Genomic DNA, 68,687 nt, shown 5'->3' with positions numbered 1-68,687 from the left:
TTTTTTGGGGCTGGAAATTTGGAGTCCAGCTATAGAGCTGGTGATCGCAATCTATTTCAAAGAATTATAGATGGAGTGGGTGGATCGCGTCAACCAAATCTGACACGGGAACAAGTTGAAACAGTAAGGCAATTGGCGTTAAGTGAGGCGAGACGCGAAAATGAGGCCCTGAGGCAGCAACAAGAGCAGCAGATGGAGATGATGCAGAAGACGCAATCTGATATGGAGCAACAGCATGCGCGGCAGATAGAGGGCATTCTGAAGAAGCAATCTGAGATGGAGGAGCAGATGAGACGATTTATGTAAGGTGGTGGAAATTATCGTAATGTTCCTGATCCATAGCCGGAGGATGACGGAGTGGATGATGATTTTAATCCTGATAATTATTTTCCGAATGATGATGATGCCTCATAAAAACATTTTGTATTTCATTTGTTTTTAAATTTATATTTATGCAATTTATTTTACATTTTAATTCATTAATATATTAGTTTTAAATTTTTAGTTTTATTTAATTGAATTTTTTATATAAAATTTATTATATGAATTTATTTTATAAAATTTTATTATATAAATTATATTTTATAAATTTTCTTATATAAATTAATTAATTTATTATATATAAATACAATTATACTTGCGTTATTTAATTTTTGAAAAAAAAAAACATTAAAGGTAGCGACGTGAGGGACATGTTCCCCATATAAATTTATTGCGATGTGGGAATCACGTCGCAACCTTCTGACGTGTTTTCCACGTCGCTATAGCTTTTCCACACGTGCTCCTGCGACATAGGAGCCCACGTCGCTATTTTTTGATTGTGACGTGATGTTAAGTGTTGCGGTGTGGCTTCCACGTCGCTGTAGAGCATTTTTTTTTGTAGTGGGTTTCAAATATCGCCTATATGGCAGGGGACGAAAAAGCTATTAACTCTATATCTAATTGCATAACTGTAACTGACATGATCTTGAATCATCATTTCTATATATTTTATTTTTAGCCAAAAATAAGCGATTTTTCACCTCTGTTATGTTTTCTAACCCAAGTGAAATTGTTTACTCTGTTATATATATCTTAGCTTGTAGCTTTCAGTTTCACTTGCTTAAAACTAAAACAACATGCACAAAACCCTAACGAAGAGCCTTAAACAATGAGATCCCTAAACATGTATCATCCTCCAACTCCTACAAAATACGCAGACGATATGTGTTTAGGGCTCTCATCGATACTTGCCACAATGAAATACCGAAATCATTTCTTTCACTTCTTCTTCACATATCTGGTATGTCAAACATCACTACTCATATTACATTAATGTTGTCGTTGTTGTTGTCGTTGTTGTTATTGTTGTTATTGTTTTTGTTTTTGTTATTTAGACTCAAAACTATAGAGGTTGAATCTTGTTGTTGTATAAAATGAGATTGATGTTATATTTTGTTGTTATTTTAAGATAGGTATGTTATAGGTTTATTGAGATTGACGTTATAGGTTTATTGAGATTTGTGTTATAGGTTGATGTTGATGTAGTTTGTTGTGAGATTGTTTGTTTTTGTGTTGCTGTTTAATGTTATTTGTTATTTAGATTAAGATTCAATGTTAATATTATTGTCATTATTTATTAGAGTGAAGACCCATTTTGGTCCCTCACAAAAACTACAGAACCCAAATTAGTCCTCCACAAAAAATATGACCCGATTTAATCCCTTACAAAATATAACCGGGTCATATTAGTCCTTCTGGGGATATTTTTTTCAAACCGGTTTTTTCTTCTACTTTTAAACCGTGACTGGACCGCCAAGTCGTATTTTATTTTTCATTTTTATTTTTTAAATACTAAATAGATTTTTATTTTTAATTTTGATTTTATTTTTAAACAATTCAGATTTTAAAATATAAAAAAAAGATAAGATTTGTTTTGAGAAGGAATAGAACTCAAGACATTTAGGTCACATCCTATGCCTTTAGCACTATGTCAACATACATTGATGACAAATAATTGACATGATTTATAGAAATATTAAACAATTCTGAATTTAAAACAAAAAATATAAATTTTGATACCTACGGGGTCTCAAACCCAAGTCCCTTCAAATTAAATGGTAGTCACTTTATTGTAAATATGAAAAGTAATATAAGAGGGGTTGCATGAATTAGATTAATTGATATTAGTGAATTTTTCTCGATAATGAATGTTAACAATGTTTTGATTTTTTTGAAACTATTATAACAATTTCGAAAAAATTAGAACAATATTGCTAACATTCATAATCGAGAAAAATTCACTAATACCGATTAATCTAACTGATTCATCCGCTCTTAAATCACTTTTCATATTTATAGTACAGTGAAGTGACTATCATTAAATTTGAAGGGACTTGAGTTTGAGACCTCATGGGTACAAATTTTATATTTTATATTTTAAATTTAGAATTATTTAATATTACTATAAATCATGCGAATTATTTGTCACAAGTGTACGTTGGCATAGTGGTAAAGGCATAGGATGTGACCTAAATATTTTAAGTTCGATTTCTTTTCAGAACAAATCTTATCTTTTTTTGTATTTTAAAATCTGAATTGTTTAAAAATAAAATCAAAATTAAAAATAAAAATCAATTTAGTATTTAAAATATGAAAAATGAAAAATAAAATACGACTTGACGGTCCAGTCACGGTTTAAAAGTAGAAGAAAAAATCGGTTTGAAAAAAATATTCCCAGAAGGACTAATATGACCCGGTTATATTTTGTAAGGGATTAAATCGGGTCCTATTTTTTGTGGAGGACTAATTTGGGTTCTGTAGTTTTTGTGAGGGATCAAAATGGGTCTTCACTCTATTTATTATTATTTTTAAGTTGTTGATGTTTTTTTTTTTTGGAAAGCCAAATTAAATATATCATTAAGACACCACCAGCATAAGTAATGTTGAGTGGAAGAAATAATATCATAGTTACACCAGTACAGAAGTTAAAACAACAAACCACCACTCAAAAATCAGCCCAGACTTATAGCAGAACTATCATCACACTAAACCACACTAAACCAGCTCCAAAAATCCCAGCACCAACACACAGAAAGAAAACAGCAAATATGTCATAAACAAAATACAATTAACTGCAGAACAGAAAGACAACCTGAGGCTCTCCTATCAAACGCTCGGCCAACTGCAGCAGGACACCAATAAAAGCAGAGATGATTATGCTGAGCTTCAGAAAAATACAGACAGGTTCCCTATTCACCGACTAGCTCTTCCCTTTATGCAGTCCTTTGGGTATGCCATCCAATGATCGAGATCGAAGTTGAACCCGGCTGCCTTACACTTGATCCACTTCCAAGAGAACATCTTGATATCTTCCAGGATTAATGAATGTTCTCGTATGACATTCTTGAAAATATTATCGTTGCGAATCCTCCACAATGTCCATACACACGCGAACCAGATAACGGACAATGTCTCCATAGCGATCTTGCCTCCGCCAATAAGACCACGAAACTGGAACAGATTCTGCAAAACATCATTATGCAAAACAGAGGATAAATTTAGCCATCTTAGGATCTCGCTCCATGTCGACAAGGCTAACGGACATTCGAAGAAGATGTGAGCTACATTTTCTTCCTTTTCGCAGCCGAAAGAACATGAATTTTGAGATGCAACTAAGACTCCTCTTCTTACTAGATTATCCCTGGTTGGAATTTTGTTCTGTAAAAGTCTCCAAGCGAAAGTTGAAACCTTAAGAGGGACAATTTATTCCAAGCAATTGCATAAATCTTGTCAGCATTGTTATCTGAAGAAAGATTATTCAAGATTAATGAGTAAGCTTTTTTGACCGAATAATCGTTATTCTCCCATCTCCACTTATCCTTAACGTTATCCTTCAATTTAATTCCCCTCACCTAATCTCTAATGCTCTCTACTGTCAATAAATTGCCCTCCTCTAAAGGTCTGGTCCAACAAACATTCCATTCTGAATCAACATCTGAACCGCTCCTAATCGATTCACTAACCGAAGCATCCTTATCTACTGCTAATGAGAATAAATTAGGATATAAGTCTTTCAATCTTCTTCCTACTAACCAAGGGTCGGACCAAAACGACGAATCCACACTGTTCCCTATCTCTTTGGACAGCTCTCCGTCAAACCAAAGTGCCTTAAATCCCCCGGTCTCACTATCAATCGATTGGATGTCTCTCCACCAAAGTGAGCTGAACCTGTCACTCCGATATGAACCGGAACCTTTATTTCCCAAATACTTACATTCTAAGATTTTAACCCAGAGCTTGTCCTTTTCGTTGATGTTATTGTTGTTGTTGTTGATTAGTTGTTCTACTAAGAAAATTTTAGAAAGTTATAATATGTTTAGTTGGTTGTTGTTATTGAGTTTGAGATGGATATTGAGATTATATTTGTGTGGTTCTTTATGCATTTCTCATCTTGTTTCGTCGAACATGTCAAAAAGACATCAGAATGATAGAAAATACATTTGAATTTATTATATCTAGTGTTGATTATTTGTATCACTAACCCCTTTTTGAACATATAACCTATTAAATTGATTTTGAAAATAGTAATATAAAAAATTATAATGTATTTGAAAAACATCTTACATTAATCAAGGTTTTTCGAGATTTTTTTAACTCGTCATTCATCTCTCATTCTTTAATGGTTAAAATTGTCTCTCAATGCTTCTAGTTGTTTTTCAATGAAGAACTTGATATATTGAACGAAATTCAAACCATTAAAGAATGAGAGGATAAGTTACAAGATGTTCGAAAAACTTTGATTAGTGTAAGATGTTTTTCAAATACAACATAATTTTTCATATAACTATTTCTTAAATAAACAATCCACATTCGATATAACAAACTCAATTGTGTTTTACCTGTCGGTTAAATGAAAAAACCGAGGAAAAAAGTCTTTTCCGCTATTTAAAAATTCCAAAAAGATTTTGCTGGGGATCAAACCCATGACCATTACACCTTACTCGTCGGTGGAATTCCAACCGAGGGGTAATATGACACACTTTTTATGACTATCTTCGTTACCTTGCATATGAAACAAATGTAACACCTCATATCCAACTGAGATTAAATGTATTATTTATAGTAGTGATTGGCCGTTAATGGTTAAGGATACCAAAGAACATGTGAAGAGATTTGATTAATTCCAACGACATGGAGACATTCACAACTTCCTCTCCCTAATTAGAGTTATGTGTATTAACGTTACCTTGGTTTTTTTTCGTAGTGGGGTATGGACAATCTTAGTCCTTTTCCTTGGAACCAGTGCAACTTAAATTTCTGATCGTGGTAGTGAATTAATTAACTAAGTGGATTTAAGCACAAGCCTTGAAAAAGATCACCACTGCCAACATTTTGAAATTTTTCAAGAGGAACATCTTGGCCAGTGTTGAAAGTATTTGTGGGTAAATATTTTCGGTAATATATCGTATCCACAGGGATTGGTTAATATCACTGCCGTTCTATAGTTGTTTATTTTGAGTTAGAAAAATTGAGTTGGATTGTTTTATACTTCTAATAATATCAAAAACAAATAATAAAATAAAAGCAAGTAAAGGACTTTGTGTTAACAAATAAAGAAAGATGTTGAGCCTTTAGGGTTCATCAACCTAATCCTATACAATTATCAATTAATTCCCAATAGAACAATCCTTTGAATCATTATCTTCACTTATCCTCAAATAAGATTCCATGTCTGCAAATCAAATTAGATAAACTTTTACCGGTATGAGATTCGATCTCTCCAAATATCAATATCGATAATAGTAATTAAGAACGATAATTATGAAAACCCAATCACAATTCCATCTCTGCAAATTATAATTGAATCAATATAGTAACCTAGGGCAAAAGTAAAAATCCTCTCTTTCGATCGAAGATTCAACAATGATGTAAATTAAAAGCAAGGTTTCTTATTGATAATGAATTCAAACAATTGTTCACAGGAATTAATTAATGGTAATGTATATTCATAGGTTAACTACTACCTTAGACTCAACAAGAGGGATTTAGCTCTCCATAGACATGAAGAACACACAAAGATTAATGGAAGAATTCATCTTCATCAAAGGAATGTCTTCGCTTGACAGAGAATTGGTCTTCAATTGATGATTGTGGCTGCACCTTCAGATTGCTCTCCTAATTTCGCTCTTCACAAAGTTCTCTAACCACACTTTTTCTCTTGGAAGCTAGGGCTTTTAAACAGAATTTTTGGGCTTTTAACGCCGAGGCCGCGGCGCGGCAACGGGCTGGCGCGGCGCGCCCCTCAAACAGAGACATTTTCGCGGCGCGCTCTAGGACTCTCGCGGCGCGCTCTTTGCAATTTCCATCCTTTTCTTCTGCCTTTGAGACTTCCAACTCTCTTTCCTCCTCATGTTCTTCTCAAGCTTCAATTCAGCTCTAAACCTGCAACAATAACACCCACAAGTGATTCGATTTGCTTTATACATGAACTAAACTTATTCAATTCAATTCTTCATAAAAACCTATGGATTCATCACATTTTGCATTGGTTTGGAGACTAAATCACTTCTATTAACACATGAATTTACCATTAATTTACTCCTAACAGCCAGGTATGGAATCCCACGTGTCCTCTAAGTGTTCCAAATTACACCCCATTCAACGAACGTTGAAACACCCTTTCGACGGACCTACAGAACTGAAGTCGTCATCCTAGTTGAAGTAGAAGAATAGAGTTGGAGAACGGCTCACCCTTGTTAAAAAAGAACAATGTCGAAGCAATAAGGAGGAGTTAGACTTCCTAGAAGAAAGAAGAACATCCATCACCCTCATGAGCGTCGTCATCCGTCTGCAACATCCAAATACAACAAGCAAGTATGACCCCAATAATTTAAATCCATGGATCTTGTGTTAAGTTGCGCCGATGTCTGAGGAAAGAACGCTGGAGACGGGAAACTCGCACCCAATTGTGAAGGTTCGTATATGATCAAGACCAACAAATGCATGAAGTGGATCCTATAGTCTAGAGACTTTGACCGGAGAATCCCTCCTAAGGACGTGGAACACTGCAAAACTCAAACGATGTTTTAGCTGAGTATTCCGAAGTTTACCTAAAGATTTAATGGTTGATTATCTTCCTATGTAATATTTTGATATGAATAATATTATGCTCTTTGTTGATATTGTGTCACTCTATTAAAGAAAGTAGGGTACGAGGTGAGTATGGCACACTAAGCCGCAGTTGACACACTCCCTCTTGGTAGCTAGTCACTCCAATGCATAGGCGGTAAAGTCCATGATATGTCGTTCTCGAACCGAGCTCAAACGACCTTTTGCTGAGCATTGTCCTAGTGACGTCAAAGTTTACTTCTGTTCCCAACAATGGGACAGGTAGTGATGAAACAAACTCTTAAAGACTAAAACGATGAAGAAGATCGTATGTGAATAAACGACGAAACAAAGTCGTGGATAAATTAATAAACAATGAAACAAAATCATAGGCGGTCAAAATGATAAGTGATGAAAGCAATATAAAACATCAAACAAGTAAAGTAAAGAAATTATCAAGAAAAGAAAATTGTGTCCAAGACAACACCATTACAAAGCCTCCACGGCATTAAAGGCACAAAGACTCGATCAAGAAAATACAAAACTCATTCTTCATTCTCCTAATTATCACCAACAAGCCAAAGTTTTTAATCATACATAAGGCTAGAATATATATTAAAAAAAAAAAAAAAGAAGTAAACGTTTAATTGTGTAATGTAATCAAAGATCTTATAACACTGTATGTTGAGTAAGAAAAGGGATCTTCCATGTGTTAAGCAAGTTATGAATTTTCCCCATGGACCATAAAATAAGGCATCGATTGACAGCTATTCTGATTCAGATTCGAATTATTCAAATTATAAATGCACTAACCATCAACCTTCATAAACGAACATTCATCCAAGCACAAATTTCTTAGCAACAAAAATCCCAACCAGTTTTAGTCACTAGCTTTCTTTTCCTTTAAGCCATGGCTTCTAAATTTATCTTAAGGAATAGTTTTCTCTCTCCACATTTAATTGCTTATTATTTTTAACCATTAAATTGAAAATAATAAATGGTTAAGATGTGGAGTAACTTACTCTTGGAGTAAATATAACCCTCCTCATATATATATATATATATATATATATATATATATATATATATATATATATAAAATTAAAAGAAAGAAATAATTTTTTTTCATTCATTTTTGTTTCTTTTGTTTTTGTAGTTTTTTTCTTGATAAAAATTATCATTTGGTTAAGGTTTCCAATGGGTTAACCTTACGGAATCAAAGATTTTCCATATGTTAGGCAATTTTTTTGAATTTTGCTAGTAGAATTTGATGGTGAAGGCAGATTCCGGCACTGATAGTGGCAACTAGCATCAGTTGGCTGCTATTCAGATTCAAACTTAATTGCTTCAGAGTTGACATTCCATACTCACCGCGGTTCACGCCCTTCTTTTGCAAACACCATGTTATATATATAATTCTCTTATGTCTATTTTGTCAAACATCAAAAGGTACTAAGAAAAAGTACTATTATGATAAAAATTATTACCAGTAAGTAACAAACAAAAGAAAGCCATTACCTTTTTAAAAGATGAAAAAAATAATTAATTATAATACAGTAAAACAGGATTAAACAATTTTCACAAGAAAAGAAACAGAAAATAGGAGAACATATTTGAAATATGCTTTTTTATCGAAAGCATATTTGAAAAGTCCACATCTACAACTTTTTCTTTCTTCTGTGTCATAACTTCCACAGAAAAACCACTATAAATGCACTAACCATCAACCTTCATAAACTACATTCCTCCAAACACAAACTTAACGAAAGTTCCAACCTGTTCTAGTCACTAGCTTTAAGCCATGGCCTCTATATTTGTCTCAAGAAGTTTGGTTATAGTCTCCCTTCTGATATCTATAGCCTTACCAGCCACTCTTGGTAAGTCTCCAAAACTGCTATAAACTGTGTATGTATATATTTATTTGATAAACCAATGAATTAATATGATAGTGTTGATTAATGCAGGAAGAATAGAATGTGAGAATCTAAGCACAGAAACATGTGCATTTGCTGTTTCATCTAGCAGCAAAAGGTGTGTCCTCGAGAAACATGTGAAAAGGTCAGGAGAAGAAGCATACACATGCAGAACATCAGAGATAGAAGCTGATAAACTAAAAGATCACATCGAAACCGACCAATGTATAAAAGCTTGTGACTTAGACAGAAAATCACTTGGAATTTCATCAGACTCACTTCTGGAATCTCGTTTCACAGAGAAGCTATGTTCTCCACAGTGTTACAAGAGTTGTCCAAATATTGTTGATCTTTACTTCAATCTAGCAGCTGGTGAAGGTGTGTTTCTTCCTAAGTTGTGTGAGGTGAAAGGTGGATCAAATGCTCGTCGTGGAATGGCGGAATTGAAAAGCTCTGGTTATGTGGCACCAGGACCTGTGCATTCAGTGGAGTTTGTAGCTTCAGCTCCACAGCCAATAGGGTATGTGGAGTTGGCAGATGAACCTGTGGTTGCTCCAGCATACCCACCATACTAAAGATAGTAGTTTAATCAATTTTAAAGAATAAAGAAATTAAGAGTACTGCTATATATTTAGTTTGTGCTACTAATAATGAAGTTTGTACCTACATTGAAGTGTTTTGGAATATCACTCTATAGGTATGGACAAAAGCAATATATTTGAGCTGCAAGAGACATTTTTTGTGTGTGTGTTTTGGATACTAATAATGGATGAAGATGAATAATTTGTGTTGTTTAGAGTTCCTTCCATTTACTTCTTTTGTTGCATGTTTTCATTTTTATCTATTAAACAAAATTTTTTTATGTATCTTAATTTGAAAATCTTTTCCAAATACAAATATATTCTAATACACTTATATCTCTAGTCGAACATAAAAAGATACAAAACTTAAAAGAGCACTATAATTTTCAATAAGCCTTGTACGCCAAGCAAGTAGTCCGAGACATGATGTATGAGACATAATGCTTTTCACGTATATTTATACAATCACTTCTAAATATTCATTAAAAAAAAATCCAATAATGTCGTTATTTGATAAAACTATGAATTCTAACCTTTCAAGTAAAGGATTCATAAAAGAAACTCTTCCAAAACTTAAGCGCACTTTAAATCTTCTTTAATGGGGCTAGGTTTCGGAACTCTATTCCGATGGCCGGTTCGTCGCGGAAGCACGGTGGAGCGTGGGAAGTCTACAGAAGGAAACCATTTAAGGCGTTAGCCCCGCGGTGGGATGTATTCCCGTGGGGTGGAGGCATCTGCAGGAACAAGGACTCTGAAGTTCTTTCCATTTTCTTTTCCGAGTTCCCAGATTCGTACACTGCAAAATCCTTTTTTGAGGTTTTCGGGTGTTTGGGGAATGTGGTGGAGGTAGCAATTTCGCCGAGGAAGAACAATTTGGGAAAGAAATTTGGCTTTGTCAGATTCGAAGACGTTGAGGATGGTAGACTTATGGCGGTTAGGTGCGATAATGTAATGATTTTGGGGAAGAAGATCCACGCCAATCTTCCGAGATTTGAGTGTTCTAGTGCGAGAAAGAATTGTTCCATGGAACCCAAGGCATTTCAGAGGCAAGGTATAGCGGCGCAACATCATCGTATAGCGACGCAACATCAACGGGCGGAGGTGGGGGCGCTGGAAGGGGTCTTTGGTGGGTCTCAGAAGAGACGTTTTGTGGAGGTTCTGGATGAATGGGTAGGAAAGGGCCGTGATAAGGTGGTTAATCATTTTGAGTTCTATTTTAGTTCTCTGCCAGATAATAGGAAGAGGTTGGAGAAAGCATATGTGGGGGTGGTGACGATTCCGGGCTCGACATACAATATCCAGTCTCACTTTCTGATGGAGGGTTTCTTCGATATCAAGGTGACTCCTATGGGGGGTAATATGTGTTTACTAGAAGAGGAGGAAGAGGGAGGGATTGAGGACCTTGTCGGGGAAGGTGAAACGTGGTGGAAGCAATGGTTTGCGGAGGTCAGGAGGTGGAATGAGAAAGACATAGATGACGGTAGGGTTGTTTGGGTAAGTGTTTACGGTGTTCCGTTGCACGCCTGGTGTGTGGACTTCTTCGTTAAGCTGGCAAATTCGATGGGTGAATTTATATGCGTGGATGAATCAACAACGGCATGGACTAAATTCGACACGGCGAGGTTTATGGCGAGGGTGAAACTATCTCATGAGCTGAAAAAGTTTATGGTTGTGCAGATTGACGGGAAGGAAGTTACGCTTGTGCTAAGGGAGGATGCAATTGGCTCGATGCGTAATTCTCCAGGTAAGAAGAAATCTCAAACTTCTGTTTCTGATTCTTCGGAGTCCGAAGATGTGTAGTCTGAAAACTTGTTAGATGATGAGGGAATTTTAGAGAGGGCTGATAACTTGAACTGCAGTCTGTTAGATCTAGTGATTAGGCCTATTGTTGTTTCTAATAGTGCGTCCCCGTCTGTTAATGTTATTTCTGCTTGTGGTAATCCATTGAGTGAGCCTGTTTGTGTTCCAATGGAGGACACTTTCATCCCGGTTCTGTCGGTTAGCGATGCAGACATCTTTTTGTTACAAGAAACGAAAATTAAAGATTTCAAGGATTCCTTTAGCAAGAGTTTTTGGAGTGGACCGGCCGTTGGGTTTTTCTTTTCTAATTCTGATGGTTTGTTGGGGGGTATGCTCATTCTTTGGAGGGTTGGCAACGTGGAGGTGGTGAATAGTTTCAAAGGGGAAGGTTACTTGGGCATCAAAGTTAAGAAGGATAACTTGTGGTATTACATTGTAAACGTGTACTCTTCTTGTGTCCTCGAAAAGAAGAGAAATTTGTGGGAGGATTTGTTGTCGTTGAAGGAGAATTTTAAGGATGGGGAATGGATCATAGGAGGGGATTTCAATGCGATCAAAAACCGTAGAGAAAGGAAGGGGCGGGCGGCGGTGGTAAATCTTAATGAGGTGGATCTTTTTGCCGAATTTATTCACAAAAGCAATTTGGTGGACGTTCCATGTAAGGGCAAGAAATTCTCGTGGTATAGTGGAGATGGTAAGTCCATGAGTAGAATCGACCGATTCCTTTTATCGAATGTAGTGGTGAATAAATGGGGTGTGGTCGGGAAATTCATTGGCTCGAGAGACATTTCGGACCATTGTCCTATTTGGTTGGTAGTGGACAACGTTGATTGGGGTCCGAAACCATTTAAATTTAATAATGAATGGTTTTCTTTGGACTCTTTCTTCCCATTCGCCGAGAAGGAGTGGAAGAGCCTTGAGGTGGAGGGAAGGGGAGACTATGTTCTAAAAGAGAAGTTGAAACTCCTCAAACCCATTTTAAAGAAATGGAATATCGAGGTTTTTGGAAGGTTTGAATTGGAGGTGGAGGAAGGAGTGAAGGACATGAATCTTTGCGATGAAAAATTAGAAAAGGTGAATACTATTTCGTTTGATGATGTGGTGGAGAAGAGAAGGGAAGCAACTTTTAGTTTTTGGAGGAACTTGCGGATTAAAGAGAATATGTTAATTCAAAAATCGAGATTGAAATGGTTAAAGGAGGGAGATGCTAATAGTGGCTTCTTTCATAAGGTGATGAAAGATAGACGGAGAGTGAATCATATCAGTCCTATTTTGTGTCGGGTCGTTCGATTGAATCGGTGGAAGAGATAAAAGAGGAGGTGGCGAATCATTTTCATAATAAATTTAAGGAAATGGATGATCATAGACCCTTATTGGAAGGAATTCCTTTCAAATGTATTGGGGAAGCGGAGTTAGTGGCTCTTGAAAGTCCGTTTTTAGAAGATGAGATAAAGGAGGCTATTTGGAATTGTGGAGGTTCTAAGAGTCCGGGTCCGGATGGTTACTCTTTTCTTTTCATCAAGAAGTGTTGGTCTTTTCTTAAAGAAGATTTTGTTCGTTTTTTCGAGAGTTTCTATTATGGGGGTTCTCTTTCTAAGGCGGTCACATCCTCTTTCATCTCGTTGATCCCTAAATCTCATAATCCTCTATCTTTGAACGAGTATAGGCCTATTTGTTTGGTGGAGTGTATGTACAAAGTGGTAGCAGAATTATTGGCGGGAAGATTAAAGAAGATTATTGGTTCCATTGTCTCTTCGTGTCAAAGTGCCTTTGTACCGGGGAGACAAATGCTTGAAGGAGTGTTAGTTGCAAATGAAGTGGTGGATTACGCAAGAAAAACTAAAAGAGATTGTTTGTTATTTAAGGTGGATTTTGAAAAGGCATATGATAATGTGAGTTGGAACTTCTTAAGGTATCTTTTTAGGAGAATGGGATTTGGGGATAAATGGAGAGGTTGGATGGAAAAATTGGTTTTTAAGAGCAACATGTCGGTCCTTGTAAATGGTAGTCCTACCATCGATTTTGAGGTGGGCAAAGGATTAAGACAAGGCGATCCACTTCCGCCTTTTCTTTTTGTGTTGGTGGCGGAAGGTCTTGCGGGATTGGTAAGAAAATCTATGGAGAAGGGTGAATTTGAGAGCTTTCCTTTTCAAAGAAGTTGTGAAGTGAACATTCTCCAATTTGCGGATGACACTTTATTGGTTGGAAAAGGGACTTGGAAACAAGTTTGGGCAATTAAAGTGGTGCTTAAGGATTTTGAGCTAGTGTCGGGGTTGGGCATTAATTATAATAAAAGCAAGTTGATTGGCATCAATGTTGGTAGAGGTTTCTTGGAAGCCGCTTCTAACTCTCTTGCTTGCAAGGTCGAAGAGAGCAACTTTTACTTTCTTGGGATACTGGTGGGATTTAATCCACGTATATTTGAGACGTGGAGCCCGCTTATTTCCAAGATGAAAAATCGGTTGGTATGGTGGAAAAATAAGTTCCTCAATATAGGCAGTTGAATAACATTATTGAAGTCCATATTGAGTTCTCTTACCGTTTTTACTATGTCATTCTACATAATACCCAAAAAGGTGGTGAAGGAAATAACGAGAATTCAAAGTAATTTCCTTTGGGGAGGAGGGGATGAGAAGAGGTGTATTCATTGGATTAGGTGGAATGATGTAGCTCAACCATTTGAGAAGGGGGGACTAGGAGTGAAAAATATTAAGGATTTTAATGTGGCTCTTTTGAGCAAGTGGAGGTGGAAGATCATTCAAGGGGCGGATTCTCTTTGTTTTAAAATCTTAAAAGCTCGCTATGGTGATCTTTCGGTGAAGATGTTGGGAGGGGGGTTGATGCCAAAGAAGTTAGGAGGGCATCTTTTTGGTGGAAGGATATGTTGAAAATTGGGACCGATTTTTTTCTTGACCCGTTTGTTTCTTTGTGTAGGTTTTCAATCCATAATGGATTTCGTACCCCTTTTTGGGAGGCGGTTTGGTTGGACGGGAGGGTCTTGAAGGTTGAGTTCCCGACCCTCTTTGAGGCCTCGGCTTTGAAAGGGGTGGCGGTAGCCGCGATGGGTGGTTGGGTGGATGGTAAATGGTTGTGGGGGGATCTTGGTATAGCGGAACACTTGTTGTCTAACAATGCTATTTTTGCCGAATGGGGGGATCTTAGGAGTTTGTTGGTGGCTTTCGGGGATTTGGGGGCGGATAAGGACGGAGTGGAATGGAGCCTAAATAGTAGAGAAGGTTTTTCGGTGGCATCGTGTTATGCGGAGTATGCTAGCAAGCGTGAGTCGTTCGGTCCCCTTTGTAGATTTCATGAGGCGAAGGGGTTGATTTGGAAGGCGAACGTTCCTTTTAAGATTAAAGCTTTTGCTTGGAGGCTTCTCGCTAATAGGCTCCCAACAAAATACCTATTGGTGCTTCGAGGTATTCCTATCACTCTTGATAATTTAAAGTGTTCTTTTTGTAAGATGGATTTGGAAAATAGAGATCATTCTTTTTTTGCTTGTTCTTTTGTAAAGAAAATTTGGAGGAATATAGCGGGGTGGATTGGAAAGGGTGGGATAGAGGAAAAAGAGAGCTTGTCGAGTTTTATGGATTGGCACTCGTTTTGTATATCAAAGAAGGTAGATGTAAAGAAAGTAGATGTTGTTTGGTTGGCTACGACGTGGGCTATTTGGTTAGGAAGGAATGAGGTTTGTTTTAGGGAAGAGGTTTGGAATTTTGATGATTTAGCTTGGAACATCAAAATCTTGGCTTGGAGGTGGTCTTTTTGCGGAGAATTACTCACTCCAATTATTCCTATTACGATTTTGTTAAAGAGCCACTTAGGTTCTTATCGTAATTATATTTGAGTTGTAATTTATGTGTTTAGGCATTTTGCCGTTCCTTTTGTAAACAGGTTGGAGAACCCTTAGTTCTCCGGTTATATTAAATCTTGTTTACTAAAAAAAAAAGATTTGAAATCTCCTTATTAGGTGCAAATTCAATTTTTTTAAATAAAACAAATCCAATTGATATTGTTCATTGAATATTTGTTTTATTTTATCTTCAATCAATATCTTTGCATATTAATTTTCAGAAAATCTTGGATTAAATAAAACTAAACCAAATCTTTCTTCAAATCATATGCAATTAAATTTTTTCTTCAAAGCACATTACAAAAAAGAAGCTCATTAGTGACGTAATTTTCGGATCTCCCTATGTCAAGAAAAGAAATGTCTTTATCGCCATGTATTTCGGATCTTGGACCCTTATCACCATGTTGTTTCGATGACACTAATTTATACCTGCTTGATATTTGAAACACTTTCTGGGTGTTTCCGTTTCAAATCTACAAGTATGTTTTTCAGCGCCACTCTGATTAAAGACACATTCAAAACAATTTCCTTGTCCTCCTTTTTAAGACGGCATACAATGAGATGACTGACTAGCTTTATTCTCAATTCATGGTTATGTATTCCATAAAGCACATTAAATTTCCACACTAAATTTTGCCAAAAATTGGTATTTGGTGCATTCAGAGACGTATCTCCGAATTCCTCCAAAGACTTTTTCGAATTTTTAGAGGTGCGCCTCATATAACAAGGGTGAGATGAAAAATTGCCAAAATCACTCATCTCATGCCTATTCACTCAACCAAACAAGTTGTTGATATCTTCACAAAAGCATCATGGTCCTTTTTCTGCATTGTCTCTCAAACTTAGACTATACGGTCAAGGGCGGATCTAGACAATACATATTGGTGAGGCTAAATATAAAAAAATTATAAATTAAATATATTAAAAATAAGAATTAATATTATTTAAAGTAATATATTTATAATGAAAATTGTTTATCCAATATGAGACATTAGCAAAAATATTAAAGTGAAAGAGAAATTTGAAAGGCGATGACAGTGTTTCAAAAATCGAACTGGACTGACCAGTCAAATTAGGAATCGGAAAGGTCATTGGTGTGATTTGATTGTCGGGTCAGTGTTTACTGTGGAAATTGGTAAACAACCGCTGGTCCTCCCAAAGCCTTAAACTAAGGGTTACTCGCAAGATCGACCAGCTGATCTTAGGACAAAGTGCTAAAGTTTGGGATTGTACCTATTCTGTCGAGAATGTTCTCCTAAGAAACGATTTTCTAAGGCTAGGAACAAATAAAGTGGTTTTCCACACTAAATGCTAGATCTGACCGACAGGTGACTCGTGACCGACGGAAACAAACCTAGACCTAAAGGATTTGGTGAAATATGGATGCTCTGGCTTCGACCTACTGGGGTAACTCGTGACCACCAAACAGCGTCGATTAAGAGGTTGTTTTTAGACGTAACAACCAGTCTCAGACACTTTGGCAGAAATAAAAATGAAGATACAAAGTAAATGCTGATTAAAGAACACAACACAAATAAAAGCTTCGGAACATGCAATTAAAAAGTAAAGGATTTGCATTGAAAATAAAGATGGATATTCACGTACATCAAGACTCTTAGCAACTCTTTTTTCCTTAAGGCGGAAGTTGGACAGAGTATCACCAAGTAGTTTGATTGTAATAGTGAACACACCTTTTCTACATTATTGTGACTTATTAATTATAGGATTTACAAAAGATAACCGCCTAACATAATTTACGGCTAAGATTTGAACTAAAACAACTGCCTCGTGGGATCCCTTTCTGCATTTGGCGCCTTTGACACACGATTCTAGCTTGATAACCACCCACTAACATTTCAAATCTTGGAACATCCCGCTTGGCAACCTTTAATAACCGTTTCCAGCCTTGACGCGTCCTTTCTAATCGAAGGTCCTGTTTAACAATTTCCTAAGTATGAAACTCTCATGTGCGACCTTCGCCCCTTTGCTTCGACCTTATGTGACTTCGACATTTTTCCACTTCGACCTTTTACTCCAACTCTTGCTTGTAGAATTTTCTTCTTAAATGGAAGGGTCTTCAACTGAGGACACGTGTCCTTCCATATCTCTAGAGTTTTTTTAGGGTAACAGTCAGATAAACTCTTAAACTAGTGAGAGCTGGCCAGACCAACCAAAACTAGTAAAAAAAATCGACGAATGGCAATTCTGAAAGAATAAAATCAACAGATAAACTATAAAATTAAAATATACGTAGAGTTTGTTCATAATTTATTTGGAACAATTTTTTCTCCTTAAAATTAAATTTATTACACAGTGCATTTATTTTATTATTTAATTTATGTTCCAATTAGACTTAAAAATTATTTTGATTTGTATTTTGTATTATTTTGTTGGATTTAATGATTTAGTTTAGAATTTGAATTTAAAAAATAAATTTGTAAAATTATGATATTTTGAAATTTTAAAATTTGTTAGTTGTTGCGATCTTTCTAGAGATCGAGTTATCTGGTTTGATTGATTTAGTAACTATATAGTTTTGTTATAGAGACCAATTTATTTAACTGAATTATTCAAATTAAATCATGATGATCAACCACTAATCTAATAATTCGATCAATAAATCAGTGATTCGTCCTCGTAGATTTGATGATTGATTCAATTTTTAAAACATTAATAAAAGAGAATATATATATATATATATATATATATATATATATATATATATATATATATATATATATATATATATATATATATATATAAATAAAATTAAAAGAAAGAAATATAATTTTTTTTTCATTTTTGTTTCTTTTGTTTTTGTATTTTTTTTTTCTTGATAAAAACTATCAACCGGTTAAGGTTTCCAATGGGTTAGCCTTACGGAATCAAAGATTTTCCATATGTTAGGCAATTTTTTTGAATTTTGCTAATAGAATTTGATGGTGAAGGCAGATTCCGGCACTGATAGTGGCAACTAGCATCAGTTGGCTGCTATTCAGATTCAAACTTCATTGCTTCAGAGTTGAGATTCCATACTCACCGCGGTTCACGCCCTTCTTTTGCAAAGACAATGTAATATATATAATTCTCTTATGTCTATTTTGTCAAACATCAAAAGGTACTAAGAAAAAGTGCTATTATGCTAAAAATTATTACCAGTAACAAACAAAAGAAAGCCATTACCTTTAAAAGATGAAAAAAACAATTAATTATAACACAGTAAAACAGGATTAAACAATTTTCACAAGAAAAGAAACAGAAAATAGGAGAACATATTTGAAATATGTTTTTTTATCGAAAGCATATTTGAAAAGTCCACATCTACAACTTTTTCTTTCTTTTGTGTCATAATTTCCACAGAAAAACCACTATAAATGCACTAACCACATCAACCTTCATAAACAACATTCCTCCCAACACAAACTTAACGAAAGTTCCAACCTGTTCCGGTCACTAGCAGTAAGCCATGGCATCTAAATTTGTCTCAAGAAGTTTGGTTATAGTCTCCCTTCTAATATCTCTAGCCCTGCCACCCACTCTTGGTAAGTCTCCAAAACCTCTAAATTGTGATACTATGGAACATCGATACCTCTGAACAAAGACATTTTTAATGTCTGATATGCGATTATATTCAATTTATTATTTTTTTAATTATTATTAGTGTTGATATGTTAGTCTTGTGTTTGGTGTCCATATTTGATTGACTAATGAATTAATATGGTAATGGTGATTAATGCAGGAGGGATAGAATGTGAGAATATAAGCACAGAAACATGTTCATTTGCTGTTTCATCTAGCAGCAAAAGGTGTGTCCTCGAGAAACATGTGAAAAGGTCAGGAGAAGAAGCATACACATGCAGAACATCAGAGATAGAAGCAGATAAACTAAAAGATCACATCGAAAGCGACCAATGTATAAAAGCTTGTGATTTAGACAGAAAATCACTTGGAATTTCTTCAGACTCACTTCTGGAATCTCGTTTCACAGAGAAGCTATGTTCTCCACAGTGTTACAAGAGTTGTCCAAATATTGTTGATCTTTACTTCAATCTTGCAGCTGGTGAAGGAGTGTTTCTTCCTAAGTTGTGTGAGGTGAAAGGTTGATCAAATGCTCGTCGTGGAATGGCGGAATTGAGAAGCTCTGGTTATGTGGCACCAGGACCTGTGCATCCAGTGGAGTTTGTAGCTTCAGCTCCACAGCCAATAGGGTATGTGGAGTTGGCAGATGAACCTGTGGTTGCTCCAGCATACCCACCACCATACTAAAGATAGTAGTTTAGTGAATTTAAAAGAATAAAGAAATTAAGAGTACTACTATATATTTAGTTTGTGCTATTAATAATGAAGTTTGTACCTACATTGAAGTGTTTTGGAATATCGCTCTATAGGTATGGACAAAAGTAATATATTTGAGCTGCAAGAGACATTTTTTGTGTGTCTGTGTTTTGGATACTAATGGATGAAGATGAATAATTTGTGTTGTTTAGAGTTCCTTCCATTTACTTCTTTTGATGTATCTTAATTTGGAAATGTATTGATACATACATTCACTGTGTGACATGTATCCATATGTATTCTCAGAAGATCTTCTCATGCACATGCACTACAAGTCTACGACTACAACCACCTAATTGTTTTCTCAATTTCTAGATTCTTCTTCCCTCTCTAATACTTCTCTTATATTCTCTCACCTTGAAACCAAAACCAAAAGAACAAAGTTTTTGTGTTTTGTTTTTTCCATAGCCAGCAAACCATCTTTATGTTTTATCGCCTTCGTCCGACCACACAAGACCAAACAAACTACAAATTTGTTGACTATAAAAAGTAATAACTACTAATGATCTCTCTTGAATATCTCTAGGACTTAGAGAGCCTAGAATGTCAAAACTACAATCAAAAAAAAAAAAAAAACTAATGATAGTAAAATGTCACTCTTATTCTATTTAAACACAACTAAACACTTAAAATGGGTGTTATTGCTCGGGCCTTTGAACTTATGTCTCACGTACACTTAGACTATATTTAGGAGTTTGGAAAAAAAAAAGGGGAGGACTTTGAAGAAATAGAAGAATTAAGTGAAAATAATTAAATGATTTTGGTTGAGAGGACTTTAGAGGGTTTGCTTTTATTCATAACACCAAAAACTCCATAAATTAGGACAATTCAAAATTTATATTGAAGAAGGCCTTTGGAGGATTTTGAAGGGCTTACATAAATTTTTAAAATATCTTTTATGATATTATATTATTCAAAAAAATTAAAAATATAGTAATGATATACACTCTTTTATCATTCTATACAAAATCATTTTTTTTTAAATTATCAAATATTTTTCTATATTTTTAAAAAATTCATTTTCAAAAATCTCCCCCTTCTCTCCCCTCCTCTCCAAACTCCCAAACATAGTCCTAGGAAGTCTACAGACAAGATAAAAACAATAGAAATGCAGTAAAGAAAAATAAGAACTGAAAAACAAGTGATTATATGTATTAATTATAGGGAGAAACATACATCATTCTTGTCGGTGTACAAAGTCTAAATTGTTATGCTATCCTTTGGTGTGAGCGGATGTATAATCTATATTTTGAATGTGCAACACCCCGTACATATACATCTAGAATAATATGTAGTGATGTTAAAAAATAGTACAAGAAACATGCATAAGCGGAAAAATGACAAGAATTAAAATCATATACAAATCAACTCTGGTAATAAAATGTATACAATTAGCTTGTCTATAAGAATAGATAGCGGAAAGATAAGATCTGATGAGGTCATCCTGCCATCTGCTCGTCCACAATCTTCAATGTGAACCATCTAGCAAATCTTATAGTTCAACCTGTTCCTGAAAATATTAAGAGGATTGAAGTGAGAATACTAAATCTCAGTGAGTTCCTCTATCTTATGGGTTCACTCGGTTCTACAAGGTGCATGCAATCAAACAGATGGGTTTTCCTCACGGTCGAATACAAATACACAAAAAGGGGTAATATCACCATTGGAAGTTCCTTGACTAACCAATGAGATTAACAAGAACAAACCGACACACAACCAAACACGAACAAGTATGCAGACTCATACCCATGTACGAGGAATCCAAAAGTAAGTTCTACCCATCTACCTAGGCTACATCACCACACCCTCGGTGAGTTACCCATGTATATCGCATCAAGAGACTCACACAAGACCACCGCACCATGAGTCAAATGAATATCATGTGATTGACGTCTACATGGCTACACAATCTCATTCGTGACGAGTTATCGCAGTGATTTCCTATGTGGTGTCACTTGTAACACCCGTAATGCGGTTAAATATTTAATTTAGTTAATTTTGAGTATTTATAGTGTTTTGTCGCGTTTAGAGTGTCGAGTCGGGTATTTTAATGCAATAGACGATCGAGTTTTAATAGTAATATTTAGCCTTTTTTAGCATTAAAAATATTAATAATATAATTATTAGTGTTTAGGGGATATACTGCTAAATTAAATAAATTGATTAAGTTAGAGATAAAATAATAACAGTAGGTGTGTATTTTATTTATATGGGCTAGTACATGTGTGTGTTGTACGAGTGAATTTTTGGCCCTTCAAATTGTGAAGCAAATAGAAGTGGTGGTATAGCACTTAGGTTTTGGGGAGAAACAAAAAAAATAAAAATAGAGGCATATAGCAGAAGAGGAATTCGGAGAGATAGCAAAGAAAGGCACGTAGAACATTGGGCGATCTCAATCGGGAACAAATTTATAGCAACCTTCAATCCAAGGTAAGGGGTGAGGTTCTTGCTCTATAAAAAGGGATATGATAAACCGTATCTGGGGTTTGGGTTATAAATTTTATCCCTATGTTTGTATAATTTTGGTGTTTGCTGTTATGTGATTTTTTGGAAAAATTTGCATGATGAATCGTTGCCTTGTTAGATGTTGATTAACTGTATTGATTGTGATTTTGTGAATGAAATTATTTTTGAATTAATTGAACTGATGGTGGTATGAATAATGAGTTGTCTGAGTTGTTGAATTACGGAATATATGAAGCGATGGAATTGGCGGGGCGAAAGGATTATAGAAGAACAAAAGGGGAAGAGGAGAGATGTTTAGGTGGCGGGGTCCACACCTTAAGGGGCGGACGCCCCATATAGCAAGGAGGGGGGCCCACCAAAAGATGAATGAGGGGCGGGTGCCACAAGGGGCCAGGGCGGGCGCCCTGTATGTATGGGACGGGGGTCCCATGTGAAACCTTTAGTATTTCCTCTTAGGTGCCTGCAACTTAGTATAATCACAATTATTTATGTTCATAATAATTAATTCATTCAGTGGCTATAACAATGTGAATCACTTAACTAGTACTCCCTTTGTCTCATAATAGGTGTCATATTTGAGATTTTCACACTTTTTAAGAAAATGATTAATTATGTTGATTTCAATGATAAAATGAGTCTTATTTACTAAAATAACCTTATTAATAATAGATAGTGGAGTACTTAAATCAATTAAAATACAATAAATAAGGGTACATTAGCGAAAAAATAATAAATATCACATTGGTATTCTAAATGGACAAATAATTTGAGACAAATAAAAATAGGAAAGAGGAAACCTATTGTGAGACAGAGGGAGTAATTAGTATTGAATTTTAATAGGAAGTGTTGAGATGAACTAGTAGAGTTTAGATTTTAGGAATAAATAGCAGTAGCAGATGACCAAAGTTCAAATAGTAAACTCAGTAAATTCAATATAGCAGTGCAGATGAATACCAATGAAAATATCAGTATCAGAATTTGTTGCACATTCATTTAAATAACTAGTTGCATAACAGAGATAGTAAGGGGTAGTAACAAGTAGCAGAAATTATCCCCAGTTATTATAATAACAGAAAAGAATAATAATAGCTAAAATAATTTGGGAAGGACCGTTTCGGGGTTAATCCGCCAACCGCTATTTTCAATTGCGACATATTGAGATGTTGTGACGCGAAGAATTTTGTGAGTTATTGTGAAATGCACGAAATAAAGTGATGATGTAATGTCAAGGATTATTGATATTTTTCGGTGATATTGGCGTATGCCTCGCGATGAATTTTGTGATTATATTGTAATGATGCATTCATTGAGTCGCATGATATTACATGTTGTAACGGCCTGAATTGGCAACACAGTAACGAAGGCTTATGCCTGGTTTCATGGACGAATTTAAGTGTATCAAATTGGGGACACTTGCCCCCAATTATCTAATTGTATGTTTAGTAAATGTTCAATCATTTTATATTGTTACCATTAAATTTTAATTATTGCCCCCATTAAATATTAGTTACTGTTTTATACTTTCTCGTTTTTTTCTTCAATAAATATTAAATATTATTTATAAGGTAATAGCAAGTTCTACTGTAGTAATTTTTTAAGTTTTTTATTTAAATTATTTTATGTCGTTGTTGATTTATTCAAACATAAAATAAATTATAAATAACTTTATAAATTTTACAGCTTACACTATTTTTATTGAAATAGAAAAAAAATCTTAAAGACGGTAATAATAATAATAATATCATTATTGGTAATCAAATTTGTTTTTATATAAAATTATATTAAAGAAAACTTGACCCCATTAATTAAAATTTCTGAATCCGACACTACCTGGTTTGAATGCCTCTAATAACTGGAAATTGACGATGGGGGCTGAAGCCCTGGGTATCGTTAAAATAAGAAATGTTCTGATCAATATTCTTAGTTTTGATGATAACATTATGTATGAATTTTGTATAAGAGAATGTGGTACTCTAATTATTCACGTTTTTCATTTCTGGAAAAGTATAAAAGAGTATGCACAAATCAGCGTTCAGAAGCTCTGACCCAGAAGTTCTGGAGTGCTTCATCAGAACATGGTCTGGTAAGACATCAGAAGATGGTCCTGCAAAATCAGAACATGAGCTGGAAAGCATCAAAAGATGGTAGTCAGAAGAAAATCTCTGAAGATCTGATGGTATCACGCTCAAAGCACTTCTCTAGTCTGAAGACAGAAGTTGCATTCCGCACCAAAGCTGAAGACTCTGATATTTAAACGTTCATTCTACATATTCTGAGTCCAGAAGAAAGTACAAGTACAAAAGGCTATAACGTCAAATCTCTGACTGACAAAAGGAACGTTAGAAGCTACAGAAGGCAAAGTCGTTAAAAACATTGAAAGCATGGCTCGAGGTAGTTGACAAAAGTGTGAAACATTAAATGCAACAGTGTACTATTCACGCAAAGCATTAAATGCTCCCAACGGTCACATTTCCTCCAGCGCCTAAAAATAGAAGTTCTAATTTAGAAGCAGCAACAACTCTCTTGCGCAAAAATACCAAAACGTTGTCAAACTGAAATCAAAGAAAAGCAAAGAAGAACTTCATCTTCAACCTCACAACATTGAAATATTTTTAGTGAGTGTTACGAACTAGAACTTAAGAGAAATATCACTTGGTGATTACAGCTTTCTTAGAAGCAAATTAAACTCTTGTAATATTTATTTTACATTGATTGTAAAAGGATTTCCTAGAGTGATCAAGTTGTGATCTGTAGACTCTAGAAAACTTAGATGGTATCTAAGTAGAGAACCATTGTAATTAGATTGATTAGTGGATTAAATCCTCAGTTGAGGTAAATCACCTTGTCAGGGGTGGACTGGAGTAGTTTAGTTAACAACGAACCAGGATAAAAATAATTGTGTTATTTATTTTTATCGACCATTTTTGAGAAGTTACACTTATTCAATCCCCCTTTCTAAGTGTTTTTCACTCCTTCAGGTAGGGGTGATCAAAACCAAACCAACCCAATAGAAAACTGCAAACCAAACCAAACTCGCAAAAAACTGCATTTGGTTCGGATTAGTTTGGGTCATTTTTTAACAAAACCGCACAATTTGGTTCTGTTTGCGGTTTGTATTTTGTAAACCGAATCAAACCGCATTATGTTACAACCTAAATTTTACTTAACTCACATCCAACCCAAACTTAAACCTATTATACATTAGCCTTATGATTACGTACAATTTTCTCATCCTTACACATGTAATTCCAGTCCCGATCTTCTCAAATCTCTAATAACATTATCGCACCTTCTTTGTCACATACATCTTCCCTCTTCTTTTATAATCTCTACTCTCTTATATTCTTTCTTTTTCACCTTTTCATTTTTATGTAAATGTTCTGTATTTCAGTTTCGTTTTTATCGCATATCTTCTTTTCTAATCTCTCAATATTTTTTTTTCTTTTTCACCTTCACTAATCTTCCGTCTCTTCTATTTTTTGTTTTATTATAATAATTTTTATATTATTTTATGCTATTATTTTATGTTTAATATTCCACTTTTGTCTAATTTAAATTTTTACATATTAAATGGAAAATTATTGTCAAAATATGACGAGTTTTGTTGTTATTATATAGTGTATAAATGTCTAAATACAAAATTATGTTGTCATCTGTATGTGTATGTATGACTCAATAAAATATTTGTAAAAAACCGAACCAACCGAACCGAACCAAACCGCATTAGTTTGGTTTGGTTTGGTTCGGATTTTTTTAAAAAGCCAACCGAACCAAACCAAACCGCACTATTTTTTCTCTTGCGGTTCGAATGATTTTTTTCGTCAAAACCGCCCAAACTGCACCGCGAACACCCCTACCTTCAGGTATCACATGCATTCGCATTTGTAGAATCTCATTCCATTTTGCATGATATGACGTTGTGTGATTTGGATTGTGAAATGAATCGTCCTGGTTGAAATAATGATGTGAATTGAATTGTAACAATTATACCGTGACGTGATGAATTTTATGATTTTTAACTCTAATATATTGTTTATCATAACTTTATTTATATTGTTAGATATCTCACCATTTTCTTGTTGGCTATTGCCTTTATACTGGTAATGTGCATGTGATAGCTGTGAGTGAAGACTTAGTCACCGTGAGTTTGAGTCGGTTGTCGCTCTGATACGTAACACCCGGGCGGAAAAATGCATGCTTTTCTGAATTATTTCTTTTGTCGAAATTTGGTGTTGTTTTCGTTTAAAATTGTGAATTTTTGAAGTTGTCTCGTGATGAGGCAAAATGCCGTGAGTTTATTTTGGAGTCTTAAATTTGTGATTCCGCTGCGTGATAATTTAACATTGATGAGTAATTTTTAAAGACTAAACTAATTGCTATGAGTTTTGTGTGTTTTTTGATAAAGTGTTATGTATCTATTTTGAAGGCATTTATGCCGTTATGAAATTTTAAAATTTTATACTTTGATTATCGTATAATTATTGGGTAGAAATGGGGTGTTACATCACTACCTCGCCAGTCATATATATACGCAGGTGATTGACCAAATGCAAAAATGCCTACATGACAGTACAAGTCCACCGGGTGAAAGCATAGTGGCATTGCATACGTGGCACCACTAGAGATGAGTCAATTCAAAATGATGTAGCCTACGTGGAATCACTACCTCACGATACCAAGCACGCCGATGTCTGGTATCCATAATGGGTCCTAATGGAGCTACATCCTTTCGGACCTCCACGGGCACATCGCAATGGCAGCTCAGGTGTGTACAATATACCAATAATGCCGATGTGTGATATCCATAATGGGTCCACAAGGGAGCTACGTTCTTTTGGACCACCACAAGCACATCGCAATGGCAGCTCAGGTGTGTACAATATTCTGATAACGCTGATGTGTGATATCCATAATGGGTCCACAAGGGAGCTACGTCCTTTCGGACCTCAATGTTAAAATCTTTTTGGTTTTAGTCCTTAAGGTTAAAATCTGCAGGAAAATCCGAAGGAAAATTTGCAGGAAACCTGTAGATTTTCCTACGAATTTTAATTTTAGAGACTAAATCCAAAAGAAATTCAATATTTAAAGACTTATTTAAACCTTAAAAAAATCCAATAATATCTTTACTTGATAAAAATATGAATTCTAACCTCTCAAATAAATGATTCATAAAAAAAACTCTTACAAAATTTAAATGCACTTTAAATCTTCTTTAATAAAGATTTGAGATCTCCTCACTAAGTGCAAATTCAATTTTTTTAAATAAAACAAATCCAATTGATTTTGTGCATTGAATGTTTGTTTCATTTTATCTTTAATCAATATCATTGCATATCAATTTCTGCAAAATCTTGGATTAAATAAAACTAAACCAAATTTTTCTTCAAACCATATGCAATTAAATGAACTATACTATCATTGGCGGATTTAGACAATACATATTGGTGGGGCTAAATATAAAAAAAGTTATTAATTAAATATATTAAATAAGAATTAATATTATTTAAAGTAATATATTTATAATGAAAATTGTTTATCAATACGAGACATTAGCAAAAATATTAAAGTGAAAGAGAAATTTGAAAGGTGATGACAGTGTTTCAAAATTTGAACTGGACTGACCAGTCAAATTGGGAATCGGAAGGGTCATCGGTCTAATTTGATTGTCGGGTCAAATAAACTATTAAACTAGTGAGAGTTGGCCAGACCAACCAAAACTAGTAAAAAAATCGACGAACGACGATTCTGGAAAATCGAAGAATAAAATCGACAGATAAACTATAATATTAAAATATAAGTAGAGTTTGTTCATAATTTATTTGGAACAATTTTTCCTCCTTAAAATTAAATTTATTACACAGTGCATTTATTTTATTATTTAATTTATGTTTCAATTAGACTTAAAAAATTTTGATTTGTATTTTGTATTATTTTGTTGGGTTTGATGATTAAGTTTAGAATTTGAATTTAAAAAATAAATTTGTAAAATTATGATATTTTGAAATTTTAAAATTTATTAGGTGTTGTGATCTTTCTAAAAATCAAGTTATCCGGTTTGATTGTTTAATAACTATATAGTTTTGTTATAGAGACCGATTTATTTAACTGAGTTATTCAATTTAATCATGAGGATCAACCACTAATCTAATAATTCGATCAATAACTCAGTGATTCGTCCTCGTAGATTTGATATATATCTTATTAATTAAAGTTGTTAAGTCACTTAGCAACTTTTGGAGCCAAAATTAAGGATAACATTGTCATTTCCTATTTTTATATTCATTTATTATTTATTCTATTAATTTTCTATTTTTTCTTTTAAATAATAAAGTATTATTTATTTGATAATCATCCACTATCTTTTTTCAATTTAACCACTAACTATTTTTATATTATTTATTTATCTTGGCTATTCTAATAACATTAATAATTAATTAAATAAATTTAAAAAACTAAATTTTGAAATAAATACAGCCTCCATTTTGAATTATTTAAGTGAAAATGATACCTAATTAATTAAATAAAATTAATTTTTTATGTATCTTAATTTGAAAATCTTTTCCAAAACAAACATATTCTAATACACTTATATTTCTAGTCGAACATAAAAAGATAAAAAACTCAAAAGAGCACAATAATTTTCAAAAAGCCTTGTACGCCAAGCAAGTAGTTCGAGACATGATGTCTGTGACATTATGCTTTCCGTATATTTATATTTATACAATAACTTCTAAATATTTCGGTCCTTGTAATTTAGCGTGTTTTTGATTTTCGTCTCTGTATCTTTTTTCTTGAGAATGATCCCTCAATGTTAAAATCTTTTTGGTTTTAGTCCCTAAAGTTAAAATCCGCTGGAAAATCCGAAGGAAAATTCGCACGAAACCTGCAGATTTTCCTACGAATTTTAATTTTAGAGACTAAATCCAAAAGAAATTTACTATTTAAAGAATTTATCTAAGAAAAAAAAGATACAGGGACGAAAACAAAAAACACGCTAAATTTGTGACATCACGTCACAACAGTTTTTTGCGACATGACTGAATATGCCGCAGGGGAGCGTGTGGCAACTCATTAGTGACATGATTTTTACGTCACAAATTTGTGACGGGAAAATCACGTCGCAACTTTCTCCACATATATCAAATGCTTTTGTAGTTATAGTGGGCATGGTAGAGTAGGGTCAGAAAAAGCAGAAAGTTAGTGTCGTGATTTTCATGTCACAAATTTGCGATGTGAAAATTATGTTAGTAAACAACTATTTTTTTAACCATCTTTATGATTTAATAAATCTTTTCCAAACTGTTTTGGATTGACAAATTTCTTCCAAAAACCATCTTCTCAATCTTTTGAACGAACTCAACTAGAACAAACTTCTAACTAAATGGTGAAATAGCCATGTAACACAATTTGTGTAATATGCGCGCTAGGAAGTCACATAACATGTCAAGACATCTTTTTGTCTATGAAAATTAGCCAATAAACAATAATAACAAGGGTTAATACCATTTTATCCCCCTGCCATATAGGTCATTTCTGGTTTACCCCCCTGTAAAAAAATTTTCTTGAAAAACAACCTTGCCATTTCAAAATTCTAACTTTTTAGCCCCTAAAGTCAAAATCCGCAGGAAAATCCGAAAGAAAATTCGCAGGAAACCTGCAGATTTTCCTGCGGATTTTGACTTTAGGGGCTAAAAAGTTAGTATTTTGAAATGGCAAGGTTGTTTTTCAATAAATTTTTTTTACAGGGGGTAAACCAGAAATAACCTATATGGCAGGGGGTAAAATGGTAATAACCCTAATAACAATATGAACGTGGTAAAGGGACAAATACGTGTAGCTACTGCAAAAAAACAAAACTGAGACACACTATTGAAGTGTGTATTAAAAAACATGGGTACCTCCCTATGTCAAAAAGAATGTTTTTATCGCCCCTACGAGGATCAACCACTAATCTAATAATTCGATCAATAAATGAGTGATTCGTCCTCGTAGATTTGATGATTGATTCAATTTTTAAAACATTAATAAAAGAAAATTTATATATATATATATATATATATATATAAAAGAAAGAAATATATATTTTTTTTTCATTTTTGTTTCTTTTGTTTTTGTATTTTTTTTCTTGATAAAAACTATCAACCGGTTAAGGTTTCCAATGGGTTAACCTTACGGAATCAAATATTTTCCATATGTTAGGCAATTTATTTGAATTTTGCTAGTAGAATTTGATGGTGAAGGCAGATTCCGGCACTGATAGTGGCAACTAGCATCAGTTGGCTGCTATTCAGATTCAAACTTCATTGCTTCAGAGTTGAGATTCCATACTCACCGCGGTTCACGCCCTTCTTTTGCAAAGACCATGTTATTTATATATATAATTCTCTTATGTCTATTTTGTCAAACATCAAAAGGTACTAAGAAAAAGTACTATTATGATAAAAATTATGGAAATTTTTTTATCCACCTCCTAACCTTCTTGGTCACCTCTGGTGAATTTAAAAAAATGTCCATTGTTTCGAAAGTTCATTTCCGAAAATGTATTTTTATTGAAAAAAAAGGTGTTTTGGGAAATACATCTCCGAAAAGGTGAATATTTTAATGAAAAATATATTTCGGAGATGCATCTCCGAAATAAAGTTGTTTTTCAGAAAATTGATGTATTCGGAAGTGTATCTCCGAATTCACCCCCCTTGGAGAAATTCGGAAATGTACTTCCGAAATAAGGTCTGGACAGAAGAGAAATAACAAACAAGAACGATTCGCTTTATTTAATCGGATGAAGATTACATCGATCACATTACATAAGATTAAAGTTACATATTGTTAAACACGAGTAGGTGAGGATGAGTCAACATTTTGATAACGTCGGCCCCCGATCTTTGAAGTTTCGCGTCCAACTCGATCGGACCCTTCGAAGAAAATCGATCGAACGTTGTCCACAAAACCGCTAAATCTTCGTCGTTCTTGATCTCAAAAGGTGTGAATTCAATGTCTCCCTCGTCGTTAAGCGATGGCGAGCGGTACTCGAGCTTGACAACCTTTCGATTTTCGGGATATTGCAATAGCGTGTGTTGTATTTATAGACTTATTGGATCAACGATGGCCCAACAAACCTTATCTTGCTTCAGTGGTCTTTTCGGAAATGAATTCCGAAAATTGGAGGCAGACTAGTATATTTCGGAAGTTCATTTCCGAATTATGCAGAAACAAATGTAAATTTTGCATTTTGTTGATTGCTTAGTGTTTTGTGTAAAAAATACAAAAGGAATTCAAAATAGACATAAATTAGACAATGATGACATAAAACATACTTATATTATATATGTATTGAATCGGTCCGATTTTACATGATAAACAACAATACATACAAAAATGGTCATTACAAACAAAAAACGATCCGGAACAAACTAAAATTCACTGAACCAATCGGTGGATCCTAAGTCCAAAATAGGTACGTTCTTCGACCGCTCTCTATTTTGCTCGCGCTCTTGGCTTATCATTTCTTCAAACTCCGCCATTCTTGAAACGAAAAGATCCGGCCAAGTCTCCGCCTCATTTGAACGATGTGTTGTCCATTGACAAGAAGTAGTCGGTATAGGACACCCCGGTTTCAAAAACACTTGGACGAAGTGCCGCGATCGTAGATACCCGATGCATATGATGCGGCTCGACGCGTCCAATGGCGGTCGACTATGAAGTGGAAAGAAAGTCTCACTTAGTCCAAACCTCGTCAAATCGACACACACCATATCATATGCACTTGCTATTAGATGACCCATATCGGGGAATGACATCCACTTCGAAACCGGAGCGATACAGGTAAGTGATGGAACAAGTGAATCATGAATTTTCGCAAACTTTTCTTGATTTTCATATAGTCGGCCGTAGATGTCCCGATACAAAGTCAACTCCGCAATAAGTTCCCGTCGGACTAAAGTGTGATTATTTTCCCCTTTACCGAGCGAACCCGCAACGACCCGATATCCACAATTGTCGTCGCCTCCAACATCAACGATGTTATCGATATATTTGTGCATAAAAAGTGGCATCTCATCAATGTAGACAATCAGTGATTTTTTGATCGGCGGTGTACGAGGTGGCTTCGAAATACGGGCTCCTTTGTTACCACTACACTTAGACTTCGGTGTCTCATGAATTTCCAGAAACAATGCACCAACATGTTCAAAGTAGGAAGGAGATTGTTTTATTGATGTGTCTTCTTGTGTAACTTTGGACTTTTTCGGTGCACCTTTCGTTTTAACCGGTTGAGATGGCGGTTTCAAATCGGTGGTCTCCGGAAATTCAATTTTTCGCAATTGTTCTTCTATGTGCATTTTCATTGTGTCATCCGCTTTAGCAAACTTCTCCATTATCACTTCCAACTCGTCGGAGATGGTGATTTTGGAGTCATTTTCTTTCGGCGGGTCAAAATCATCAAAACGAAGCTTCTTCCAATGGTCGGCTACCTCATCCATGCGTATTGGTGAATTCAACTTCTTCTTTTTTGAAAGTATACAAGCACATGGAAGGCCGTATGTCTTTCTAATGGTGCACCCACATAAAGAACTATTCGGACCCGTGGTCTCCGACCGCTTCGCTTCATGAAATAAAAAATTCAAACCCGATCGGGATATGTTGTAAATCAGTTGGGAGAATAAAATTTGGCCCTTATACCGGTGTTCCATAACCGTCTTGCTCCGACCGAATGATGTTTGAATTTCATTGTGTTGATTTTCAAGCATTTGGTTCACGGTGTCCCATCCCCGACACAAATCTCCCTTGCTATCACCCAACCATCTCTTGAAGACCGCATGTGCGGATTCAACTCGGTTAGTCGTGGTGCAACCAAGATGTCTAACTCGATATTTCCAAGCGCACACGACTTTTTCCCTTACTTTGTCAAGAATGGTGGATTCGACGTAATGACAAAAAGTCTTAATGGAACCACACAAAGACCTAAAGTGTACCAATTTCTCGGTATACACCTCTTCGGAGTATGTATCTAAAATTTCCCTCCATGCCACCATTATCCTATCAACCACAACACCGACTTTGATAACTTTACCGTTTTCATCCGGCCTATCTTTTGTCTCAACCGCGGGTTTCAACTTACTTCTCACGTTGCAAGTTATGTGATACCGACAAAGTAACGCGGTCGATGTCGGGAAGACGATATCGACCGTTCAATAAAGCATTGTCCCGGTCGGTGACAATGACGTCTGGCATAACCTTTTAATCAACCAACAAAGACTTGCATATTCCCAAAGCCCATGTAAAGTTTTCTTCTTTTTCACACTCCAAAAAAGCAAACCCGACCGAATAAGTCTTGTCCGTTGAGGTCACACCGACGATCTCTAGAAGAGGAAGCCTATACTTGTTTGTCTTGTACGTCGAATCCATGACAAGAACGGTTAGAAATGTGTTGAACAATTTGATACTTTCGGGATGAGTCCAAAAAATATCATGCACCGTAACTTTGTCCTCGGACGTTCGGAAGCTTGACACATATTTGTTATCGCCTAATAGTTTCAAAAGTTGTTGCATTTCCGAGCGAGGGCCCATTTTCAAAACTTTGAGATTGTGTCGTTCATTGTAAACTTGCGTGATATTTGAAACGCTATCCGGTTTTTTACGCTTCAAATCGGCAAGTATGTTGCGAGGCGCCACTTTGACTATCGATAAATCCGAAATCACATTCTTCTCTTCGCGGGACAAACGACACGCAATTGGATACCCGTGTAACTTGGCATCCAAGGCATGATTATGAACTCCACAAATGACGCTTAAACGCCACAAATCATCAACCCTCTGAGTAGCACGCAACTTAAACGGACACCCGCACTTTCTCGATCTTGTGTCTTCGTGTTTTAGCACCCGGTTTGATTGTGCATAACTCCCCCCCCCCCCGTTCGCAATTCAAAATAACGAAAGCTTTCCGCCTACTATTTCCATTGTCGGACCTTAAAATAACAATTCCAAATCCAAGTTTACTAGCTTCGTTCCAAACCCAATCAATCAAATGCTCGCGACTACCGAAGCTCCGATCATTTGTAAATTGTTGACATCAACCGCATTGATCATAGGTTTAACGTCGATAACCGGATCGTTATTAACGTTGACAACTTCCGAAACTACTGCGTCATCGTCTTGCACAATGTTGTCCGGATGCACCATACCTATCATATGCAAAAATTAGCAAAATTGGCCAAAACTGTTTTTTTAACTGCAAGGGCATATTTCGGAAGTTCATTTCCGAAATTTGTTAGGTAATATATTTCGGAAATGAACTTCCGAACCATCGCAGGTTTCAGCATTAATTTGTTGAATCAATGTAGTGAAATAGGGGATGAAATGAGAGATGTTTACCTCAAATTGTAGCTTTCTATGCTCCCTTTAACGTGATCAACGGTTTGAAACTTGATTTTGAGACGAAAAATGGATGGAGATTGATTGAGTTTTGGAGAGGGTTTTGAGAAGTTTTGGAGAAAAAATGATGAAATAGTGAAGGAGGGAAAATTGTATATGCAGGAATATTTTCGGAAATGAACTTCCGAAATATTCACGGTTTTGAATTTTTTTTTACTTCGGAAATGCATCTCCGAAAATACCACTTTTTTGGTGTTTTCGGAGATTCATTTCCGAAATGTATGAAAAATCTTTTAAAAAAATAACTTCGGAGATGCATCTCCGAAGCAGAGGTAATTTTGGGATTTCGCTAGGGGTGACCCCATAGGGAGGTGGGTAAAGAAATTTTCAAAATTATTACCAGTAACTAACAAACAAAAGAAGACCATTTTAAAAAGATGAAAAATACTTGAATTATGTTTATTTTTTTATACGGAAAGCATAAGTCCACATCTACAACTTTTTCTTTCTTTTGTGTCATAATTTCCACAGAAAAACCACTATAAATGCACTAATCATAGACCTACATAAACAACATTCCTCCAAACACAAACTTAACGAAAGTTCCAACCTGTTCCGGTCACTAGCAGTAAGCCATGGCATCTAAATTTGTCTCAAGAAGTTTGGTTATAGTCTCCCTTCTAATATCTCTAGCCCTGCCACCCACTCTTGGTAAGTCTCCAAAACCTCTAAATTGTGATACTATGGAACATCGATACCTCTAAACAAAGACATTTTTAATGTGCGATACGTGTCAGTTTCTAACACTACCACGTCAGTTTCTAACACTAACGACACATATGATTATATTCAATTTATTATCAGTGTTGATATGTTAGTCTCGTGTCTAGTGTCCATATTTGATTGACTAATGAATTAATATGACAATGTTGATTAATGCAGGAGGAATAGAATGTGAGAATCTAAGCACAGAAACATGTTCATTTGCTGTTTCATCTAACAGCAAAAGGTGTGTCCTCGAGAAACATGTGAAAAGATCAGGAGAAGAAGCATACACATGCAGAACATCAGAGATAGAAGCTGATAAACTAAAAGATCACATCGAAAGCGACCAATGTATAAAAGCTTGTGACTTAGACAGAACGTCACTTGGAATTTCATCAGACTCACTTCTGGAATCTCGTTTCACAGAGAAGCTATGCTCTCCACAGTGTTACAAGAGTTGTCCAAATATTGTTGATCTTTACTTCAATCTTGCAGCTGGTGAAGGTGTGTTTCTTCCCAAGTTGTGTGAAGTGAAAGGTGGATCAAATGCTCGTCGTGGAATGGCGGAATTGAAAAGCTCGGGTTATGTGGCACCAGGACCTGTGCATCCAGTGGAGTTGGTTGCTTCAGCTCCACAGCCAATAGGGGATGTGGAGTTGGCAGATGAACCTGTGGTTGCTCCAGCATACCCACCATACTAAAAATATGTGGAGTTTAATTAATTTTAAAGAATAAAGAAATTAAGAGTACTACTATATATTGTTAGAAAATCAATACAATCGAATAGAATCGAGGCTAGAATCGTGTACGGAACACTTTCCTTATAGTATTTCAAGCACTCCCAATTTGTCTTGGAGTTTCTACGCAGGAATTCCCAGGATAATTCAGCCTTATCGAGTTTGCGCAAGACCGGCGAAAACTCGAATGTAGCGAAGAGTGCTCTGGAATTATTCTAAAGGATTTGCATTTTTTCTGATTAAGAATTCTGAATCCAAAGTTATGATTTTATAGGCCATGTTGATATTGTTTCACAAGGTAGCGACCCTTGGTGAAACAATTTCTTTTCCAAGAGTTATGACTTTTGGCCCACAGCATGGTTCACCAACAGTTGCAACATTCCATGAAGAGTTACCACTCTTCGAATTCAAAATTCAAATCATAACATATTTTCCTTGTCATTTTGGAACACAATCATATTATTAATTATAATTAATAATTTGCAACAATCCCCCACTTGTTCTAATAATGACAAGTCTAATTCCAGAATATAGAAAGCAAAAGAGTGTTAATACAGTTAAGTATCTTTCGATTTGAACTTAACCTTAGTAAAGACAACGCAAAGCCTAATCGGAACGTTAGGTAATGCTTTGAACCGTTATCCCATGTGATCAGACCGGCGTTACTATACACACACTCTTTAAAGGTTCTTCGCCTACATATCTCGCCTAGCACTATTTATGGCCATGTGCTTTTCCTGTTTTCATGAATTTTCCATGAGAGAAACTCCAACTCTCACTTTAAGACGGCACCATCTTGAAATTCATATAGATGAAGTTCAGTTTGTATCTATTTCTTGAGATACATATCCTCCTCGATATAGAACTTCATTAAGAGTTTCTAAAAACTCAACCCTCAATTATGTAATAGTCAACATTGTCACAAATTGTTGCACCATCTTCCAAATCAACGACTTGTTGTTACCCATTGAATCTTAGGTTAAGATGTATTAACTTCAGATTGGGTTGCTATCATTGTTGGAACACTTATTCAAGGAGTTTCAACCTCACACCTCTTGAGGTTGTCTTTACTAAATCCCTGGCCAGTAGTTTAGTAAATGAAACATTCAAATTATAGATCAATCGTATATATGTGAATTAAATGATTACATCTTTAATCAATTTTCTCACGAAAGAATATCTAAGGCCTCAGTGCCCAGATTTTTCATTTTACACTTACACCTTTGAAACATCATCTTTAGCCAATGGAACTTCCAACAGAAAGTCCTTCAATCATTCAACTTCTTTGACCAGTGGAAGCGAGATCCATACACTATGGATCCATGGTCAAAAGAGTGTTGCTTCTTTGTTTCTTGATCTTCCAAGAAATCTCACCACCAACTAGTGTAAGTATATGATCCCCAACACTCGATATCCAACTCATATTGGTATATCCTTCTTATATGGCAGGAAACCTACCATAACGGAGGTCAAGATTTTGGTTTTTTAAAAGATAATCAAAAATCCTTGTGATAGCCTCCTAATGTTCACCATTTGTACTTCTAGTAAATCTACTCATTTACTAAGTGCAAATTCTATGTCAGGTCTAGTACATTATATTAGAAAACCAATTTCACTTGCGTATTCTAATATAGCCACATTTCTTCCATCATCATTTTGACACTAAGATCAAATTGAATATTCACTTTCTTGAAACGTGATAGTTTGAACTTATCAAGAACTTTCTCAAAGTGTCTTTGACTAAGTTTATAACCCCCACTATTTTTGCATTACTTTGATCTCCAAAAGAGTTTCAATTAGTCCAAGATCTTTCATCTTGAATGTGGTTTTCTCAACCCCCACTCTTTCGTTTTACTTTGATCGCAAAGAGTGCCCATTATTTCAAGATTTTTCATCTTGAATGTGGAAGTTAGAAACCTCTTTGTTTCTAAGATTTCATTCGTCTCTTTGATAATGATCAACATGGAGACAAAGGAATATCACAAAATTCTTACACAACTTTGTGTACAAACACTTATCATAAGAATTAGATGAAAAGGTTTTTAGATAATCATGCATGAAGATGCAAGAAGGTTTTTAGATGAAGTGAGAGATTAAATTATGAGCAATTTAAAATAAGTAGAATGAATTGCAATGAGTACCTTAGTTATGTTCACTTCTCTCAAATCTTCTCTTGAACTTCTATGTTCAACCTTCTTGATCAACCACATCATTGATGTACATGACACTTTAGATCCTTTTCTTATTTGATAACCTTTGTCTTCATCAAAACTAAATATAAGATGTATTCTTCACAATCTCCCCCTTTTTGATGATGACAAACTCTTTGAATTCTTGTTTTGATTAGATTGAAAAGTCTCCTTCTAAGTTATGTGTATCACTCTTAATTTGCGAACCTTGCAATGACAAAGTCAACCTTTTGATGTCATTTTTTCGATGCTTGTTTAATCAATACAAAGATTTGACAAGCTTCCACACCTTTTGTTCATTACCAAGAAGCACATAACCTTATGATTTTTTCATGTAAATCTCCTCATCGAGATATTCATTTAGGAATGTCGTTTTGACATCCTTTTTGATGAATCATAAGGTCATGCTAGGAAGTCAAAGCAAACAAAATTATAAATTTCGTTGTGCTTCCTTCTAGTACATATGTGTTAAAATAATTAACACATTCATTTTGTCTAAAACCCTTGGTTAATCATCTATCTTCCTAGATGTTTAATGTACCATCACTATGATACTTCTTTCTAAACAAACACTTGCATCCAATGGGTAGATCGACAAATTCCCAAGTATGATTTAACATACTCAAATCCATTTCTTCTTGGATAACATCATGCCAAAAGGATGAGTCCTTTAAAGTTATTCCTTGTAACTCTTAGTACCATCTTCCACTTGAAGAGTAATATGAATCTTACGAACAAATCTCTCACTATTTCCTTCTACACAAGAGAAATAAGTCGAAAAGCAATTTTGTTCGATTTTAGATCCTTAGCATTTTGGACTTTCTGCTTATTCTAAGTTCGATTTGTTTTTTCAACAATCATTGACGAACTTTCGATTTATTTTTCAATAAATCCATAGAGAACCTTCCTCACAAGATTTTCATTTGTGGGAATCTTGAATTCCTTATCCTCCGCGATAAGATTCTCAAATTCCACATCTCGAAATTCAATAGTAAATTCGACTCCAAATTCATAAATTTATATAAATCATGATCCATTTTTTAATGATCTTTATATGTCTTATAATAATAAGTCTCGTTGAATACAAACAAATATTCTCATAGAATCCAAAGTATACCACAAAATTTCAATTCAACGTATTTAGCACTATGGTACATTAACAAACTAATTACAATATGCTTTATAATTTTATTCTATTTTAAATTTTATATTAGTGCAGTGCTATGTAACTTAATACAAATATTTTTTTAACATAACAAATAGCAAGCTATTTAATCAATCTCATAATTTTTTTTTTCATGAAAATTACTGCACCTTTTTATTGTACCTTTGAAACGTTACATTGCAGTAAAATACAAAATCAGTTCATAATTTTATATGATGCGTCGCGTTCATTTATTACCGTTAAGTGATTTATTTCAAATCCACACAGAACCAATCTATATACATGTTCTTGAAACAAAAATAAGAACTATAATATACATGTATATAATATTTTATTGTTGTGCATCATAACTGTTATTACTATATATAATTATGATTATTATAATATATACATCAATGGCACATTTTTAATATAAAACAAAAGTGAAACGTAAAAAGAGATACAACTGTTATATATATGTTCAGAGGGGTAAATGGAACCAACAGAGTATTATCAATTCTAATTTAAAAAGTATTATTACCAGAAAACATAATACTGATAAATCTCGCTTTAATATCAACCATTAGAAATTTTATTTGATCTTAATATTATGATTTTTCATGTTGTTGCAGTTTTTATGAAAAATATTAAAAACGTACCCGAATTCATGATGTATATTCTTCTTGTGCTTAGAATGTGTATGACACAATAGTTCATCTTTTAATACTTGAAACGGAAGCCTCGGTTGCCATTACTTGACATACTATAAGATTGTTAGAAAATCAATACAATCGAATAGAATCGAGGCTAGAATCGTGTACGAAACACTTTCCTTATAGTATTTCAAGCACTCCCAATTTGTCTTGGAGTTTCTACGCAGGAATTCCCAGGATAATTCAGCCTTATCGAGTTTGCGCAAGACCGGCGAAAACTCGAATGTAGCGAAGAGTGCTCTGGAATTATTCTAAAGGATTTGCATTTTTTCTGATTAAGAATTCTGAATCCAAAGTTATGATTTTATAGGCCATGTTGATATTGTTTCACAAGGTAGCGACCCTTGGTGAAACAATTTCTTTTCCAAGAGTTATGACTTTTGGCCCACAGCATGGTTCACCAACAGTTGCAACATTCCATGAAGAGTTACCACTCTTCGAATTCAAAATTCAAATCATAACATATTTTCCTTGTCATTTTGGAACACAATCATATTATTAATTATAATTAATAATTTGCAACATATATTTAGTTTGTGCTACTAATAATGAAGTTTGTACCTACATAGAAGTGTTTTGGAATATCGCTCTATAGGTATGGACAAAAAAAGTAATATATTTGAGCTGCAAGAGACATTTTTTGTGTGTGTGTGTTTTGGATACTAATAATGGATGAAGATGAATAATTTGTGCTGTTTAGAGTTCCTTCCATTTACTTCTTTTGTTGCATGTTCTCATTTTCATCTATTAAACAACAATTCATTTATGTATCTTAATTTGAAAATCTTTTCCAAATGTGTTTGGTTCGGGGTAGATGGAGGGGAGGGGAGGGGAGGGAACATTTTTAATTAAATGTGTTTGGTTCAAATTTTATTAGGGGAGGGGAGGGAAGGGGAGCAAAACCCCTCCAAAACACACTTTTTGCGTTCCTTCAAATCGGAGGGATTTGGAGGGGAGGGGAGGGAATCTCAAGTTTAACATTTTAAAAATTATTATAATTACGATAGTATCCTCAGTTTAATTTTAATATTTTAAAATTATTCATTTTCTTTTGTATTATTGCTCTCTTCTGTGTGATTTTTCTCAATTGCTTCTATCAACTTATTATAATTATTCTCCACCTTCAAATTATTTTGAAATTTTTGTCCTTAATATAAATCATAATCATTTCACTTTTTTGATTTTTTTTATAACTCTTTTATGTTTATTTATGTTTTTTTCTAATTTTGTTATGTATCCTATCATATTTTCTTTTATATCAAATTTTAAAATTTTCATTTTAATTAATTAATTTATTTTATTAAAAAATTTAAACCATTTATATTTAATACTAAATTATTTTATGTGTTAAATAATTCATTACGATTTCAAAGTTGTTATCAACATATAGTTTAATTTGTTTTTGAACATTTTATTCGAATTAAGTGAACTCAAATTTTTAACGTTATGTAATAAATTATAACTTTTTAGTCGCTCAATATTAGAAATTTTACTAACAAAAAAATATGTATAGATTTTTCACATTTGAATATCATATTGTATCACTTATATAAGATAATAAGGATAAAAATGTAAATTATTAATAAAACCCCTCCCCTCCCCTCCTCTCCTGAACCAAACATATTTTTAATTAAAATCCCTCACTTCCCCTCCCCTCCCCTCGTTTGAACCAAACACTTATCTGATTAAAAAAATCCCCTCACCTCCCCTCACCTCCCCTCCCCTCCATTAAAATCCCTCCCCTCCCCTCGCCCTCATTTGAACCAAACACACCCAAAGATATTCTAACTCACTTATATCTCTAGTCGAACATAAAAAGATACAAAACTCAAAAGAGACCAATATAATTTTCAACAAACCTTCTACGCCAAGCAAGTAGTCAGAGACATATCTGAGACGTTATGCTTTCTACGTATATTTATATTTATACAACAGCTTATAAATATTCATTAAAAAAAAGTTTGAATATTTATTTGTTCCCTGTAACTTAGCGTGTTTTTGATTTTCGTCTCTGTATTTTTTTTCTTGAGAATGATCCCTCAATATTAAAATCATTTTGGTTTTAGTCCCTAAAGTTAAAATCCACAGCAAAATCCGAAGGAAAATTCGTAGGAAACCTACAAATTTTCCTACGAATTTTAATTTTAGGTACTAAATCCAAAAGAAATTTAATATTTAAAGACTTAAAGAAATTCTAAGCCCTAAAAACATGCTAACTTTGGAAAGAAATTTTAACTTTAGGACTAAAAACAGCTAATTTATAGGGACCAAAACGACTATTTAAACCTTAAAAAAATCCAATAATATCTTTACTTGATAAAAATCATTTATAATAAAAAAAGCTAGATGAGAACTTTGACAAGTTTGTCAAGTGTCGCTCTCTCATGCTTTCTCACAACTTTTTTCACAATCTATTTATAGTAACTTTTAATACTTATGTATATTTTAATATTTTATTTTTTGATTTTTCATTTGTATAACATAATATTTTTTGGGAATCTGAAAGAACCGTTCTTTACTCTTCATAGCCTTTGCCGTATTTCTCATTCATTTTTTTGCCTATTCAAATCTCATTCATATTCAATCTTCTCTCATAGCAATTAATTTTTTTTATTTCCAATTAATTATTCATGGAATCAATCATCTTCTACATCGATATTGCTTCAAAATCAAATTCTTCTCATGATTTGTGTCTTTTTCCCATGTATAGAATCCTTTCAATTGCCGTTTTTGAATTTGTTCAAATTTCAACCTAATTCCAATGTATAAATATGTAACAATTGATCTTGATTTATCACAGTTTTGTTTTTGTTCTGGCGATCTTCATTCCTCTTGCATTCCTCCTTTCTGTTATACATTTTGCCCCCTTTTATTGCCGCACAGATCCTTATCGGTCTCAATAGTTGTAGCCATTAAGCGTGGATTTTTGTATGGTTTGAGTTCCTTGCTGTAATTTGATAAATCTAAAACTTATGTTTTGTTACTTTGATTATTTGATATAGCGAGGGTGATAAAAGGGTTATAGCTATGGAAGATCAACCACAAGGAACGTTACAAAAGGTTCTAGAACAAGAATCTCTCAAGTGGGTTTTCGTTGGTGGCAGAGGTGGTGTTGGAAAAACCACATGTTGGAAAAACTACATGCAGTTCTATCCTCTTTATCCTTCTCGCTTCTGTTCGCTCTTCGGTTCTCATCTCAACGGACCCTGCTCACAATCTCAGCGATGTTTACTTTTTAACTATGCTTCACGAAAACCCCTACTTTGGTTAATGGTTTATCCAATGTATATGCAACAGTTCGCTAGTTCACTCTCACACAAACAAACAAATCCTTTTCTTTTTTTATGAATCTCAATATAACCCTTTTGTCAAATTTTGAGTTTTTGTGTTCTAAAAGTGATAAATTTTGTTTCTTGTGGAGAATTATTGAACACCTTTTGATTTTATTTTATGAATCTCAATATGCCCCTTTTGTCAAATTAAGTTTGTGTTTTAAAAGTGGTAAATTTAGTTTCTTGTGGAGAATTATTTAACACGTTTTGATTTTATTTTATGAATCTCAATATGCCCCTTTCGTCCATTTTTGATTTTTTGTGTTGCGAAAATGAGAATAATTGAATCCCTTTTAATTTGGATTGGTCCCTTTTAATTTGGATTGGTTTTGAGATGTTTCCTTTGTTACGAAGTGAATCCTGTGGTTGAACATGATGATATGGGTGGTTCTGAAGGGATCAATACTTTGTTCTCTGAATCCTGGTGCAATTCCTGGAATTGATGAGGCTATGAACTTTGCTGAGATGTTGAAGGAGATTATTGTTTATTGACCCATGCTTCCTAACTTCAATTACTAAGGACGAGTTGTGTGTAGGAAACATGTTGTCTTCTATGTTGTCTTCTTGGAAGTATAACAGATGCAGTATATATAATAACATTCATATACGATAATCTAAATGTATAAAATACAAGAGACATGTTGTAGGTGAAACAATTTATTTTCCTTCTCAAAAGAACTTCACTATACCTGAGTCGAATAAGGTAAAGTATTTTTTTATAATATCAATTTTAAGTGTGTTTATAATATCAATTTTAAGGGTGTGTTAATATCTCTGGAGTGTTCTATGGTTCTGAATCTATTGAATTTTTACTGATTTGGTGTTTGATATTAATTGATGAAGTAACAAAGAAAGATATTGTGCTAAAGCTACAAAAGAGAGATGAGGAACAGAAGATATTTGCTTCACTTGTTGTTTCCAAAAGAAAAGTTTTTATTTTATGTTTGAAATTTTATGGGGATATCAATTTTAAGTGTGTTTATAATATCAATTTTAAGGGTGTGTTAATATCTCTGGAGTGTTCTATGGTTCTGAATCTATTAAATTTTTACTGATTTGGTGTTTGATATTAATTGATGAAGTAACAAAGAAAGATATTGTGCTATAGCTACAAAAGAGAGATGAGGAACAGAAGATATTTGCTTCACTTGTTGTTTCCAAAAGAAAAGTTTTTATTTTATGTTTGAAATTTTATGGGGTTTATAGACGTAGAAAATTTATATATACTTTTATAATGTACCTTTTTATGTGTTGATTTTTTTATTTTTAAGGATATTATTTGACAGCTTGATGCACACTATATATACATATTTAAAACTATTTCCGAATAAATTTGTTATTATTTGTAAGATTTATTTTCTTTAAAGCTATTTATATTTATTATACTTTAAATCAATTAAATAGAATGATTTTGTAATATTTTAAAGTACTTAATACAATTTGGGAGAGGGTCGAGTCGAGAGCATTGTTAATTTCCGGGACATTCCTTTAAAGCTATTTATATTTATTATACTTTAAATCAATTAAATAGACTGATTTTGTAATATTTTAAAGTACTTAATACAATTTGGGAGAGGGTCGAGTCGGGAGCATTGTTAATTTCCGGGACATTCCTTTAAGCAACACACCTTTGTGGGAGAGACACCACTTCTCCACCTAAAACCTTAAGGTGATAGGTGAGTGGGTTCTCCCACTTATATATGCTCAAGTCACCACATGCATTTCCAATGTGGGACTATTATCCACACTCACACTTGCATTATTCTCAACACTCCCCCTCAAGTGTGAGTCTACAATGCTCCCCCTCCATGTGGAAACTCCACTTCCACATACACTTGTATTCGTTGACTTTCTTCAACTACATGTATCAGTTGATTTTCTTCAACTACATGTATCCGTTGACTTTCAACTACAAGTAAGTCGGTCCCTTTTTCGAACCAAAGGCTCTGATACCAAATGTTGGAACATACAAATCAAATTAAGGTTTCTTTAATGGGGAAAATGATCAATTGAAGAAGATGAAGGTTAAAGAATGAATAGAAATAATAGAGAGAGAGAGAGTAATTGAGGGTGAGATAGTGAATTGGCATTAACCACAACATAGGAGTAGTGAGCTCTTTATATAGTACAAGTTACAAAATGATTGGAATGATTTAAAACACCCTAAAACAAACAGAAAAAACAGTTGGGCTTCAGTGTAACCGGTTACGGCAAACAGCGTAACCGGTTACGCAAATGCAACATCTACAGTAAATCTGTTTCACGGGTTCGTAACCGGTTAATCAATACAAAATTTAAAGATTAAACAAAAAAGGAATAATCAACTAATATTTGTCATTGATGTATAAAATATAAAAAATATTTAAAAATCTAAATCAATAAATTAATATTTTTGTTAACCACTATTTTAAATTATATATCTACAAAAATTAAATTTATGGAAAAATATTCATTTTCATTAATTATTGGGAAAAATATGGTTTTTCAAGTATAAATAATGTGTCATTAATTCAAATATAACAAAGGTGTTTGTTTCTGATACATAAAAATAATTTAAAGAAAAATGTGTCTTTAAGATATAAGTTTATTTAAGCACATGAAATAAAAAAGAAATATGTGTCTTTGAAATAATAAACTAATAATTGATATTGATATATACAAATAAATTTGCATGGTCAAAATTTTCTTTTTATCAATGTTTTAATATTTGTTTTGTCACTGACTTTCACTTGAATAACTTTTTTCCTATTAATTTTATTGTTTACAATGCTAAATGGAACAAAATAAAAAATAATTTATTAGCATTAATACATATTAGTTCTGATAATTAACATTGCAATGACTATATAATCACTCGCACCAAAATTAAATTTAAACAAATAGGGTATAAAAAAATGTCGCTTTTCATCTTGATTTTAAATAAATATATAATTTTTCACATAAATTTTTTATTTTTATTTTATTTTAAAATAATATTAAAAGCGGTATTATTACAAATTAAATATATATTTTTATACCATTTAAATTAAATATGTTTCCATATTATTTTACTATAAATTTGTATATTTTCTTGCTAAATAAAATTCTAACAACAATATTTTGTAATTAAATTGATATAAATAGTATTAAAACTTTCTTTTATATTTTCTTTGAAACTCCCATTAATACATAACTTTGCATCTTTTGAATTTTAAAAATAAATACCCTTATATAACACGGAAAAAATAAATTATTTTTTAATTATTTATGTTACTAAAAAATATTTAAAAAAAATTAATATATGAATTAAATGGCATTAAAATTATATGCTAATAAAAAATTCATAATTATTATGTGATCACCAAAACATAATTATTATCTTTTTTTTTTTGTAATAAATATTCAAACTACAAATGTTATGTTAAATAATAAAAACTTTTTGAAATCATATGATTTATTTGATAAATATGAACAATATTTTTATATTGAAATGAGAGAAATTATTTTTATTATGTATAAAATTTTGTTGAATCCTTTTATCTCGTGCCTCGCACGGAGACAATCCAAGACCGTGAGTATATCTTTAATCATTATATATATATATATATATATATATATATATATATATATATATATATATATATATATATATATATATATATATATATATATATATATATATATATATATATAGTTATTTTGAATTTCGTTATAGTCATATTAATCGGGATCAATCATACTAAATTTAAACCCGTGCCTTACACGGGTATACACACTAGTATGAATAATAACCTCTCAAGTAAATGATTCATAAAAGAATCTCTTCCAAAACTTAAATGCATTTTAAATCTTTTTTAATAAAGATTTGAGATCTCCTCGGTAAGTGTAAATTCAATTTTTTTAAATAAAACAAATCCAATTGATTTTGTGCATTAAATGTTTGTTTCATTTTATCTTTAATCAATATCTTTGCATATTAATTTCTGTAAAATTTTGGATTAAATAAAATTATACCAAATTTTTCTTCAAACCATATGGAATTAAATCCTTTTCTTCAAAGCACACTACAAAAAAGAAGCTCATTAGTGACGTGATTTTCACGTCACAACTTGGAAAATCATGTCACAACCGTTTTGTGCGACGTGACTGAATATGCCACAGAAGAATATGTGGCAACTCATTAGTGACATGATTTTCATGTCACAAATTTTTGACGTGAAAATCACGTCGCAACTTTCCCCACATATATCAAGTGCTTTTGTAGTTATAGCAGGCATGGCAGAGTAGGGTCAGAAAAAGCAGAAAATTAGTGTCGTGATTTTCATGTCACAAATTTGCGATGTGAAAATTATGTTATAATTATGTTAGTAAACAACTATATTTTTAACCATCTTTATGATTTAATAAATCTTTTCCAAACTGTTTTGGATTGACAAATTTCTTCCAAAAACCATCTTCTCAATCTTCTGAACGAACTCAACTAGAACAAACTTCTAACTAAATGGTGAAATAGTCATGTAACACAATTTGTGTAATATGCGCGCTAGGAAGTCACATAACATGTCAAGACATCTTTCTCATCAAGTATCCAAGTTGTCTATGAAAATTAGCCAATAAACAATATTAACAATATGAACTTGGTAAAGGGACAAATATGTGTAGCTACTAAAAAAACAAAACTGAGAGACACTATTGAAGTGTGTATTAAAAAACATGGGTACCTCCCTATGTCAAGAAAAGAAATGTCTTTATCGCCATGTATTTTGGATCTTGGACCCTTATCACCATGTTATTTCGATGACATTGATTTATACCTGTTTGATATTTGAAACACTTTTTAGATTGTCAAAATCATTCATCTCATGCCTATTCACTCAACCAAACAAGTTGTTGATATCTTCACAAAAGCTTCATGGTCCTTTTTCTGCATTGTCTCTCAAATTTGGACTATACGGTCAAGGACGGATCTAAACAATTCATATTGGTGGGTTAAATATAAAAAAAATATTTTAAATTAAATATATTAAAAATAAGAATTAATATTATTTAAAGTAATATATTTATAATGAAAATTGTTTATCAAATATGAGACATTAACAAAAATATTAAAGTGAAAGAGAAATTTGAAACAGTGTTTCAAAAATCGAACTGGACTGACTAGTCAAATTGGGAATCGGAAGGGTCGTCGGTCTGATTTGTTTGTCGGGTCAGATAAGCTATTAAACTAGTGAGAGCTGGACAGACTAACCAAAGCTAGTAAAAAAATGACGAACGACGATTCTGGAAAATCGAAGAATAAAATCGACAGATAAACTATAAAATTAAAATATAAGTAGAGTTTGTTCATAATTTATTTGGAACAATGTTTCCTCCTTAAAATTAAATTTATTAAACAATGCATTTATTTTATTATTTAATTTATGTTTCAATTAGACTTAAAAATTATTTTGATTTGTATTTTGTATTATTTTATTGGGTTTTATGATTAAGTTTAGAATTTGAATTTAAAAAATAAATTTGTAAAATTATGATATTTTGAAATTTTAAAATTTGTTAGGTGTTGTAATCTTTCTAGAGATCGAGTTATCTGGTTTGAGTTATCTAGTTTTGTTATAGAGACCAATTTATTTAACTGAATTATTCAAATTAAATCATGAGGATCAACCACTAATCTAATAATTCGATCAATAAATCAGTGATTCGTCCTCGTAGATTTGATGATTGAATCAATTTTTAAAACATTAATAAAAGAGAATATATATATATATATATATATATATATATATATATATATATATATGTATATATATATATATGTATATATATATATATGTATATATATATATATATATATATATATATATATATATATATATATATATATATATATATATATATATATATATATATATATATATATATATATATAGTTAATGTAAAACAGTTTTACACATACAACCAATCAAAATGCTTTAATTTGCAATGTAATTTTAGTTTGTTAAAATTAAAAATGAGATTTATTCTGATGCATGTCTTTCATTGGTTGACACTTTTAGTGCATTTTCTTTTTTCTATATATATATATATATATATATATATATATATATATATATATATATATATATATATATATATATATATATATATATATATATATATATATATATATATATATATATATATAAAAGAAAGAAATATAATTTTTTTTCATTTTTGTTTCTTTTGTTTTTGTATTTTTTTTTTCTTGATAAAAACTATCAACCGGTTAAGGTTTCCAATGGGTTAACCTTACGGAATCAAATATTTTCCATATATGTTAGGCAATTTTTTTGAATTTTGCTAGTAGAATTTGACGGTGAAGGCAGATTCCGGCACTGATAGTGGCAACTAGCATCAATTGGCTGCTATTCAGATTCAAACTTAATTGCTTCAGAGTTGAGATTCCATACTCACCGCGGTTCACGCCCTAATTCCTTTGCAAAGACCATGTTATATACATAATTCTCTTATGTGTATTTTGTCAAACATCAAAAGGTACTAAGAAAAAGTGCTATTATGATAAAAATTATTACCAATAACAAACAAAAGAAAGCCATTACCTTTTAAAAAGATGAAAAAATAATTAATTATAATACAGTAAAACAGGATTAAACAATTTTCACAAGAAAAGAAACAGAAAATAGGAGAGCATATTTGAAATATGCTTTTTTATCGAAAGCATATTTGAAAAGTCCACATCTACAACTTTTTCTTTCTTTTGTGTCATAATTTCCACAGAAAAACCACTATAAATGCACTAACCACATCAACCTTCATAAACAACATTCCTCCCAACACAAACTTAACGAAAGTTCCAACCTGTTCCGGTCACTAGCAGTAAGCCATGGCATCTAAATTTGTCTCAAGAAGTTTGGTTATAGTCTCCCTTCTAATATCTCTAACCCTACCAGCCACTCTTGGTAAGTCTCCAAAACTGCTATAAACTGTGTATGTGTATATTTATTTGATAAACCAATGAATTAATATGATAATGTTGATTAATGCAGGAGGCATAGAATGTGAGAATCTAAGCACAGAAACATGTTCATTTGCGGTTTCATCTAGCAGCAAAAGGTGTGTCCTCGAGAAACACGTGAAAAGGTCAGGTGAAGAAGCATACACATGCAGAACATCAGAGATAGAAGCTGATAAACTAAAAGATCACATCGAAAGCGACCAATGTATAAAAGCTTGTGACTTAGACAGAAAATCACTTGGAATTTCATCAGACTCACTTCTGGAATCTCGTTTCACAGAGAAGCTATGCTCTCCACAGTGTTACAAGAGTTGTCCAAATATTGTTGATCTTTACTTCAATCTTGCAGCTGGTGAAGGAGTGTTTCTTCCTAAGTTGTGTGAGGTGAAAGGTTGATCAAATGCTCGTCGTGGAATGGCGGAATTGAAAAGCTCGGGTTATGTGGCACCAGGACCTGTGCATCCAGTGGAGTTGGTTGCTTCAGCTCCACAGCCAATAGGGGATGTGGAGTTGGCAGATGAACCTGTGGTTGCTCCAGCATACCCACCATACTAAAAATATGTGGAGTTTAATTAATTTTAAAGAATAAAGAAATTAAGAGTACTACTATATAATTTAGTTTGTGCTATTAATAATGAAGTTTGTACCTACATAGAAGTGTTTTGGAATATCGCTCTATAGGTATGGACAAAAAAAGTAATATATTTGAGCTGCAAGAGACATTTTTGGTGGGTGTGTGTTTTGGATACTAATAATGGATGAAGATGAATAATTTGTGCTGTTTAGAGTTCCTTCCATTTACTTCTTTTGTTGCATGTTTTCATTTTCATCTATTAAACAATAATTTTTTATGTATCTTAATTTGAAAATCTTTTCCAAATACAAACATATTCTAATACATTTATATCTCTGTCGAACATAAAAAGATACAAAACTCAAAAGATCAATATAATTTTCAATAAGCCTTACGCATGTAGTCGGAGACATGATGTCTGTGACATTAGGTTTAACATGTTGCTTTCCACGGATATTTATACAACCACTTCTAAATATTCATTAAAAAATTCAATAATTGTCTTTATTTGATAAAAATTCAAATTTTAACTTCTCGAATTTTAAATTCTCAAGTAAATGATTCACAAAAGAAACTCTTCCAAAACTTAAATGCACTTTAAATCTTCTTTAATAAAGATTTGAGATCTCCTCATTAAGTTCAAACTCAAATCTTTTAAATAAAACAAATCCAATAAATTTTGTTCATTGAATATTTGTTTCATTTTATCTTCAATCAATATCTTTGCATATCAACTTCCGCAAAATCTTGGATTAAATAAAACTAAACCAAATTTTTCAAACCGTATGCAGTTAATTTTTTTCCATCAAAGCACACTAAAAAAAGAAGCTCATTAGTGACGGGATTTTCACATCACAACTTGTAACGTGAAAATTATGTCGCAACTTTCTATACATATATCAAATGCTTTTGTAGTTATAGTAGACATGGCAGAGTAGGATCAGAAAAAACAAAAAACTAATGACGTGATTTTCATATCACAAATTAACAAAGTGAAAATTATGTCTGGAAACAACTAGGAGGTCTATTGACAAGATAAAACAATAGAAATGCAGTAAAAAAAATAAGAATTGAAAAACAAGTGGTTATATGTATTAATTATAGGAAGAAACATACATCGTTCTCGTCACTGTACCAAGTCTAGATTGTTATCCTTTATGTGTGGGGGGATGTATAGTCTATATTTTGAATGGAAAATGAAACTCCTCCAAGAATGAAGGATTCTATATGGGTTGTAGATAAACATAAATTAACCCCCTCCTTGCATGAATGCCACATGGTTTGTAACTACTTTGAAACAACTTTCAGAAACTTCTTCTTCAAGTCCCCTCCCTTGATTGTTTGTTCGATCTTTTTGAATTAGAAAATTTTCTCAACCGTCTTGGAACACCTACCATTCCATTTAAAATTTTGCATCCCTTGAACAAGGAGGTGTTTATGCTAGCTTCTAATATTTTTGGTACATGAATTCAAAGTTATATATTTTACATACAATAGATGCTCCATAAAATATAAATTCTCGAGTGGATTTTGTTAAAAGAGAAAATTAAGTAATTCAAGTGTTATAATCGGTTAATACAGAGTGTAACCGGTTACAAGTTAGTGAAAAATACTTCTAAAAATGAAAAAAAAACACTTTTGAAGTTGGCGTAATCGGTTACGCATAAGCGTTAACCGGTTACACCTGATAGTTAATTTTCAGTTTGTATCAGCTGTAACCGGTTAACAGTTTGTACTAACCGGTTATAGTCTCAAGTTTGTATCACTTGATGTATTATGTCTCCAATGATAGAGTCCTTACAAACCTACATATCAACCATTGATTCGAAAAATTACGATAAATGGGGCATGCAAATGAAGGTGTTGTTTGGCTAGCAAGATGTTCTTTAAGTGATCAAGATGAGGTAAATCCTCTTGTCGAAGGTGCAACTGATGCACAACGAGCAACGCATAAGGAAGAGAAGAAAAAAGACTTCAAAGCGTTGTTCTTGACCCATCACTGTGTGGATAGTGACAACTTCGAAAAGGTTAGTGATTGCGAACCGTCGAAGCAAGCGTGGGAAATTTTGAAAAAGGAATATGTTGGAGCTGATAAAGCAAAGGCGGTAAGGTTACAAACTCACAAACGCCAGCTTGAATTGATTAAAATGGAGAAAAATGAGACAATCAATGATTACGTGACACAAATTACTTGATTAGTGAACCAAATCAAGGCGCGTGGAGAAACTGTTTCCGAGTAGAATGTTGTGTCAAAGATCTTGTGTTCTTTGACGACAAGATTTGACAATATTGTAGTGGCGATATAGGAATCGAAGGATCTTGCGACATTGAGCAAAGAGGAATTTCAAAGCTCTCTTGAGGCTTAAGAGCAAAGGATGGAGAAGAGGAGTAATGACAAGGTAAAGACGTAGATTGCTTTGCAAACATGGTTCAATGAGAAGAACAAGAAGTCGAAAGGAAAATGGCCCATGAAGAGTAAATGGAATTTTCTGAATTTTTGTGGAAAAGAGTCCCAAAATTCAAAGAGTTTGACTTGTCAAAAGGGTGAGAGCAATTGCAGCAAAAATGATGGTCAAGGCAACTTTAAAGGCGAAAAAGGAAAATTTGACATAATCAAGACACAAAGTTACAATTGTCAAAAGTTCGATCATTTTCCAAGAGAGTGCAACGCGAAACATAGGGAATCTTAATGAGATGAAGCCAAGGTCGCTAGACAATAGGTGGATGATTATAATACACTCTTAGTTATGATCACGGAAAGTGAATGCAGAAGCAGAAGTTCTGGGAACGCTGCAGAAACGTTTGCGGAAGAAAATGTTAGGATGAGTTTGAGAGAAGAAGTCCAATGCAACAAAGAATGGTACTTCGATTCTGGTTGTTCTACGCATATGACGGGGAGGAAGGATTGGTTTGTAAAAATCAATCAATCCACAAAGAATTAAGTGAAATTCGCAGATGACACCGCTTTAGTGACCGATGAGATTGGTGATGTATGTATCATGAAAAGAGATGGTGGAAATTCCTTGATCAAAGAAGTATTTTACATTCTTGGAATCAAATGTAATCTTCTAAGTATCGGCGAATTGCTTGAGAAGGGTTACAAGATTCACATGGAAGACAAGACGTTGCGCGTTATGGATGCAAACAAGATTTTGGTCCTTAAAGCTCTTACGGCTGCCAATAAAACTTTCAAGATTAAGTTGAAGGTTATGGAGCATAGGTGTCTTGCTACAATGACAAGTTGAGAAGACTGGTTGTGGAATTACCGTCTTGGGCATCTCAATTTTTGAAATCTCAACGCATTGCAAAGGAACATAATGGTAATCGGGTTTCCATTCATCAACATACCAGCCGAGATTTGTGAAGAGTGTGTGCAAGCGAAGCAACACAATGGTAAATTCAGTAAGGATGTAGGTTGTGGAACCAAGCATCACCTTGAGGTGGTGTATTCCGATGCGTGTGAGCCGGTGCAAATTGATTTGTGTGGTGGTAATAGGTACTTTGTCACTTTTATTGACGATTGTAGTAGAAAGCTACAAAAATACCAAATCAACAGAAAAGGTAATGCATTTGAAGTGTTTAATAAGTTCAAGTCCATGGTTGAGCGTCAAAGTGGTCACAAGCTCAAAGTTCTCAAAATGGATGGTGAAGGCGAATATGTCTCAAATGACTTTGGGAAGTTTTGCGATGAAGAGAGGATAGTGCATGAGGTACTACCACCTCATACACCGCAGTAAAACGGTGTTGCTAAAACAAAGAATCAATCGATTATAAATATGGTGAGAAGCATGTTAAAAGGGAAGAATTTGCCGAAAGAGTTGTGGAGAGAAGCAGTATCCACACCTGCCTATTTGTTGAATAAGTGTCCTATAAATAAGCTTGAGAAGATAACATCGGAATAGGCATGGTCTGGATTCAAACTGAATATGAACCATTTGAGAGTTTTTGGTTTCGTGGCATATCAACATGCTCCGGGCCAACCTAAAAAGAAGTTGAATGACAAAGGGGAGATGATGATACTAGTAGGGTATCACCCTACTGGAGATTACAAGTTGTTTGATGCTGAAAACAAGAGGATTGTGATCAACCAGGACTTCGTATTCAATAAATTAAAGTAAGTGGAGCAGGTTTTAACCAAATATAGCCAGACGCTAACTGGTTACAACTTCAAATAGAGGAAAGAATAATCTTTCACTTTGTTGGAAGTCAATATCATGATTTCATAAACACTAAGAGAATCTTTATCCTGATACACAAAGAACTTTACAAAAAAAAATTAGCTTTCTCAATGTACTTTGTATCTATCACTCACACTTAATTTTTGTAGTTGAGTACCAATAATGGAGATTCTTCGTTCAAGATTGAAGATGATAGTTATTAGAAAGAATCTCACACACTACAGTTAATCTCACAAGAACAATATTCTAGGATGTTTTTCTCAAAGTTGAATAGAGAGTCTGTATGTGTTTGTGACTGAAAGAACACACATAGGTTTCTCATTAGAATTGTTAAAAATGAGTTTTGTTTGTGATGAAGTTTTTTATCTCTTAGAAAAGGTTCAAACAATTTTATCCCTTTGTTCTATCTCTATTAGAAATGACAAAAAAAAAGTTATATATGTGTTAGAGGTTAGACACAAAAGGTGGGAAAATGAACAGTTGATTTGAGTCAAATCAAACTGTTATGATTTGAATAAGATGAAAGAATAACTTGAATCAATGTGATAAAATATGAAAACTGCCAATTTAATTAGAATCATGATTTGGTACCTTGGTTGAAGTCAAGCAAATGAATGATTTGAATTATGGTTGGTTTTTGAAAATTACGCTCATTATTCGAGTCAAGAAGAATTGTGATTTGAATGAAGGAGCATTATAATTCGAGTCACACATATTCTTTATTCGAATCAACAAGTCAATGACAAAATCCATATTTCAGGTTGATTTTTTATTCAAATGATCCTTATGTTTGATTCAAATCAAACTTCAAAAAACTATGTTTTAAGTTTTCTAACATATGATTCAAAATATATACAAAATGTTGACTTTGACCAACTTGCACGGACTAAAAACATAATGTAATGTCTTTTATTAAAACAAGGGTGGACACTGGACACAAGGTACAATTATAATCAATTAAACAAATTACACACAAATTAAAAGGAAAACAGATCAAATTACAAATATAGAAATTGATACGGAATATCAAAATAAAGATGATACTAAGAGCAATTTATTCATCTTATTTCATTTGCATACATATTACCTTTCTCCATTCCCATAGATAGAGAGATATTCCATAACACTCTTATGATAGATTTGCTGCCATAGGTTCAGCTGCAAACTCGACAGAGCTAGATGATTGTGGAGATGATGCTGCAAACTCGACAGAACTAAATGATTGTGGAGATGCTGCAAACAACATTTGATCCACAGGTCCTGGTGCCACAATACCAGAGCTTTTCAATTCCGACATTATGCGGCGAGCATTTTGACCTTTCATCTCACACAATTTAGGAAGAAACACATCTTCACTGGCTGCTAGGTTGAAGTAAAGATCAACAACATTTGGACAAGTCTTGTAACACTGTGGAGAACATAACTTCTCTATGAAACGAGATTCGAGAAGGGAGTCTGATGAAATTCCAAGTGATAATCTGTCTAAATTACAAGCTTTTATGCATTGGTCGCTTTCAATATGATCTTTTAGTATGTCGGTTTCAATATTTGATGTCTTGCATGTGTATGCTTCTTCACCTGATCTTTTCACATGTTTCTCGAGGACACACCTTTTGCTGTTAGATGAAACAGCAAATGAACATGTTTCCTTGCTTAGATTCTCACATTCTATTGATCCTGCATTGATGTCACACTACAATATTAGTTCATGGTAGACATTTTATTACCCAAACAGTTCAATATAAAATGTGTAGAGATAGAAAATCTTTCGGAGACTTACCAAGAGAGCCTGGCAGGGCTAGAGATGTGACAAGGGAAACTATAACCAAACTCCTTAAGGAATTTTTTGTGGCCATGGCTTAAAGCAAAAGAAAGCTAGTGACCAAACTGGTTGAGAATTTAGTTTATTTTGTATCAAATTTGTGCATGGAGAGATGTGTTTGTGAAGGTGGATGGTTAGTGCATTTATAGTGGTTTTTCTTTTGGAAATATGACGCAAAAGAAAGAAAAAGTAGTAGGTAATATACGTGTACTTTATGTGTCTTAAGGTTCAAATATGATTAACTAAAATATTCAAATATATGGAATTCAAATATCATGCAAGGGGTGTTTATAGTTTATAATTAGTTATGATAAAAATTAAATTTTGAAAGTCACTGTAATTGTCTGAATATAATTAGTTTACAAAATTCCTCAGGACCTTAAAAGAAGCATACTCTCAAAACTCAAGCCTTCACCCCTAGACAAACCCTTGGGACGAGTTTACTTGCATAATTGTTATGATGTAGTAGTTGAGAATATTTTGTATGTATGATCATTTCTTTTGAAGTCGGCTCATATCTTTAGTTTAGTTGATGATTGCAAATATTCTACAAATTGATACCAAACATATTAGAATATTAACTATTATTAATTATATTGTTATTATCAAAATCCTTTAAATAAAAGTAGTTGTTCCTTAAACTATTTTTAGTTCAATACACCAATCATTGTTTATAAGTTTCGTTTCGTATGTTAACTCTTGAGGTTTATTTTGTTCTCTTAACTTAAAAAAATATTGATACTAATTATTTAACTCTTTAAAATGTATTATGTTAGACCAATCGTTAGTTGGTCCAGTGGTGATTGGCGCTACCCTTGGTAGGGAGAACCACGGTTCGATCCCCCGCAACTGCGATCGGGAGGGGGATGGAACCACTTGATGCCAGAACTCGCCCCCGAACCGGACTAAACCGGTGGTATAAAGCCAAAAAAAAAAGTATTATGTTAGTCTTTTTTATTTAATGAGCGATAAAGAAATTCAAAAATCGATCATTAAATTTGTCGTTTGTCGTTAATTAGACGAGAAAGACTCACATGATACATTTTGAATAGTTAAAAGATATTTTTTTTAATTAAAGGAGTCAAATGAACTCCATATGAGACACAAAGTATTAAACCTTGTTTATACAAATTAAAAATTTAAATATACTCTTCTTTTAAATTGAAAATTATAAATTTCAAGTTTCAACACATAAAATGAAAATTGTCTCATCATGTTTTACTCTATTATAATTAATATCTAACTAAATTACTTCATCTTTAAAAGGATAAATGCATCCCCTATAATATGCTGTTTTGCAATGGATAGAATAATTTTTTTGTTTGCATCCCCTATAATATGCTGTTTTGCAATGGATAGAATAATTTTTTTGTTTGCTACTAGTAGGTAGTAATATTTTTTAATCAAAATATCATTCTTAAAACCCTTTTGATGTTTGAGAAAAAACAATAGAATTATAACATGTGTTTTTGAGAAACAATGGCGTGAACGTGTGTGGTGGATTCCCTGATCAAGTTTGAATATAAATACATAGCAGTCAACTTCTGCATATCCTCGTGGAAAAATAAAAAAATCTTAACACATGGAAAATCCCGTTTTATTCTCAACACACAATTGTTAAAATCTTTAATTACGTTAGAAGTTTCAAAAAATCCTTAAGATTGAGGTTTCTCGGACAAAACTAATCACGAGTTATTTTTTTAATATATATCTAGCAATCTTATAAAATCTTATAAATAGAGTCTAAGGGAGTGTTAATATCATCACGTTTTTTTTAAATACTTTAAAAAATGTATATATTTAAATAGAATTTAAGAAACACAAAGAAGTATTAATTTTTGAAAAATTGTTTTTTCCTTCAAAAAATTATTGAAACAATAGGATTAGTATTGAACTAACTGATTATTTGATTGAATTATGATGGTTTACAATGGATCAACATATATGGTATTAGGAAGATCCTAAAGTCTCACATTGGTTGGAGATAGAGCATTTAAAAAGTATATATAGAGGGACACTCCTAACCTTACTAACCAGTTTTGTAAGGATGAGTTATGTCAAACTCTAATATGGTTTTGTAAGGATGCTGGGCGTGAGGGAGTGTATTAGGAAGATCCTAAAGTCGCACATTGGTTGGAGATAGAGCATTTAAAGAGTATATATAGAGGGACACTTCTCACCTTACCAATTTTGTAAGGATGAGTTAGGTAAAACTCTAATATATGGCAAAGGGTTTTACTTGTTATACAAGCAACACTACAAAACGAAGTTAATTGAATCAATTTGGAAGTGTAACTAACAAACTGATTTTGTAACTAACTTTTTAACTAATATCAATCTTGTTCCCTTGCAAACTTAAAGTTTGACTTTTGAACCCACTGTGTTTGAAATAGAATGTCAAAAAGTGGAGATGGATATTGGTTTAATCATCATAATGTATACGGTTTGCTTAGTGGTTAGAATATGGAGAACTTTGAGAGCTTTGGCTTATATCTGTTATCAAATAAAGTAGAGATATAATTCAAAATGCTTTGTCTAAGAGTGAAGAATTGGATTGAAAGCGAGTAGAATTGCGCTTAAATTGTCACAGTAATTAGTAGGTTAAATGTTTGAGGAAAGATGGAGTTCTTGAAGAAGGGATTGGAGCAATGAGATTTCAAGGACAACTGCAAGGATTTTATATTCAACTTTGGTGCTTGGTCCGGAGACAAAAATTCATTTTTTTAGAGAACCAAGACATGAGGTTGTTACCTATATAAACACAATAACATGTTGTGGATCATTTGTCATATGGTTCAGATCCCTAGTCAACATCACAAAGCTCTAAAATGGCGAGATTAGTTACAGAATTAAGAATGAGCCTATGGTCTGTAGTTCCTTAAGGCTATGTTTGGGAGTTTGGAGGGGAAAGGAGGGGAGGACTTTGAAAAATAAGAAGAATTTGGTGAAAAGGATAAAAAGATTTTGGGTAGGAGGGTTTTGGAGGGTTTGAGTTTATTCATAACATCAAAAACCCCATAAAATGGGGGAACTCAAAAATTGTATTGAAGGAGGGTTTTGGAGGGTTTTGAAGGGCTTTATAAATTTTCCAAATATCTTTTAGGTTGTTATAGTATTCTGAAAATTAAAAATTTAGTAATGATAATGACTCTTTTATCATTCTAAACAAAACATTTTTTCAAAAAATGTCAAATATTTTTTTATATTTTTTTAAAATTTCACTTTTGGAAGCCTTCCCCTCCCCTCCCCTCCAAACTCCCAAACATAGCCTAAAAGTATTTAAGGATTCTTTTAACTGTTATCTAATGAGACTTTGAGATTGTGCATGATTTGGCTGACTGCAAATTCTAAGTCAGGACGAGTGATGGTGACATATTGGAGGCCTCCAACAATTAACTTATAAAGGAAAGTGTAATCAAATTCATGAGAACCAGAGATGGATAGTTTGGTTGTGTGTGCCATATATGTTGGCATCTTGCATTTTGGCTTTAAGGAGAAGGTCATGGATATATTTGTTTTGAGTTAGACAAAGGGAAACAGGGGATAATTTTTGAACTCGAATGCCAAGGAATTAGTTTTAGGGGGGTTAAGTTTTCTAGAGGGAAGTGATTGTGGAAAGTTTTGTTGAAATTGTTGATGGCATGAATGGAGTTTCCAGAGATGGTGACATCATCCATATAAATGAGAATATAGATTGTTGTTGTTGGAGTTACCTTAGTGAATAAGATGTTACTTTTTGCGGACGAGAAATAATTGTTCGTAAGAAATGTGTGAAGTTAATGAAACTAGGCACAATTTTGTTCATATTGTAGTTACCTCAAATGAAAATAATTAAGAGGGTGTTGGGGTGTGAGTGATGTCGAGTTTAGAGATTGAAGTCTTGACATATTCACCTTAGAGGTTCCTTCATAAGTAGTCTTCAAGATCTCCCCAGCTTCTTTAGCAACAGTACAACTACTTATCAGTCTAAAGATGTCCGTGTCCACTCCATTGAACAAGGCATTCAATGCTTTAGGGTTACTCTGAGCTAGTTTATCATTGTCATCATCCCAATCTTCCTCATTCTTCAGCACATCAGTAATCTTCCCATCCTTATCTCTAGCCATTGGTGGATCCCATCCCTTGACTACAGATTTCCATGCCTTGATATCCATGGATTTAATAAAAGACACCATACGAGCTTTCCAATAGTCATAGTTGGTTCCATCAAGAATGGGCAGTCTGTTCATAAATCCTCCTTCCTTGTTCACTGTACCATAAAGTATCTTCCCTGAATCTCACTCATATATAGAGCAGGATGCCTGCTCTAATATCAATTGAAATTCTGGTATGCAGATTTCAGATGTCCTAAGAGATGTCGAGACACTAACATCTGAGAAAATCACAATGAACAATGTAAACACAGGTAAGAATACTGAAAGTAAAAGAACACGCAGAGTTGTTAACCCAGTTCGGTGTACAACAACACATACTGTGGGGATTACCAAGTCAGGAAGGAAATCCAATAAATAGTATCAGTTTATAGACCTTCAGCAAACTATCTTCATTTTACAATCTACTCACCTAATCACTACCCGTGCTTAACTTCTACCTAAGACTCACCTAGGTATGAGACCGCTCTCACTTCCCTTTCAATCACACCAGTGATGAAACTATAATAATAATGAATGTTTTAGAAGTTACACTTCAAAGACACACAATCACTCTATGTTTAAAAGCTTATGAGTGATTAACAAAACATACAACTCAATAGAGACAGTCATTCTCTTATACCAATATGATATTAGAGAGACTCACAATTAACATGAACACACAAACCCTAAAACGATCACTCAATCACAATATATGTTCCACACATAAGTTAGGTTTGTAGCCTTCTATTTATATGCATAGTCTGGACTGAATTTGGGCTTTAAAAATGCAGCAAGGCAGCTGCTAAAAAATCTGCATAATCTTCTCCATAAAAGTAGGCCTTCAATCAGGGGTTTCCTAAAATGTCTCAACATTTAGAAAAAGCTAATATTTTTAAATTCAAACAGAATCTCTAATTCTTCAATATTGAACATCACGTAGGATAACATAATATTCCCATAATATTCAGAATTTGTTATACACCAAATATATCTAATTGCACAGTTGTAACTGACACGATGTTGAATCATCATGATAGGACATCTTGTTCAACATGTTTCTCTACATGTTAAAACATCTTGATCAACATGTTGCTTCCAAGTTAGTTTTACCAAAATTAATGTCAATCATAAAAATAGAGAATTGACACTTATCTTCTTTGATAGTTTTGTCTTCATCAAGATTGAACTAGATATAAGATGTATTCTTCACAATCTCCCTCATTTGGTGATGACAAAATATTTGAATTTAAGTTTAGATAATAATAATAAAAGTCTCCCCCTTCATAATCTCGTTGAAGTGCACAAAGGAATTATTAGAAAACATATGGGGGTGGAATTTTAGCCAAGAAATTTCTCAGAGTTTGGTACTACTCACCATTACAAATAATACATTTTATGACAACAATGTTACCTCACGTAACAAAAAAAGCAATATAATATATGTACGCTCAATGTTTTTTATCTTTCTATAAAAACAATCTATTTTGTTAGTTTTAGAAGGAGACTGAGGAGTACGCTAATTCAGGGTAAATGCTTCGAATCCCAGCAACTTCAGTTTATGTTTTAAGTTCATTAAAAGTGGCTCATTTCTACATATTTTATTTTGATCCAAAAATAAGTCATTTTTCACCTCGGTTATGTTTTCTAACCAGTGTGAAATTGTTTACTCTGTTATATATATATATATATCTTAGCTTGTAGCTTTCAGTTTCACTTGCTTAAAACTAAAACAACATACACAAAACCCTAATGAAGAGCTCTAAAAAATGAGATCCCTAAACATGTATCATCCTCCAAATCCTAAAAAATCAACGAAATACGCAAGCGGTATGTGTTTAGGGCTCTCTTCGATACTTGCCAGAATGAAAAACCAAAATAATTTCTTTCACTTCTTCTTCACATATCTGGTACGTCAAACATCACTACTCATATTACATTAATGTTGTTGTTGTTGTTGTTGTTCTTGTTGTTATTGTTCTTGTTGTTGTTATTTAGACCCAAAACTATAGAGGTTGAATCTTGTTGTATAAAATGATATTGATGTTATATTTTGTTGTTATTTTGAGATAAGTATGTTATAAGTTTATTGAAATTGACGTTATAGGTTTATTGAGATTTGTGTTATAGGTTGATGTTGATGTAGTTTGTTGAGAGATTGTTTGTTTTTGTGTTGTTGTTTAATGTTAGTTGTTATTTAGATTGAGATTCAATGTTAATTTTGTTTTCATTATTTATTATTGTTTTTAAGTTGTTGATATTATTGTTGTTGTTGTTGATTAGTTGTTCTACTTAGCAGATTTTAGAAAGTTATATGTTATTGTTTGGTTGTTGTTATTGAGTTTGAGATGGGGATTGGGATTAGGGGTGTTCAAAACCAAACCAACCCAATAGAAAACCGCAAACCAAACCAAACCAAATCGAAACCGCAAAAAACCGCATTTGGTTCGGATTAGTTTGGGCCATCTTTTAACAAAACCGCACGGTTTGGTTCGGTTTGCGGTTTGTATTTTGTAAACTGAACCAAACCACATTATGTTACAACCTAAATTTTACTTAACTCACATCCAACCCAAACTTAAACCTATTATACCTTAGCATTATGATTACCAACAATTTTCTCATCCTTACACATATAATATCAGTCCCGGTCTTCTAAAATCTCTAATAACATTATCGCACCTTCTTTGCCACATACATCTTCCTTCTTATTCTTCTATAATCTCTACTCTCTTATATTCTTTCTTTTTCACCTTCTCATTTTTATGTAAATGTTCCGTATTGCAGTTTCGTTTTTATCGCACATCTTCTTTTCTAATCTCTCAACACTTTTTTTCGTTTTTCACCTTCACTAATCTCTCATCTCTTCTATTTTTTTGTTTCATTATAATAATTTTTATATTGTTTTATGCTATTATTTTATGTTTAATATTTCACTTTTGTCTAATTTAATTTTTACATATTAAATGAAAAATTGTTGTCAAAATATGACGAGTTTTGTTGTTATTTGATAGTGTATGAATGTCTAAATACAAAATTATGTTGTCATCTATATGTGTATGTATGGCTTAATAAAATATTTGTAAAAAACCGAACCAACCTAACTGAACCAAACCGCACTAGTTTGATTTGGTTTGGTTCGGATTTTTTTTAAAAGTCAACCAAACCAAACCAAACCAAACCGCACGATTTTTTCTCTTGCGATTCGGATGATTTTTTTCGTCAAAACCGCCCAAACCGCACCGCGAGCACCCCTAATTGGGATTATATTTGTGTGGTTCTTTATGCATCTCTCATCTTGTTCCGCCGAACATGTCAAAAAGATATCAGAATGATAGAAAATACATTTGAATTTATAATATCTAATATTGATTGCTTGTTTCACTAACTCCTTTTTGAATATATAACCTATTAAATTAAGTTTGAAAATAATAATATAAAAAATTATATTGTATTTGAAAAATATCTTACACTAATCAAGGTTTTTTGAGATTTTTGCAACTCATCATTCATCTCTCATTTTTTAATGGTTAAAATTTTCTCTCAATGCTTCTAGTTGTTTTTCAATGAAGAACTTGAAATATTGAATGAAATTCAAACCATTAAAGAATGAGAGGATAAGTTACAAGATGCTCGAAAAACTTTTATTAGTGTAAGATGTTTTTCAAATACAACATGATTTTTCATATAATAATTTTTAAAACCAATTAAAAAAGTCATATGTTCAGTTAGGGTTTGGTGAAATAAGCAATCTATATTAGATATAATAAACTCAATTGTGTTTTACCCTTCGGTTAAATGACAAAACCGAGGGAAAAAGTCTTTTCGCTATTTAAAAATTCCAAAAATATTTTGCTGGGGATCAAACTCATGACCATTACACCTTACTCGTCGGTGGAATTCCAACCGAGGGATAATATGGCGCACTTTTTATGACTATCTTCGTTACCTTGCATATGAAATAGATGTAACACCTCATATCCAACTGAGGCTAAATGTAATATTTATAGTAGTGATTGGTTGTCAATGGTTAAGGAACCCAAAGAATATGTAAAGAGATTTGATTAATTCCAACGGCATGGAGACATTAACAACTCCCTCCCCCTAATTAGACTTATGTGTATTAACGTTACTTTAGCCGTTTTTCACAATGGGGTATGGACATTTTTAGTCCTTTCCCCTGGAACCAGTGCAACTTAAATTTCTGATCGTGGTAGTGAATTAATTAACTAAGTGGATTTAAGCACAAGCCTTGAAAAAGATCACCACTGCCAACATTTTGAAATTTTTCAAGAGGAACATCTTGGCAAGTATGGGATCCCACATGTCCTCTAAGTGCACCAGATTACACCACATTCAACGATCTTTGAAACACCCTTTCGACAGACCTACAGAACTGAAGTTGTCATCCTAGTTGAAGTAGAAGAACACAGTTGGAGAACGGCCCACCCCTTGTTAGAAAAGGACAATGTCGAAGCAATGAGGAGGAGTTAGACTTCCTAGAAGAAAGAAAGACCCATCACCCTCATGAGCGTCGTCATCCGCCAAGCGGAAACATCCAAATACAACAAGCAAGTCTGACCCCAATAATTTAAATTCATGGATCTTGTGTTAAGATGGACCGATGTCGGAGGAAAGAACGCTGGAGACAGGAAGCTCGCACCAACTTGTGAAGGTTCGTATATGATCAAGACCAACACATGCATTAGGTGGGTCCTACAGTCTAGAGACTTTGACCGAAGAATCACTCCTAAGGACGTGGAACACTGCAAAACTCAAATGATGTTTTAGTTAAGTATTCTGAAGTTTACCTAAAGATTTAATGGTTGATTATCTTCCTATGTAATATTTTGATATGAATAATATTATGCTCTTTATTGATATTGTGTCAATCTCTATTGAAGAAAGTAGCGTACGAAGTGAATATGGCACACTAAGCCACAATTGGCACACCTTCTCTTAGTAGCTAGTCACTCTATTGCATAGACGGTAAAGTCCATGATATGTCGTTCTCGAACCGGGCTCAAACATAGGGGCAGAGAATGGGATATGACCTTTGGTTGAGCACTATCCCAATGACGTCAAAGCTTACTCCCGTTCCCAATAATGGAACGGGTAATGATGAAACAAACTCATAGGCGGTCAAAATTTGTGGATAGGGTAATGATGATACAATATGCGAATAAACGATGAAACAAATTTGTGGACAAATAAACAATGAAACAAAATCATAGGCGGTCAAAATGGTGAGTGAAGAAAACAACTAGTAACAAACTCGTGTGTACGCACGGGTTCTGCTCTAGTACGCGCATTTGTTTATATAATATATTTATTTGAAATAAAAAATTAAAAGAGAAAAATATATTAAGAGCAATAATACATTTTTTTCGTATATACAAATATTTAGATTAATAATAAATTTTTTGGATATAAAAATATTTAGATCAATAATAGATTTTTTTTCCCGTATACAAATATTATTTTTGTTTATGTATCATTTACAAATATATCTGGATCAATAATAAATTTTTGTATATAAAAAAATTTAGATCAATAATAAATTTTTTTCCGTATAACATTTTTGAATAAAAAATATTTGGATCATAAATATCATTTTTCGTGTATAAAAATATTTTTCCCGTATAATAATATTATCTTTGTTTAGGTAATGTTTACAAAAATATTTGAATCAATAGTAAATGTTCGTATATAAAAATATTTAGATCAATAATAGATTTTTTCCCGTATACCTTTTTTAAATAAAAAATATTTAGATCAATAATAGATTTTTTTCCGTATATCTTTTTTAAATAAAAAATATTTAGATCATAAATTCCATTTTTCATATATAAAAATATCTAGATCAATAATAGATTTTTCTTTGTATACAAATATTATTTTTGTGTAGGTATCGTTTACAAAAATATTTAGGTCAATAATAAATTTTCGTATATAAAAATATTTGATCAATAATATATTTTTTCCCATATACTATTTTTTAGTACAAAATATTTAGATCATAAATACCATTTTTCGTATATAAAAATATTTAGATCAATAATAATATTTTTCCCGTATACTAATATTATTTTTGTTTAAGTAATGTTTACAAAAAATATTTGGGTTAATATAAATGTTCATATATAAAAATATTTAGATAAATAATAGTTTTTTTTTTCTTGTATACCATTTTAAATCAAGTGAATGATATTAAAAATAATAGATAACAAATTTCATAAAGAGTAATAAACTTTTTTAATATGTAATAATGAGTCTACGTTATAAACAATACCATATAATAGTAACATAAATTTAATATTTATTAGTAATTATATTTTTGTTTTTTTTTTCTCTTAAACTTAATTTATTATTTTCTAATTTTAGTCAATGTACATTTTTTTTATTGATATTAAATCAATTAATTGGTTGATCCATTATAATCAATTATAAATTACATTAAATAATATTGATTTGAGGGGGTAAGCTTCCTTAGATGGCTCCTCTTCATTCTCAACTTCTTTCTAATAAGATTGTAGAGAAAATTCTCACGTTAAATAATACTGATTTGTAAAATATCTAAAGAAAATGAAAAACCATTTAAGGCAAACAATGCACGGACAAAAATGAACGGTTACAACAAGATAAAGAATTGAGAACCCTGCAGTCCAGAAAAATATGTAATCCACCCACACAAAAGGTTAAATTTTGTGAGCACAAAATGTAGCGCATAGATTAATTTTGGTACATGTCAATTTCAAAATGTGGCGCACAGATTAATTTTAAAGCGCAAAGCTTAAATTTTAAAAGTATATTTGGTCCCTGCCTTTATCAAGCATCTATTGATTGATGAAATATCAAAAGATCCAAATTAACTTCATCATGTGTCTCTTTTACCCCACATATCAACAAACATTTTCTGTATTTTCAACCCATAAGTCAATTTCAATAAACTTATTCTATCTACTTCTCTTTTTTTATCTCTAGTGTGGTGCCTAACCTATTGAACTTCAGGTTATGATGCTCACAAATTGAACAATTCAAAACTGTTATGCTCTTTAAAACAAATTAACTGAAGAGATGTGACCAAAGTCTGTCTGGACAGTGGATATGATCAAAAACTGTTTTCTCGATTATAATTTTGCATTTTTCTTCTTCGACCTCAAGAGTATTGCCACCTTTCAAACAGAATTACATAGTTAGAGAAGAGAATAATATTTTTTATAAATCTAAAAAGTTAGTAAAATCATATTATGAGTATTACTTTCTTCAAACATTTCATCAAAGAGGTCGAAACTGGGACTGCAAATAAATAGCACCATAAATATTTGATACCTTCCAAATGATATACTTTTAATGACAGATATATGTTTATGTCAGACATTTTTAAGTGAAGAGGAGTGTTACCACAGCAATTGCATTGCCGATTCTTATGCCAGTTTGTGTCTAAACATTGAGTTCATAAACTCGAAGTTCGAATTGGAATAAAGTGGTTTCTATAAAAAAGGAAAATAAAACTCAGAAAGAGCATGTTGTACCATTATACAAATACATATGACCGCTCAATATACTACCCTAATATATCACCGGATGAAACAAAGGTAATCCCTTTCTTTTCCATTACTCTGTCCACTAAGCCATGAGTTATCTGCATATCATTATTGATAAATTTAAGTACAATGATTCAACTTAGTATTATGCTAACA

At 33.1% G+C, this 68,687-nt stretch overlaps 3 protein-coding genes and 2 pseudogenes across 3 annotated transcripts; 4 read left to right on the top strand and 1 right to left on the bottom strand.

Moving 5' to 3' along the window:
- The first annotated feature begins 8,274 nt into the window (after window positions 1–8,274).
- On the top strand, window positions 8,275–9,785 carry LOC131612519 (uncharacterized). The gene is made up of 2 exons (XM_058884306.1): window positions 8,275–8,966; window positions 9,054–9,785. Exons 1-2 carry the CDS (start codon window positions 8,891–8,893, stop codon window positions 9,575–9,577), a joined length of 600 nt encoding a protein of 199 aa, XP_058740289.1. The 5' UTR covers window positions 8,275–8,890; the 3' UTR covers window positions 9,578–9,785.
- Window positions 9,786–18,650: 8,865 nt separating this feature from the next.
- Window positions 18,651–19,722, top strand: LOC131612508 (uncharacterized; annotated as a pseudogene).
- Window positions 19,723–34,989: 15,267 nt separating this feature from the next.
- Window positions 34,990–36,279, top strand: LOC131612497 (uncharacterized). Its single transcript, XM_058884291.1, has 2 exons — window positions 34,990–35,117; window positions 35,349–36,279. The coding sequence occupies exons 1-2, from the start codon at window positions 35,042–35,044 to the stop codon at window positions 35,870–35,872; spliced, it is 600 nt and encodes a 199-aa protein (XP_058740274.1). The 5' UTR covers window positions 34,990–35,041; the 3' UTR covers window positions 35,873–36,279.
- Window positions 36,280–50,091: 13,812 nt separating this feature from the next.
- Window positions 50,092–51,040, top strand: LOC131612487 (uncharacterized; annotated as a pseudogene).
- A 4,919-nt stretch (window positions 51,041–55,959) lies between these two features.
- Window positions 55,960–56,949, bottom strand: LOC131612477 (uncharacterized). Its single transcript, XM_058884273.1, has 2 exons — window positions 56,813–56,949; window positions 55,960–56,709 (listed from the first exon to the last, which is right to left on the bottom strand). The coding sequence occupies exons 1-2, from the start codon at window positions 56,886–56,888 to the stop codon at window positions 56,162–56,164; spliced, it is 624 nt and encodes a 207-aa protein (XP_058740256.1). The 5' UTR covers window positions 56,889–56,949; the 3' UTR covers window positions 55,960–56,161.
- Window positions 56,950–68,687: the final 11,738 nt, after the last annotated feature.

This window comes from Vicia villosa, linkage group LG1 (assembly GCF_029867415.1).
Source record: "Vicia villosa cultivar HV-30 ecotype Madison, WI linkage group LG1, Vvil1.0, whole genome shotgun sequence".
Classification (NCBI taxonomy): Eukaryota; Viridiplantae; Streptophyta; class Magnoliopsida; order Fabales; family Fabaceae; genus Vicia; species Vicia villosa.
The sequence above is the reverse complement of the archived record's forward strand: the minus strand, read 5'-3'. Positions and strand labels throughout refer to the sequence as shown.

Excerpts from the sequence above, each read along its gene's own strand:
- LOC131612519 (XM_058884306.1), top strand. The coding sequence starts at position 8,891 with ATGGCCTCTATATTTGTCTCAAGAAGTTTGGTTATAGTCTCCCTTCTG. Across the intron at positions 8,967-9,053 it reads AGCCTTACCAGCCACTCTTG|GAAGAATAGAATGTGAGAAT; the intron begins GTAAGTCTCCAA and ends TGATTAATGCAG.
- LOC131612497 (XM_058884291.1), top strand. The coding sequence starts at position 35,042 with ATGGCATCTAAATTTGTCTCAAGAAGTTTGGTTATAGTCTCCCTTCTA. Across the intron at positions 35,118-35,348 it reads AGCCCTGCCACCCACTCTTG|GAGGAATAGAATGTGAGAAT; the intron begins GTAAGTCTCCAA and ends TGATTAATGCAG.
- LOC131612477 (XM_058884273.1), bottom strand. The coding sequence starts at position 56,888 with ATGGCCACAAAAAATTCCTTAAGGAGTTTGGTTATAGTTTCCCTTGTC. Across the intron at positions 56,710-56,812 it reads AGCCCTGCCAGGCTCTCTTG|GATCAATAGAATGTGAGAAT; the intron begins GTAAGTCTCCGA and ends ACATCAATGCAG.